The sequence below is a fragment of the Lethenteron reissneri genome, chromosome 53 (genome assembly GCF_015708825.2).
Source record: "Lethenteron reissneri isolate LAM-NWPU_2019-01 chromosome 53, ASM1570882v1, whole genome shotgun sequence".
In the NCBI taxonomy this organism is placed as follows: Eukaryota; Metazoa; Chordata; class Hyperoartia; order Petromyzontiformes; family Petromyzontidae; genus Lethenteron; species Lethenteron reissneri.
In genome coordinates this window covers 11,130,435-11,195,244 of record NC_083831.1, presented here as the reverse complement: position 1 = coordinate 11,195,244, position 64,810 = coordinate 11,130,435, and the positions used below count along the sequence as shown (strand labels likewise).

General features: G+C 46.7%; 3 protein-coding genes across 5 annotated transcripts in view; 1 reads left to right on the top strand and 2 right to left on the bottom strand.

Annotated features, from left to right (window-relative positions):
• The first annotated feature begins 4,623 nt into the window (after positions 1–4,623).
• LOC133356175 (proto-oncogene c-Rel-like) lies at positions 4,624–28,691 on the top strand. Of its 3 annotated transcripts, none has more exons than XM_061573552.1 (10): positions 4,624–4,866; positions 16,399–16,422; positions 17,743–17,906; positions 19,368–19,516; positions 20,719–20,810; positions 21,386–21,520; positions 22,091–22,195; positions 22,961–23,182; positions 24,605–24,787; positions 26,588–28,690. In XM_061573552.1, the coding sequence occupies exons 1-10, from the start codon at positions 4,830–4,832 to the stop codon at positions 27,664–27,666; spliced, it is 2,190 nt and encodes a 729-aa protein (XP_061429536.1). In that variant the 5' UTR covers positions 4,624–4,829; the 3' UTR covers positions 27,667–28,690. The 3 variants fall into 3 exon arrangements, with proteins under 3 accessions (XP_061429536.1, XP_061429537.1, XP_061429538.1); XM_061573554.1 differs by lacking the exon at positions 4,624–4,866 and adding an exon at positions 7,400–7,515 and having other exon boundaries at positions 26,588–28,691; XM_061573553.1 differs by lacking the exon at positions 16,399–16,422 and having other exon boundaries at positions 26,588–28,691.
• A 26,824-nt stretch (positions 28,692–55,515) lies between these two features.
• On the bottom strand, positions 55,516–59,452 carry LOC133356235 (muscarinic acetylcholine receptor M5-like). Its single transcript, XM_061573615.1, has one exon. It carries the CDS (start codon positions 58,925–58,927, stop codon positions 56,963–56,965), a length of 1,965 nt encoding a protein of 654 aa, XP_061429599.1. The 5' UTR covers positions 58,928–59,452; the 3' UTR covers positions 55,516–56,962.
• A 1,244-nt stretch (positions 59,453–60,696) lies between these two features.
• The window catches only part of LOC133356219 (ryanodine receptor 2-like), an 88,388-nt gene continuing 84,274 nt past the window's right edge, over positions 60,697–64,810 (bottom strand). The window contains exon 44 of the mRNA XM_061573595.1: positions 60,697–60,760. Coding sequence (XP_061429579.1) covers positions 60,697–60,760 — 64 coding nt within the window. The remainder of the gene's footprint in view (positions 60,761–64,810) is intronic.

Below are 64,810 nucleotides of genomic sequence, written 5' to 3'. Positions count from 1 at the left end.
GCCCCTCTCCCCCTCCCCCCGCCCCTCTCCCCCCCCCCCCTCCCCCCCCCTCTCTCCCCCCTCCCCCCCCCCTCTCCCCCCCTCCCCCCTCCCCCGCCCCTCCCCCCTCCCCCCTCCTCTCCCCCCCCCCTCTCCCCCCCCCGCCCCCCCTCTCCCCCCCCCCCCGCCCCTCTCCCCCCGCCCCCCTCTCCCCCCCCCCCGCCCCCCTCCCCCTCCCCCTCTCACATCCGACTCCACTTCGATGTCGTCATTGTCGCTCATCGTAGGCGCGGCGCGTGTGAGCCCGTGGCTGCTGGAGCTGCTCGAACGCGAGCGGCAGCAGTCGTAGCGGTAGTACTTGTTGTTTACTCTAAACGTTGTTGTTGTGTTTACTCTAAACGATGCTGTTGTTGTTGTTTATCGCCGCGATCCGGGACTGAACCTCGACCCTCCGGCTTCGCGTCTCGTCGACGCGGACCTCGGCGAGCTCCCGGAAGCGCGCGGTGATTGGCCGAGGGGGTCCGGCCACGTGACGTCGCCGACACGTGTGTTCCGCGTGGGGCCCCAGTGTTGTCAACGAGCGGTGCGCGATATATCGCGATAATTAACACGATTTATCGCGATAATTAACACGATATATCGCGATAATTAACACGATATATCGCGATAATTAACACGATATATCGTGATAATTAACACGCTATATCGCGATAATTAAACACGATATATCGCGATAATTAAACACGATATATCGCGATAATTAACACGATATGCCGTGATAATTAACACGGTATATCGCGATAATTAACACGATATATCGCGATAATTAACACGATATATCGCGATGATTAACACGATATATCGTGATAATTAACACGATATATCGCGATATCACCACGATATTAATTTGAGTTTACAGTACTGCACTGTTTTTATAGTTCCAGTAGCGATATTGCTTTGTAGAACATTGCGGTGAATGTGGAGTAGCATCGCCCTCTAGCGGCTGCAGGCAATGCCTTCCAAATGCATACTAATATTCAAAACACATTCCGGCGGAGGGAGCTGGTAGGAACGTTGGGTTGCTCGGTCAATGGCCTGCAGGGTCAACGGCGGCGTGGTGTATTCCGCAAATATGCCCGACTGTGAGGGCGGGCACAAGCCGGCGTGAGTAGGTTAAACGTTGAGTTTTATAAGGGCACCACGGGGTGACCAGCCCCTCCCCACCCAGCCCCACCTCTCCCACCCCCCACCGAGCTCCACCCTCCCCCACCCAGCCCCTCCCCACCCTCCCCTCCCCACCCAGCTCCACCCTCCCCACCCAGCCCCTTCCCACCCTCCCCTCCCCACCCAGCCCCTCCCCACCCTCCCCTCCCCACCCAGCCCCTCCGTCCCCACCCAGCTCTTCTCTGCACGACGGACACAATAATCCCCTGTGGGCTGGTGTAACCAGGAGGTTCCTACCAGTAAAAACATCGTACTTTGTTTACACTGGCGATTTTGTTATTGTTATATCACAGTTGCTGAGCACAGGTCCAAAGGCCCAAAACGTCAAAGTGGCCAGTAAGAAACAGTACGATCGAAGTTGTTGTAATCGATACGAGTTGTCAACACTTTAAATGAAACGATGCGCGGTGCTTTGGGGCCGTCCATAAATGACGTCACGCACCTAAGGGTGGGGGGGGAGTCAGACATTTGTGACGATGTGTGACGAGGGGGGGGGGGGGGTGAGGAATGTGACGTCACATCAAAATGCGCAGCTTTAAATAAATATAGAAAACACGTTTTACTTAATTAAATAGACTTTTTAATAAATGTATTCTCCTACAACATCAGAGTGCAGCGCCACACTAAAGACGCACCACAATGACAATAGTTTAAAGCGATTTGAAGCATGTTTTATTTGGGGGGGGGGGGCAGGGCTTTGTGACGTCATATTTGAGGGGGGGTCTGACTTTTTGTGACGCCGTGTAACGAGGGGGGGGGGTCAAAAATCGTCAAAATCGCGTGACGTCATTTATGGACGGCCCCTTTGTTGTCAGCCAGTTGGCGTGGTGTGTGACATTGTGGGTCTGCTTGCACGTGCAGATGTAGAGGGATCGACCAATTCATTTATTTTAATGTACTCTCATGCTCCTCATACATGCGTCATGTCGTCTCTGTAAGGGCAGCCGCTGCTGTGCCCATGTTTCTGATCCATCATAGCTGGCACTAACTTTCCTCTTCAAGGCATCATGGCATGCTCCATTTCTCGCCCGCTATGCATATGCGAGCGGTGTTCACCGCATGTATGTACAGGTATGTTGAACTTCTTTCGCACCGCACGTGGCCAACCGCGCATGCGCAATTTAGCCAAATTAAGTGCAAAATCAAATTTATTGTCACTGTTTTTGTGTGTGCGTGAAGTCATTGGTGACCGTGCTGAGACCACCAACTCACTCCGCTTGCGGGGCTGGCTTTACCACAGGTCAAAGGGATGTCCCAACTATAGTCAACATTACAGGCCTGAGCCAGCTGTGGAAATTCCACATTCCTATGGCGGGGGCAACTTGATTCATAGGACAATTGCTTTCATCAAAAGTTGCAGCGCTCTTGCCCCTCTTGAGCCAACTGGTAACATTGCATTTTGTACTGTTGTTTCTAAATGTCAGTCAAGAAGATTCAACCCCTCGTTGCTATGAGATTGGAATAAGTGGCCTGGAATGCATTTCCTCGTGCCTGAAATTGCACTCCCGTGAGACACAAAAGCCTGTCTTGGGGCAGGTTGTGCTTTCAAATTAAATGCTGCAAGCACCTAAAAATAGCTAAGCCATAAAGGTTTGAGTAGCAAAAACAATAAAGAGATTAAGTTGCCTTCTCTGTGCACAGAACGAGAAATTGAGCCATTGACCTTCGCTGAATTTTATCTGGACCATGTCACGCTACAATGGCTGATCAAAGTCAAAGTTCTCCCGTGTAGCCTTAACAGACTGTAGGGGCAAGTGCTGTTAGCGAGCACCTATGAAGGACGGAACGGCACACGAGGGGGTGGGTGGCCAGCACCACGCCCGACCGCCTTTGTCTCCCCAGTGGCGATGTTTACACACTGCACCATGGTACTCATTTGAGGCTGAGTCGACCTAGGGGAGGGCCCGGGACTGGTTCAGATAATCGAACTCGGGTGGCCGGGTTCGTAGTGCAGCGTGGCGCTGACCGCTCACTACCACGTGCACATTCCAATGGCTGGTGCCAGTGCATCCACGAACATTTCGAGCGAACTTTAGATTTAAAGCTTTCGTGACTGCAGGGATTCATATTCTTGGTTCTTTCGGTAAAGTCACGTAGAAGGGAAATAATAAAATTATAAAACAATAAAATTCTCACGACGTTTTGACTGCAACACAAGCAATTACCATCTCATCATCATGATGATTGCTTGTGTTGCAGTCGAAACGTCGTGATAATTTTATTGTTTTATAATTGTATTATTTCCCTTCTACGTGACTTTACCGAAAGAACCAAGCAGATATTTCGACGTGAACGTTTTAAAAAAAACAATTGGCCCGAAAGGGAACTTGGCCGGAGTGATAACAGTACTTCACGTGCGTTTTAACATAAAGTTTCAAAATCGTAATGACTTTCCCACGTCCCTGCTGGCGAGACAGCCCCCGCTCGATCAGGGTACCTTGGCCTGCTCTTCCACGCCGGCCAGATGCGATGGAAGCCGTGGGAAGTCACCGTACCCACCACACACTTGACCCCACCACACACGCCAGTGTAACGATGCCCTTTTACACAGCTGGGCCCATAGCGACAGCGGAGCGTTGGTGTACGGTGTTTTTTCTGCAATATTTTTGCTGTCTTTTCTTGAATTTTCTGTTTGCACTTAGTCACATATTCACTTTAAGATGTTTTTTGTTCATGTTTTTGTTTTTTGTTTGTTGCGGTTGCACCCGATTCAAGAGCTGAATGGCTCACAGGGCTATACCTAATAAATGAACTTGAAAAAACTTGAACTTGGTGTGGTGTGGTTCAAGAAGCTCGTTCCAACTGCGAGATGGAGTAGAACCGGCGAACATTTGCATGCCAGGTGGATTATTAACAACGCCGAGAGACGGCGAGGCCTTCATCCAGCAGTGGAGTTGACCACGGCCGACGACGAATAATCGAATCAAGTGCTGAACAAATTCCTTTCCTCCTGATGACGATCGCTTGTGTTGTGATCGAAACGTCGTAGTTTTTTTTGTTACTTTCTTTGAACCGTATCCGTGACTTTACCGCAAGACCCAAACAATATTTAAATGACATCATTGTTTTTAAAAAAATATCTGCCAGCTATTAATCCAGCCGAGAGGGGGGGAGGGGCTGCGGCGGGTGACTACATTTCCCGCGCGGAGGAATACCGCGACTCACAACGGATGGCGGTGAATCACCCCCCCCCCTTCTAACCTCCTCCCCCCCACCCCCTCCCCACCCCTCTCTCTAATTTCCCAGTTCGGATAGCGAGCCGCGCCGCCCGCGATTCGCTGCCGCCCAACCACGTGGTCGCGGCCCCCGCAACCAACCGCGCGCGGCCGTGGCGTCGCGAGGCGCGCTTATCCGCGCTGCGAAATGCAAACGCGCGCCGCGGCCTGTCCACATCCGCGTCGCGGCAGAGTGAGGAGGAGGAGGGGGGGATTTTTTTTTCGTTGCGTGGGGGTTGTGACGGCCTCCGTGTTTACTTTGGTTTTATTAATCTCTTAATTATTAGGAGTACATTTTTTTTGTTTTTCTACTTCTGCCGGAGGTTAATGTTCGTGAGGTAGTGGCGTCGTTAGCTTGGATTGTTTTCCCACCACCACCACCGCCGCCGCCGCCGCCTTACACGCGCGCACATGGATAAGTTTGCGATTCGGATGGTTGGGCCTGGCGGTGAGTACGGGTTGCTGTTGTTTACGTGCCGTTAAACGTCGATTGTTTAAGTTGTTTATCTTTTTAATTGCCGTGTTTTGTCAAATAGCCGCCGCGCAGATCGTCGTGGGGACTTACTGCAGCGGTCGATGACATTGAGTAGCCCAAACGTTTGATGCAAAGTCGGTCGCGGTCTGATCGCTGATGGTGATACTGGCAACCGCCACTGTAATGTGGAATTTCAACCATTGTTGTACTGTAACTTATACACGTAGTGTCAGACGTGTTGTAAGTTACATTATACACCGCGCAGTGTATTTGGCCGAGTGACCTAATCAACAAATATACAGGAAAGCTTACTGGTGAGACCTGAACTGGCCAGAGAAATGTTGAATGTCCACAAGTTTAGTGTGAGACCTAAGGATGTCTTTTCGTTGTGTCACGCTATAAAGTAGATGATCACACAGTGGAAAGTTAATAGTGGATCATCTCCTGGTGAGCCAGGGATCCTCCATAGGAGAACGTACAATTTCAACGAGCACATAGCATATTTGGGCTTTAGAGTTTCAGAAAGTGCAGTCGTTTACGATGCCGATAATTGTTTTTTTACCCTTTTATCTGGCAACAAAACTGACACCTTTTTTCACAAGGAGTCATGTTGCATAGACTACAATACCTGCAGTCATGCAAACAAAAACATAACTCTGATAATGTATGCACTGTCCTTGAAGTTGAGTGGTCCACACCCGAGACAGCTTTCCTTAGAGCCTAGTCTCACATGGTGTTGGACCAGATGACGCCAAAAGGCGCACAACTCAAAGACAATGCACCATCAAAGTATGAGAGCTCGGGGTAAGCATTTACACCATTGGAACCTCCTTTGCCAGTAGAAAAATATGATACTTGGTTTAAGATAATAAGATAATTGGTAAGGAAAGCTGTCTCGGGTGTGGACCAATCGACTTCAAGGACAGTGCATACATTATCAGAGTTATGTTTTTGTTTGCATTATGACTGCAGGTATTGTGGTCTATGCAACATGACTCCTTGTGAAAAAAGGTGTCAGTTTGTTGCCAGATAAAAGGGTAAAAAACAATTATCATATTTTTTTACTGGCAAATGAGGTTCCAATGGTGTAAATATTTACGAAGCTACTACGATGTTCCCACTTTGTGGAAATCCAGTTGTGGCCAGGGACACGGGGGGCCCTAGGGACGTGGAATTTCCACCACCGCTGTTTGGCTAACCACAAAGCTCGTTTGCGAGATGCAATTATCAGTTGCAGTGTGTGTTAGTGTGTTGGTACAGTAGGGGGCACAGGTGGTGCATCGGCCAGTCATCTCGGTCAGTCGACCCGTGGCACCTGGGTCTGCCCCGTGACCTCCTGCCAGCGGGCGTTCGACACTTCACGTGGCCTCAAGGTGCACTTGGCCTGGCACAAGCGTCGTGGTGACGTCACCGCCACTTAGTGGCGAATGGCGGTTGTTGTAGTGTGTGTTAGTGTCTGTTAGTGTGCGTTAGTGTGTGTTAGCGGTAGTGTAGTGGTTAGCGCGCTGCGCTATGAACCCGGCGACACGGGTTCGATTCCCGCTCACGGCCAACACCAGTGACGATTATCTGAACCAGTCCCGGGCCTCCCCTAGGTCGACTCGGCCTCAAATGAGTACCTGGTGCGGTGTGTAAACATTGCCACTAGGGAGCCAAAGGCGGTCGGGCGTGGTGTTGGCCACCCACCCCCTCGTGTACCGTTCCGGCCTTCATAGGTGCTCGCTAACAGCACTTGCCCCTACAGTCTGTTTAGGCTATTTGGGGGATCTTTATCTTTGTTAGTTATACAACTTTTAGTTGTCAATATTTGCCTGTCCCTATTGGCAGGATTGGCTCTGGTCATCAAAATCTGGAATTACCCAACGATGTTGTCATGGCCACCGATAGTGTCAATCAGGGAGACGTGTGCCGACTTTCACTTGGTTAAGTTATTTCCTTCATGCAGGCTGTTATGAATAGGATATGTGTGCACTAACGTTTCACACGAAACTCGATAGTAATATGGATTGTGTAATGTATTGAACGCGTTATGACCAAAACTGCCCTTAATTATCCATGCATAACAGGCGTTGTAGGCTCTGTGTGGTTGACAGCAGAAGGGCAGCCCATCCAAAGCAATGGCTGTCATGCACTTATACCTGCTGCTCCACCTTGACCAGCATGGTGATGTATGGCAAAATAACCCCGCCACACGGCTTGGACAGGCAACTCATTCAGCAGTGGCTTTACAAATGGCTGCAGATGTACAATTGTGGTACATTGAGCCTTGGCCAAACAATGCTTGGCACAAAGACATTCACAGAGACGTTTGGTTCACGCACGACCTCGATGGACTTTTGAATTGTCTTAACACACCAAGGCGGTGTTGCTTCTGTTTGTTGTGCTCGACACACACCGTGGGTGACTCATTTGCGAAGTGTCACTGGTGCTGCTTAAGTTACATTGCAGTACATGACAGCATCGCCACTAATTACGTTACAGGCTTACAGCACAAGTACTGTGCCGTGTGTGTGTGGCTCGTTCCATTGCACCCGGGAACCTGATCGCCGGCTCTCAATGCACACGGCGCCGTGGGATCGCTAAATATAGACCTTATTGTCATCCGAAGCTCGACTCAACACGGTATGCATGTAATATTTCCTTCAGGGTGCACATACGAGATTGGGCTATTTTGGACACATTGCTTGTAATAATCCTGTATTGATGTTACTGCCCCTTGTCGGTTCGCTGTTGGGATGAAGGCCCTCCCATGCCGTGGTTAGTCGGTGTGGATTGGTGAAGGGAGAGAGCGGCCGGTCGTGGTTTAGTTATCGCCGCTAAGGTTAGCTGTAACCGCGAGTCGAACTCAGGTTATCTTGAGTTCATAGTACAGTATAGTGTTATAATTCACTGCGCATCACGCCGAATACAGTGCATGATACAGTGTTGTTATGAAGACCTGTTTGTCATTAAGGAAGATAGGCTGTGGACTGAATGTTGCATTTAAAACTATTTGTATATATTTAAATGTGACCCATGATGGTGCATTTATTGCAATAATGTGTGTGCGAAATATCATAAGGCTTAAATGCACTGTACAATCTATACTTGTGTTAAATTGTCTCGATAATGAAGCATTTGAGATACATTCATTGCACAGGCATGCAGACCTGCAAGTTTAAAATGGAAATGCTATACGCTTAACCTCTATCGTTACAAGTACAATACTGCGCAATATTGTGTTTAATAGTTTAAAAGTATGTGTGTGTATAAAATAATACCCAGCAAGGCGCCACCTTGTCCCAAGACTGTTTCAGGAGGGCCAACTTTGGGATATTTGCCACATACCTGGGTTCAATCATTTTGAATTAATGGCAATGTACCGTAATTGCAATCTCCGCTAACAATACCGTTGTGATGGTAATTATAATTAACCCCAGGTCTGATTTGACCAATTCCATCCATATTCAATTTAACACGTAGGCTTTCGCGACCAATGTTATTCATAATATAGGTTTTTGGGTCAGATCGCGTTATTTATAAATATGTCGTAACCCTCCACCACCCGACACGGCCAAACAGTAAAAAATGTGTCACGTTTTTCAAAGGACAAAATAATTCACTTCTTTAGCCCAAATTTTTAATTTTAAAATGCTGTTAATTCTCTCTTCAGCACACTGGTGGGCTAAATAATTGAATTAGTTTGTCCTTTAAAAAACGTGACACATTTTTTACTGTTTGGCCGTGTCGGGTGGTGGAGGATTACGACACATTTATAAATCCATCCATATTGACTGCACGTGTAAGGGAATCGCCGGAGCAAACTCCATACACACGAGGAGTTATTCACTCACGGGTCTTAACATTTTCAAGCCCACGTCACAGCCCTAGAGTACAATCTTGATGATTGCCGATGTGCCTCTATCCAGACTCCATGGTGATGTAGTAAATCTGTACACGATTATGCTTGCCGATGACCAAGTCACCCAGAATGTGCTAGCTCTAATCGAGATCTCAGAAACTATGCAGGAGTGAGCTTGGAAGGTGCATAGGCACCCTTGTGCATAATACAGTGATTGTTGTCGGCAGAGGATACTGCAGAAACATCAATCAAGGTACAGGTAGTCCTCTACTTACGATGGAGATGCGTTATGACAACCCCATCGTAAGTCAAAAATATCGTAAGTCGAAGATGACCTAGCCTACCCAGGAGTCTTAAAGAATGGTGATAATTTATCAAAACAGCAATTTACAGTACCGTACTGTATAAACTATCTACTGTACGTATTTATTAATTACAATACTGTATTGCACAGTGAAATGTAAAGTAAAAAAACAAGGTAAATTCTTAGCCTACCTATATGAACTGCAATTTAATATACATTTTTTTCAGGAAACAATTCTATCTGCTCTAAAAAAAGTTTTAACATGCATTGAACGTATCGTATCGTGGTAACCCTAACATGAAATCGCTAAAGCTACGTATCATACATTCATTGAACGTATCGTAACGTATCATATTGTACTGTACTCACCAAGATTCGTACGTTGCTGCGTTTGCCTGCCGCGCAAAATTTAAAAACTTTTACAATTTTGTCGTATCGCCATCGTAAGATCGAAAGATCGTAAGTCGGACCATCGTAACTCGGGGTATTATACTTTGATCCAACAATTATTCTCTTTGCCTTCACCAAACCGCACTGATGAGCGTGGTTGAAGTATGGTCAAAAAACCCTCACCAACTGCACCTTGTGGGGAGGCCCGCATCCACCTGCGGATTGACAAAAGGGCTCTACATTTACAACACATGATCGATCTGAGTCCTGTATTTGAATTCGGCAGGTAAATACAGATGCACGCTAACACGTGTTCTGCATTGGTGGCTTTAAGATACAAAGGTTACTTGTAAACTGTTGAATTTGCCAAGGTTAAAGAGCACGAGAGATAAGCCGGCTACAATATAACACATTTGATTCAATGCAAGTTAATGTATTCACTTTAATAAGTACATTGCACGATTGCACGCGCTTTATATATTTGTAGTAACATTATTTTATGTCATGTTGCTTGGTCATTACCTCAACTAATAGCTTTTGTACTAGTTGATTCCAACGTACTTTAATTTTACAAGCTGCCAGGTGGCACTGGTTAGAGTACCGTATACAATTTGCTATCAGAAGGCGTGTATTTAAATTCAATGTAATGGTCAACTGGGTCCACCATCCCCCAGGCCATAACAATAATTACCACTTTAAAAAAATAATACCTCCCATAACAATAACAGTGTTGTCTTCAAGCTTTACTTTCAGCGGTAACTTACCTCATGTGATGAAAGGGACAGTGTGGAAGACATTTTATATCAGTTCGTGGAGCGGTGGTAAAGTAGTTAGCACTTCACACTGTGAACCTGGAGACATGAGTTTGATTCCCTGGCACGACTAGCATCAGTGGCAAGTGATATCCCTTCAACCCATGCCAACCAGCATGGTAACCAGCATGGTAAAGTATGGAAAATAAAATACCCCATGAGCAACATGGTTTGGGTAGGCCTTCATCCATTGGTCGATTGAGAATGCCTGGAATAATTATTTTTACGTCAGTATTTGGTGCCATGATTGCGAACAGTATAAATTTCACTTTGAGCCCAGTGCAATGTTACGGGTTTTCACTTAACAATCGCATTCGAACGCGCCGCATAGTTTGAACTTCCTCGAATGGCAATCGCTTAGATTGTTAGAAAAATTTAACTGGAGCGATTTTTTAATGACCTTTGTAATCTCTAAACTATTCTGTAAACGATTATAAAATAAGTCCATAGATGTATACCTAAAATACAATGTAATTTGGTTTGATGATGAGTCTAAGAAGGGTTCGAACGATTCACTGCAATTTGTAGTCCACAAGTACAAGCAGATGTTGGTAAACAGTACTGTGTACTGGTGGACAAATTACAGTATCGAACGATGAGATAAACCTCTTAATGAGAAAGCAAGGGCATAGTCTCAGCAAAGAAAGGCCTTTAGAATGACTTTTTTGGCACATGTTTTCTGACGGGAACAAAATCAGCCCTCATAGTCCTCTCCTTAAACAAATTTTTCGTCAGCGTGTATCGTTTTATCAAAAATCTAAGCGGCCTTGATGGAGTGCTCTTGCTTATTCATGCTACTGCATCACAATACTTACACGTCACATGTTTTCCATCGGATAAGTAAACACTTTATCGGGTGACTTATTCTGGACAATGAGGCATTGATGACTAGCAAGTGTTGTAACCGTTTAAAATATCTTGCTGGCACTTTTGCTTCCTAACCACATGCGAAACACTGCGAAGCATGGCAAAGCAAAGCCAAAACATAAGCATTGCAGTGTGCTATTTGATTGTTATTGTTGTGGGTTCTAGCCAAAAGTCTCTGCTTCTCTCAACGAAGTGCAAAACGGACCGTTTGTGATCTGCATTGCCTGCCCAGCGTGATGCGGTGATGAGAGATGATAATGGTGACATCATCGATCCCAGCCCATTTTGATTTGGTTTATTATTGTATTCCATATTTTTCAGTTTTACAAGGTTTAAAATTTTGAACAAGGTTTGTCAGCATAATATGCGAATAATAGTGGTCATTCCACAGTACTAGCAGTACAAATTCCATAAAATTACGTGTTTAAAACACGTTTTCATCGTTGTATGTAGAAAAGTTTTTAGTTATGCAAATTCTATGCATTTTCTTCCCATATTAGTTTGTGGAACCACAACGATAATCATTAGCATGATGGACAAATAATGGAATTTTTGCCGACATCACAAAGATCCTGGAAATTATCTGAAAAGCCATGCATGATTACACGGGTTCTCAAGGGAATGGAGCTGGTGGTCTCAGCCCTGTCACCAATGACTTCATCGACAAACTTTACATTGAGTTTCTTTTCACTTAGTTTATTGGCATGCCACAATGTATTTGCAGGCCTCATGAAAGCGTGATCCTAGTATGAATAATGAGACATTTAAAGGGAATTTTTAAGTGGTTCTGTGATCTCATATGGCACTTTTTCAGACTAGGTGGTCGATGGCACACTTAAGAGAGTTCCAAATCTTCTTGGTTCTTTCGGTATATAATTAGTTTATTATGTTTTATTTTTATTATTTTATTATTTCCCTTCTACGTGACTTTACCGAAAGAACCAAGAAGATGAATCCCTGCAGTCACGAAAGCTTTAAATCGAGAGTTCCAAATAGAATTTTTTTTACATGACTGATGGCATGATTTTCATGGAATGATAAAAGCAAGAAAAAGGCATGATTTTGCATAAAAATTAAGTTGTATATTCAGGTACTGTGTATAGTCAGGGCCTCCCAGGGGAAAGGGGGGGGGCAAAAGGGGAAATTTTCTGTGTGCCTTGCACAGCAAAGAAGACCCCACAACAGGGGCTATTCTTTGTCGTTATTGAATAAGGGTACCTACACTACGTAGAATATATACCTGGGACTTTAGCCCTTTCCCCCGCCCTCCGTAAACCTATTGGTGTGTGCTGTAATTACACGGTATATTATGTTTTTAAAGTTATCTATAAATGTTTCCAGCAATATGTGTGCATGCAAGCTTTTTAGTGTATCCATGCACAGCATTTGCGTGCTTGCAAAAAAAACCAGTTCTGCAAGATTCCATTTTTTTGTTGTCAAATATCTTAGCCGGTTTGGCTGTACATTTAACAGAAGCCTAGCAAATGTTGTGCCTGTATCCTTGCTGGTGTGTGTCGCGTTTAAGTAATCTAGATCAAGTGATGCCATCACACCCTGCTTTTGCCAAATTACTTGACCACCAATTCGTACCAGTATCCTACTATCTTAAGTTGGATTCACCGACCACTGGGTGCCACTTTGTCTGCCTGTATTGGTAACCCACAGACTCCTCCATCCTGCACACGTGCCCCGTCTGTCACAGCCTCTTCTTCCAGATTACATCTACAGCACTGTGTTTTTGCCGCATTCTATTCCAAACTTACAAATTGCTTCCCTGTGCTGCAATAACACATATGGCATCCTCTGCATGGACATGGATTCAAAGGCCAGAAGCTGAAGTTCAGCGTGGGTCTCAGTTTTTTTTCAGACAAGACCGCTGTGATAGTGCACATGAGCTGTCTCCATAGAAAGACAGCTTATGTGCACTATCCCACACAGTCGTAGTGATTTTAGCAATTGCAGCCTTCAAATTGTTAGTTTGACACGTAGGCTTATTATTTATAATCAAGGTTTTTTTGGTTTAGATTGTGTAAGTATAAATGTGTCGTTAAAGCCGCCACCACCCGGCATAGCCAATTAATAAGGTTTGTCATGTAAACGAAACGTGCCAACTAGTTACTACTTCAGCGCACAGGTGTGTTCGAGAATTCTGGCAAAATCGCCCGATGATGCTGGATGTAGTTACCAGCAAAACGTCGTACTAAAATTGAATGTTGTGGATTTACTCTCCCAACACACCGGTGTGCTGAAGAAGTAACTAATTTCCACGTTTTGTTTACATGAGGAACCTTACTAATTGTCTGTGCGGGTGGTGGCGGTTTAGCCACGCATTTATACTTAGGTGATCTAACAATAAAAAAACTTTGTTCAGATTGTTAGTTGAGCGCTGTAATCAGTGCCACCCAGTATTCAGCCTTTGGCCATCCACCACTGGATGAGGGCCTTCCCCGTTCCTTGCGGGTTATGATGGTTATCTGTCCGTACTTCATGCTCGTCATGAGGGCTTGGTGAAGGCTTGGAGCATAGATTTGGGAACATATAAATAGAGTACAACGATGGATTTTGCTTGACTGCTGTCTGATTTTAACGACAGCCCCATGTCCGCTTAACATTTGCTATACATGGTTGGTCACCTATTTAAACAATTCAAGCTCCATCCTGCTTAGCTTCTGAGATCTAATGAGATATGTTGTATTCTGGATAATTTGTCATCTATACTGTGGTATCTACTGTACATGAATTGTGCATGGGGTTTATTGCGTGGGTGTTTGCGTATCAGTGTTGTCATCTGCTTGTGGGTGCCTTTTTGTTTTTTGTGCACGAATCAGCCGAGCTGTGAGTTTAGGTGTGTGATTTTAGCCGTGGTCGTGTATAGCATTTGTGAGTGAGTGTTTGACTAGTGTTCAGTGCGCTCAGCACTTAACCTGTAGGGGTGTTACGATTAAGATATTTTAATACGATTCTCAAGCTCACGATAATGCATGGAGTCAAGTGTAAGAAATCATCTTTTTTTACTTTGTATATATGTTGTATGTAATGGATTCAGATGACCCCTCCAGCCACTGCAGAATGTTATATTCACAACAATGTTATAAATATGATTACCGAATCTAATCGCTATTCTAAGTTGTGACAATGCATTGAATCACAAGGGAACATTTGGACAAATGATATGTTAATATTCTAATACCAATGTTCAGTGATATACTAATGGAACATTTAGACTTATGGAGCGAATAAAACTACAAACGAGAGGGAGGAAAAAAACCATAAAAACTACAAATGATGATGGTAAAAACAGAGATGAAAATAATCCATTCTTGAAATTCAAGTTGCGGAATTTTCTGAAGTGGCATTGCCATTTGACGCTAATTGTTGTAAGGATGGATTTCAAAGTAGTCACTGAAGGTGGCCAGATGACTCGGACAACAGCCACTGCTGAGTCGTGCCTACGTAACAACATATATTGCATAATAGCGACTCAGAGCTCCTTGTTTATTGATGCAATAGCCTACTTTCTAACGTTTTACAGTGACTTACAGCTAAAACCAAAAAATCTTCGTAACTATATAAACACTTCTGCAGGTCTGCTACCTTTGTTAAATAATAATTTGAAGCCCTCACTTAGGTTTAAGATAATTGTTAACTCGCGTGCTGATGTGGCTACAGTATACCGTGCTTCCGGCGTTTTATAGCTTGTGCAAAGTAGATAGGTTCAAAGAAAATAACAAAAAACTACGACGTTTCCGAAAGATCCAAAGAATATGAATTCCTGCAGTCACGAAAGCTTTAAGTCAAAAAGAGATGCAATGTGTTGCCTTGCAAAAGTGTTGTACTTGACAAGCAAGTCAGATAGTAGTGGGGGGGGGGGGGTGCATTATGTAACTTGGTATTGACAACAGGCTGTAAAGAGTGAAACAAATATTTTAAAAGTTCTTAGAAACAAATAGAATAACTGATCATAATATGTGCACATTGCATCTAGCCGTTCCATTGACCTTGACATAATTCACTTGTTCTTTTTTATATGTCCAAGTATGAAATCGGTTCTCCCACGCATTGCACATTTCGCGACAGTAACTGACTTTTTGTTTGTTTCAGTTTACTTTTTAACATTGGTGCTTTCACACAACCAATATTATTAATTTGTTTTTTGGATTACATCATGTGGGCGTCGCTCGAATTGACATAGTATCTACGCTGTAATCCAGTAACGAATTCTGAATCGTTATTTAGTATTTGCTTATGTTCCGGGTTAACCACGTATTTATAAAAAAATGTTTATCAGATATATTTGGCACATCCCCTAATCTACAGAACCACGAAGTTTCCTGTCAAAATATGTGGCTGGGTGACTTCGGGGATAATTATTGTGTATTTGGCATAGCATTACATCGCACTGTCGAAAATTACTTATCGTTTTGCTTGTTTATCTGGGAAAAGCCTCTGAGTCTCTATACAGCCTTTAATGAGGGTCCTGCCAAGTTCACAGTCAGGGGCACTGTTGCTATGCTTAACTCCAATTGAGTCGTATGCAGGTATTTTTCAGCACTGGGATGTGTGACCCAATGCCAATTACATTCTAAATAATTATTGTTAGCTATGGATGAAAACCGGAGAACCCAGAACAGGGGGAGAACATACAAACTCCACTCAGAAAGGCACCTCAGTCACGAACCTCACCCGTGACCTTCTGGCTGTGAGGCACAAGTGTTACCACTGTGCTACGCTGTAAAGTACGTGTACATTAACCCTTTCCTGTTCCGAGACGTGTCTGCAAGTTGCAGTGTGAGGGGTCCCGTTCCCCTCTGAATCTCTGAACGCGCAAGCGGCTCCTCGTTGATTTTACTTGGAGGCATAGCACTCTATGATATCTGGCGTCAAACTGTGCCACATGCCCTCTCCCGCATTGCCTTGTGGGAGGCTCGGTACCAATAAAGTTATTTTATTTTAGTTTTTCTTCCGGTTTCGTTTCGATGATGTACATGTATGTCATTGGAATGGAATCGGAAGAAAAACTGCAACGTGAAAGGGTTTTAATCAAAAGTTGAATTTGTCTCCCTCTTTAAATGACCGCTTGGCAGTGCTCATATCTGTTGGCAGTTCTGAGCCTAAGAATGAAATTTCCACATTCCTAAGGCAAGGGCACATTATGTAAATGTGTTTTTTTAGATCTATTTCGACAAAAGTGGTAATGATTGTAAATTGCTGTAGCCTGGATAAATAAAGCTTATTTACTTAAAAGTGAACGTGTTTTCATTGCTAATGTTGTGCAATTTTTGCTCTTGCAGGGCTTTTTCCGAGCATTGATCCTGGTAGGGTTTGTGTTGTTTTACATTGCATCGATTCATAACACCGCACTAGTTTTCTCATTCACTGAGACAAAGTTGTTGTCGCAGCACTCCCATGCAGAGATTGGAGGTGAAATTTAACGTCAATGACTTTTCCATCTCATTTAACGTAAAATCGGCACATTTATTAAAGCGTTCCTCAACACTCGCTCGTGCCGTTTGGTTTACCGATGGCATTTAGACACAACATATGGCAGTGCTGAATTGTTCCACGTGTTGTTCTTACCTTGAGTATGTTAAATATTTCCTGTGGGGGTCACACCTTCGGTAATTAGCTTCATCAATTTACAGAGTGGTAACGAATGAACACCCGAGGGCATTGCATCTCACCATGGAGTAGGCTGAGGTGATAAATACTTGTAGATGTCGCGAGCAGTCTTCTTTTGCCATCGATCTTTTAAGCTAATTGTATTGAATGTGAAAAAAAAATGTCAAAGTGCAATCGGTTTCCCACTAAACCTAGCTTGGGGCAGTGGTGGAAATTACACATTTCTAAAACGGGGGGGCGGGGGGGTGAGTTATATCCTTATCGCAATGATTGTTGATTGCCCAGAATTGCTTTTCAATCCATGAGCTTCGATGGGTTGAGTCAACTCCCGATTTGAACTGTTGAGCTTTTCCGATTGCAAGCTGTGCTTTAAACCACTTTGCCACCTGACCAGATTAATTTACTTCCATGCAGCATGTACGAGGCTTAGGATTGCTGTAATGAATGTCTGGAATTAATTTACTGGTTCCTGCCTCCTTCCTGTTAATCTCCTCGCTAACACCACTCTCCTTCCTTCCTCTATGCCTACATTAGTGTCAATGTAGTCGGCTTGTTTTATTTTAGTTATGGTCTTAGACTAGTAAATGGTAGCGTGTGGAAATTTTCACTTCATAATCTGTGGAGTTATTTTAATGATTCCTTCATTTTTTCAACGAAAGCAGCCAAAATGCAGTCCATGAGTAGCTATCAAAATTTGCCACGCTCACACAAATACTATCAAGTCAACCAATCGGTGAACTCTTTTTACAGTGGCTATATATTTATATATCCATTACCAATTTTTTAATTCCTCATTGCACTGAAGTTTAATAATTTTGCTAAGTTATAACAAGTGCATCTTAATTCAGACAAGTTAATAACATTTTTCGAATTTGGCTAATGTGGACCGAGATATTTGGACCCAAAGTCACTTATCCTCTGGACGTTCCATCTTCTTCAAACGCAAGACGACCCTGTCATTCTTCCCCAAACGTGCCTGTTCGACTCTGCTCTCTTTGTCTGGGCTGTGCGCACAGGCGCCCTGGAGAACATGCTGGCTATGAAGCCGCCACAGCTGGAGGTGTACGAGCAGCCCAAGTCGCGCGGCATGCGCTTCCGCTACGAGTGCGAAGGCCGCTGTGCAGGCAGCATCCTGGGAGATCGAAGCACGGACAGCAACAAGACATACCCGGCCGTCAAGGTGAGACACACTACGAACCATCAGATGGTGAGACACCTGACAAACCATTAAGGTGAGAACCATTAAGGTGAGACCTGATGAACCCTCAAACGGTGAGGCACCCAACGAACCATCAGACGTCAACATACATACAACATATTGTCTTGACGATGAACTGTCGGATGATGGCATAACACAGGTATGTGCAGGTATCAGTCATATGTGGGACCTGATTTGCCAGGATCACAATATTATCAGAGCATTTTTGCTGGCATGTTTTGGCACACGTATGCGTGGTTAATGCAGACTTGATGTCTTGCAATAGGTATCAATTTGGTGTTTGAACATCTTAATACCTGATTTATTGCCAGAATGGTTAAAGCCTATTCTTATTTTCTTTCATCAATCAATTTTTATTTTATGTGCCAATATCGCCCTTGGTAAAATAAGCGTCACTGCACATTACGACGGAATGGGAAGGGTACGGGAAGGGTACGGGGAGCATACAGCAACAGGAATGTAAACAGAAACCCTGTCGGGCCCTCAGCGGCTAGCACCGACTGAGCAAAGTAAATTGCAACCGTGCGCAAAATAAAATGCAACCATGACATGAAGATGATGATACCCTCTTAGGTGGCACCCTACCACAAGAACACCCTCCTAAATGAAGCCCTACCGCCGGGCCAATGTGCCGTTTTGACACCGCCAGATAATTCCCCATCACGCCAACACGCGTTCTCGCGACGACGCGCTGTCAAGTGAGCGGAGGGCCTTGCCACAAACAAACAGCACTGTCATGATTTCATGCCTTGCTCTACGAATGCGCTGTAATGAAGACACGCTATCAGATGACGTCCGACCACGGAAACGTGCTGTGTTGATGACGAACTCTCAGGTGGCGCTACATCACAGCAGTACGCCGTCATGATTTTGCACTTCAAGGTGAAGTGTTAGCACAGTGCCCGGCATGTAAACTTCCATTATCTTGAAATAATTTATATAGCGCCTTATCCAAGGCGCTTTACACAAAACTAACAATCGTACAGATGAATGTAATGGTGGAGATGAGGTGAATGAAATAGATGAGGGGAAGCAATGGGGGAAATCTGTGATGCGTGAATTCGACGAAAGCGAAATTGATGGCAGTAAGTGATGACGAATGGATTGAATGAATGAGGAATGAGCGATAGCCGTATAATGAAATTATGAAGAGGGAAAAGTAACGGTGGTGGCGGTTATGAGGGGGAGATTAAGGGGTCATGGGGTGAGTTAGGGAAAATAGGTGAGTTTTGAGTGCGTAGCGGAAACTAGAAAGCGAAGGTGACTTGAATGTGGATCTTGATACGGGGGGGGGGCGATTCGTTACATTCCTAACGTTGACAGCCTCACGATCTGCCATGTGCGTGTTGAGTTTGAGATTTGTGTTTGTCCACGAGGCTAAGTTATTGAGTTTTGAGTTGACCGAACGACTTATCGCCGCAGCTGGTGAACTGCACTGGGCCGGCCAAGGTGCGCGTGTCGCTCGTGAGCAAGAATGACCCGCACCGGCCTCACCCGCACAGCCTGGTAGGGAAGGACTGCTCGGATGGTGTGTGCGAGGTGGACGTCTCCTCGGGGGTCACCATCGTGCAGTCAGTACTGGTGCACTGCACTCAAAACGTGCAGAACAGTGCATACCACACGCTGGGCCCGATACACAAAAACGCCACACTGTACAAACACGCCACATGCCAAACGCGGCACTAGGCACTCGTCACGGAGACACACTGTATTGGGCACACATCGTGCCACACACTGTACTGGATACAACACACTACCCTCAATAGATCGCACACTGCACAATGCAGCACACAAAACACAGTGCACAACACAGACGATGCTACACACAGCATGTTAACTTAACTCGCCACACAAAACACTGTACACTTACCACTGCACCCAGCACACGTCATATGACGTGCTGCACACAATACACCACACACAGCACTTGACACATGAAATGCCACACAATACAATGCGCCACACTCGCAGTACACACCACACACGGCACTCAAAATATCACATTGCATACAACGGGTTACGCACATCACATTACACACCAGACACAAAATGGCACGGCACAATAGGATAAACCACGTAAAAAACTAAAATTGGCATGGTCTTGAGACTCAAGAGGGCCTTTGCCAGGAAAACAATAAATAAATATATCAGCATACTTCCTAGTAAGGAGTTGAATCTGCTTATCATCCCTCCAGAATCAATAACACGAGTACCGCTTCGTGGAAAGTTTACACCGCCCAGAGTTTTGGAGGTGACGCGGCCTAGCCGTAAGCGCGCTCCATTCGCCGCGAGTGTGGAGGTTCACAACTCGATTCCAGCGGCCACCCTGGTTATTGCTTGCAGGTGTATTAACTTTCAAAATACACGCCACATGATTCGCAGTGGACAGAGCAGGCCAGTTTGCGCTGGCATCACGGTCCAAATTTGGCAAGTTTCAATTATGGCCCACAAACTAATCAATTGGAATGTAACATGGCAATCACCGTCCCACCGTCCGTGAAAGCTTTGCAGAACCCTCCTGAAAAGAACATCGAATTTATACCACTGCCTCAGTGTGATGGCTCGTTAAAGCAATTAGACACTTTGAATTTTATATAAATGTTTAGGTATGTATTTGTAACTTCTTTCACACCGTACGTAGCCAACCGTGCTAATCGGAGGTGTGGGATACAATTTGTTTTCAAAACAACGCTCTGTGTGCATAGTTTTCATATCAATAATAATGTCCTGTTGCCTAGTTTTCTAAACGGTGTTCCCAATAACTCTGTTCTAGGTTCCAAAATCTGGGCATTCAGTGCGTGAAGAAGAAAGAGGTTGCAGATGCCCTGAAGCTAAGGATCCAGAAGAACGTGAACCCTTACAAAGGTAACGCATCATCCTGTACACCCACTTTCCAGCGATCTATTATTCTTTACAACTACAACATTACAACAACAACAAACAAAGCAGATGGGTGCGAGCACGTGTGTGATGGGTCATTGCCTCCGCACTTTGTACATAGCAGTCCAGTGCTCGCCAAGCTGCATTGGCTTCTGGTTGCCAAACTATTGCTTAAGGTCGCACTCATTCCACACAAAGTGCTTGCCATAAGGAACCAACATACCTTGCTTATCTCGTCAAGGAGCATAAACCATCACGCGAACTCTGGTTATTCTCACAGCAGCGGCTTTTGGCTTGCCTTCGAACAAAGACTGGTCACTGCATCGTGTGCTTTCAGATGCGCTATCGTGGCCGTCTGGAACGCTCTTTCTACCGATATTAGGAATCCTCTTTTGCTGTGCACTTTTCAATCTAGATTGAACACTCATTTCTTTAAAACTGCTTTTCATGTTTAGTTTGTTGTCCTCACAAGCCGCGCCTCCCGAGTTGGCACGGTTGGCGACGTACGGTGCGAAAGAAGTTCTACATACATACATGCGTACCTTGTCTGCTGGCCGCAGTGCCAGAGGAGCAGGCCCTGGCTACAGAGGAGATCGACATGAACGTGGTGCGGCTCTGCTTCGAGGCATTCATCCACGAGCGTGGTCGCGTCATTGCCCTGCCACCCATCGTCTCCCAGGAGATCAGAGACAAGAGTAAGCCGCCTCTCTTTAGCTCTTTCCGCACCTCAGATTGAAGGCGTCAACACAGCGGTTCGCACTCAGCGCGTGGGTTGCATCCCGCCTATAATAGGTGTGGATACTACCGTGCAGGAGAAATTTAAAAATGTGTTTCTGGGGAACGTCGGCACCACGTTTCTCGGCGACAAAAGGCACTCGTTCACAACGTGAAAAAAATGCCTCGATGTATTGTGGCCTGCGTAACATGGGGAGAGGCATTGGGACCGGTGGGTCTTGATTTTGCAGGGCCCCCCATATCAAACCACTGCTTTTAATGCATTAGCTCAGTGTAACGTGAGGACATGAAAATGCCTGCAGAGATCCAATATGGGTAAAACTTTAATTTAACGTTGTGTTATGAAAAATAACTTGCCTAAAAGACAACCGGCCATATTTTATCAATGGTTACCCAAACATTAATAAGCTTTTTGCCCCCGATACTGACCAGTCACCTGCTTTCCTAGTGATAAAAGACGTGCGCTTTTTTTTACGTGTTACAGACTCCATTAACTCGGCATTATTTTTCCTAACTTTTTTTTCCTGCAGAGGCACCGAACGTTTCGGAGTTGAAAATCTGCCGTGTCAACTTGAATGCTGGCAGTGCACGTGGTGGGGATGAGGTTTTCCTTTTGTGCGACAAAGTTCAGAAAGGTCAGTTTGGATGTACTCCCCACCCCCCCCCCCACCAGCCTCGTTTTCGTTGTGGTTCAAAGATCACATCTGTCATATAAATATAATTTATACTGGTAGGAATCTCCTGGTTACACCAGCCCACAGGGGATTATTGTGTCCGTCGTGCAGGGAGGGTGGGGAGGGGCTGGGTGGGGAGGGTGGGGAGGGGCTGGGTGGGGAAGGTGGGGCTGGGTGGGGGGTGGGGCTGGGTGGGGGTTGGGGCTGGGTGGGGAGGGGCTTGTCACCCTGTGGTGCCCATATAAAACTCAACGTTTAACCTACTCACGCCGGCTTGTGCCCACCCTCACAGTCAGGCATATTTGCGGAATACACCACGCCGCCGTTGACCCTGGCCATTGACCGAGCAACCCAACGTTCCTACTAGCTCCCTCCGCAGGAATGTGTTGCTATAAGAAAATTGTTGTTCCTACCAATGGTGTTATTAGTAGTGCTTATCATTTGTGTTGCTAGTAGCAAGAATTTTCAAAATGGGATTTCTATACCCAGTGGAGCTGATTTAGGAATCGTATCATGCAGAACAACACTTTTCACTTGTCTTTGCATCTTGACCGTCGGTGTCGCCATTCACTGCACTTGATCATTTTTAACATTTGGCAAATCACTCTTAATGTTAAGAATCATGAAGTCCAGTGGACAGCAACACCGACCGTCAAAGAAGCAGTCTTTACTGAGAACGTAATTGACCCTTTTTGTTGTTTGTGCGTTTCCGCGTGCAATGAGCAGAAGACATTGAGGTGCGCTTCTTTGAGCCGGATGGCAGCTGGGAGTCACGCGGCAGCTTCTCGCAGGCCGATGTCCACCGGCAGGTTGCCATCGTGTTCCGCACACCGGCGTACCGCGATCCGGGCATCACGCGTCCCGCCAACGTGCGCATGCAGCTGCGACGGCCGTCGGATGGAGAAGCCAGCGAGCCGATCGAGTTCCGCTACATCCCAGTCGACCCCGGTGCGTCCTGTCGATCGGACGCATTTTGGGATGGCGTGTTTTTTTTCTTTTCATGGTCATATGCAAGATCATCGATTATTGGGCTTCTTCCAACATTATCCGGTGGTCCTGGTGAAACCTGCAAAACCGCTTCAAAGGCTGTAACCAGACCGGCGATCGGCATCATGTGTGTGACAAAAAAAAGTAGCCATACTTCGGTGTTAAATATTTGATACAGTACATTATACACTACATACAACTTCAACAATGACAATACTGCACGCATGTACATCCCATGCAGAGTAGTCTTCAAGATTGGAGTGGTAAGTACGGTATAGTAAATACAGTAACTTTTTAAAGTAGGATATGAATTCTGTCATTGTATGTTTATGCCGATTTACATGTAGTAAACACATTTAAAACACAAAAAACATAACACCTAAAACACGTCGTACAAGAATGTGCAAAAATAAGCTATTTTAAATAATGATTCGTGATTATCCGCTGTTTTTGAAAATCCGGCGCCCCTCCCCCCCCGAAGCCACCGGATAATTGATGATCTACTTCATGTTGAATTTCTTAGGCACCATACGTAGACAACGGTACTAATCGGAAGTGCGGGGGATGGACAAACATTGTGGTTGGTGAGCACAGGCCCAGAATCACCAAGCGGCCAGCAACATGCATCGCTATTCAAGGTGTAATAGAGGAGAGTCGATATACGTTTCTTGACATGAGCAAAGTTTACGGGGACTTGGGAATAGACGCAACGGGAGGATTTGTGTGTGTGCTTGTGTGTATGTGCACGTGGGGAGTGGTGTTTCACGCAGTGTGCTTAGGTTTTATTTCCGGTCATGGCTCACATCAGTGGTGATCATCTAAACTTTTCCTTGCATCACCCCGGTCGATTAAGCCTTAAAATTAGTATCTTTTGTGTCGCAACATTTACAATCTTGGCTCTCCAACACACCGGTGTGCTGTACTAGTGACGAATTGGCAACGTTATGTTTACGTGACAACCCTTACAAGTTGGCTGTGTCGGGTGGTGGCGAGTTTAAACGACACATTTATATATTTACGCGATCTAACCAAAAATAACTCTATTATGGATGACATTGGTCGCGAAAGCCTACGTGTTAAACTGACCTTTTTATATGTTCCATTGCAAGGCAATGTATCATATATTTGTAGTCCTCACAAGAGATGTGTGGCAATGTAAGTTAAAACCCAAATGTGAATCCGTAGATTTTTGGTTGCATGCATTTGTGCTCCAACTGAGGCCTTTAACCCCATTCACACATGGCTGAAACATGGATTCAAACTCAAGTATCTCAGCGGTGCTGACTCAGTGCTCGGGCAATGAGTATAAGCCACTTTTACTGAGCTGGCTGCCTCTGACTTGTGTGTATCACGTCATGTTTTCGTTATCACATTTCTTGTCAGATCCCCACAAGCTGCAGGAGAAGCGCAAGCGAAAGGCCGATTCGTTTGACAAATTCCTGGAAAGCACCAACATCACCGGGCTCGGGACTCCGTCTGGGAATATTGCGGAGAGGAAGGTGGCCGTGAGCACGACCAGTTCGCAGAAATCCAAGGATCTTCTCCGCCAGAAGATTCAAGATAAAAGTACGGCTTGACACAAAGTTCTTCCACTACCACCAACACCGCAGTGTGAAGGGAGCGCTAGGCTGTCGGGTTTGTGTGCGCGTGTATATGTATCTGTGCAATTACCTGGTAAATGTGTAAACATTGTCACTCGGCAGACAAAGGCGGCCAGGCTTGGTGTTGGCCACCCATCCCCCCCGTGTGCTGTACTGGCCTTCATAGTTGCTCGCTAACAGCATTTGCCCCAACCATCTTTTAAGGCTATACGAGGGATCTTTGTGCCATTCCTCGCCTCCTCATCAATAGGAGTTGAAGAATGTTCATGGCTTACACCCCCACAGAAGATGACCATCACTGGAGTGGCAGTGTAGTGGTTCGTGCGCTGCGCGACAAACTCGTTCACCCGAATTCGATTCCCGTTCACAGCCAACACCAGTGATGATTATCTGAACCCAGTCCTGGGTCTCCCCTAGGTCGTCTCAGCTGGTGTGACGTGTAAATATCAGCACTGGGGAGACAAACGCAGCCTGGCATGGTGCTAACTACTCGCCCCATTGTGTGCCGTGCCGTCCTAAATAGGTGCTCGCTAACAGCACTCTCGCCAACATTCTATTAAAGGCTATACGGGAAAACTTTATATATCTAAGAAGTGTGGGGAGGAGTAGTTAGTGCGCCGCGCTACGATCACAAGAACGTGAATGATATCAGCGGCAAAAATGTGAACTAATAAGTACCTGGTGTGTTATGTGTAAATATCAGCACTGGGGAGATGAAGGTGGCAGAGTACAAAGCTGGCCACACCACCCGCACACACCCTCTTGCGTGCCGTATCGACCTTGAACTTTGCTTGCTAACGTTACTTGTTCTAACAGCCTTTGTATCTCTATGGGCTGTATGAGTCGCTTGAAACCTGTGGACTGCCGTTTAACAATCGGTTGAAATTGTCACTGGCTGTAGATGATGTGTAACTTAGATAAGTGCAGCTTCTAGTTGTGCTTGTGGTAGCATTCCAAATCTTACTGAGCTGTAAGGAAATTTCTTTTGGATTTTGGAAGCCTTGAAGATTAAGGGACATTTTTCACGTCTTGATGAAATGCTCATAATGCACCGATTTTTTTTTGTTTACCACTAGATTGGTAATGGATACATTGGCATAATTTTACTGAAAGTACATGAAAAAAAGTAATTAGCTGTTATTTCAAATTAGGCAACTTTTTCAGCAAACAATTGACCACACAAATTATAGTTCTGCAGGTTAATTTTGAAGGTAATTGTCTAGTTTTAGAAAATATGCCTTCTATATGAAATACTTGAATGGTTTAATACATAAATTAAAATGCACCATTACCATCCCAGTGTGGATTAATAAGTCACTAAGTATGTCGGACGCCATCGTATTTTATGAGCGCTTATCAAGAATGGCGGATAAATTATTTGAAAATTAATTAATAAAAAATTAGTCTGCTCAAGGATAAAAACTACTTTGTAATCGTACTAATTAATACCCACGCCCAAAACCGTGGAATTACCCTTGCATTCAGGCCTAGTTACTCAAGTCGGCTGCCACTGGGCAGAGCGCAGTTAATTTAGGGTTTAAAAAGGACCACCGTCCCGCCTGGGTGAATAATGTTTGTTAATAAATTAACATTATTTCCGCTTTCTCTAAAGTCCGCAGCAGTCATCTTGCAGAGTTTTCACCACCGGTTCAGGGCCTCCGTTGCCACCGAGTGCTGCCCCAGTGCCTATGTGATTGAGGAGACGCTTATCAAAGTGAAAGTGTGATCTTACAAATCGGCGTATCCTGGAACTCTGTTGTCTCAGCCCAAGAAGCCTCCTTCATGCGGGGTGCTGGCTTCGTCTCCTCCCCACGCACGCCGCCAGCGTCCGCCGGCTACGACGCACAGCCCTCCCTGAGCGGCGTCACCGTCGCGTCATCCGTCCATCCCACTATGCCTTCGTCGTCGTTGTCGCTGTTGCTGCCCGCGGCAACATCAAAGGCGCCGTCGCCCGGTCACACGGCACACCACAGCTCTGTAACTGTGAGCGCCAGCCCCAGCGTCGGCTCCGTGCTCGTGCTTGGCGCAGGCGGCGGCCAATACTCGCAGAGCGCGCTCGCCAGTGACATGCAGGGCCTCAACGTCACCGAGCTGAACCCTGTTCGGCCGTCGGCGGCAGCGTCGGCAGCGGCGCAATCGAGGGCTGCCGAGAACCACACTCCCCTGACGTCATTCGACATGCCTGCCGCGACAGGGGGCGGCATCGACAGCCTGACGGCCATGAGCTTCAGCGAGTTTGAATTCCTCGGCAACGACATGTACCCGTTCGTGCCCAATGAAGACTTGGTGATATTCGCCACACCGGCCTCGCCAACGCTGCCCACGCAGCACGTGCCGCTCACCAGCGCCGCCGCCTCCGCCACGACCGCCGCCGCCGCCACAACCGCCACCGGCACACCCGACCCAGACCAGACGACGTCGGTGAGCCAGCTGTCGCAGCAGCAAATCTCCGACGTGCTCAACATCATCCGAGACTCCATGCGTCATCAGCACGATGGCGCCACTGCCCCGGAAACGGCCGCGGCAACCGGTGCCGCCCAGGCGAACTTTGCGACGAATGCGCCCGACGGGCGGGAAATGCCGGCTTGGTCCGGCGGTGCAGTGAACGCGCAGTCGCAATTACATTCGCAATCGCCTGCGCCCGATCAGTCCCTGCAGGCGCCGGGAGCCGCCTACCCGGCAGGGCAAACTGTCTCCGGCCTGGGACTCGGCTACTTGTCGTTTCCCGACGATATGCGCATGGAGAGCCTGGAGCGGCTCGACAGCGCCGAGCTCAACCGGCTGCTTGAGACGGTGACCATGGACATGACCAACAACGTGGGCAGCGCTGACGGATTCTTGTAGGGAAATGGCGCCGCCCGTAAATGGTTGTTTATCGATGGCGGCAAACGACCTTTATTTATAGGAAAACAGCCTGGGGTGTTGGCGGCTGTGGTCAGGTTCGCAAGTTGGAAGAGTCACGAGTTTGAGAAAATATGATTCGGTGTCGACTCGACTGATTTCTTTTTTTTTTACCAGTTTGGCTTGCTCATTAGGAATTTGATGGTGGTCATCTTGTCAGATTAAAACGCACACCGGGCATGGGAATCGACTTTGCACCACTGGGCTCAGAAAACTGGCTCGTGACTGAAACGGAGATGAGCAACCACAACATGGCCAGTTTTATTTAGAAGTAAGATACATTGATTTATTTGGGAATTATCAATGAATCTCAGGACTTTAAAAAAGTGTCATGCCTTCATATGTTTGGCCATTTACTTTTTTAGTGCATGCTTAAAGGTAAAAAAATGCACACTTTTAAGAAACTACAAACTCGCTTTGTGGTATTGCAATATCCTGATCAGCTGACGGTCGTGTGATGATTTCTACATAGTCCCAACAACCCCACCTCTACGAAGTTCTGGGTTACAGAGGTGTGTTTGTGTGTGTGTCATGCCCGAAGTTTTGCCTCGCTGTTGTACAGTCGCGAATATTCATGGCGTGTTGTTCTGATGTATTTTCGGGCTGCCGTAGTATGCGCTGCGCTACAATGATAGTGGCCCTACGTTTTATTCATCCACTGGTACCTCTGATGACCCGCCGCCACTATCGTGCAGAGTATCCATGCCGGATGATCATCGTAGGTTCTCTTGTGGTAGGATACAGTGTGGGGATCTTGCAGTTTGTTGAAAGGCATCGTGGGGAAGTTCACTTGAAGTCTCTGGATAGAGGGAGGCTACTCCTTCCACTGTTCTGGTATGAAGACTGTTATACTTACATGCTGAGCTATACTGAGCATAATTGTCTTTTGCTGCCCTCTGCTGATGTATAGGCAAACACAAAGGTCCTCAAATCCTTTGACTTCTTGTGAGCTTCTTCTTGGTTCTTTCGGTAAAGTCACGTAGAAGGGAAGTAATAAAATAATAAAAATAAAACTTCCCTTCTACGTGACTTTACCGAAAGAACCAAGAAGATGAATCCCTGCAGTCACGAAAGCTTTAAATCGAAATTCTTGTGAGCTATCACACCTGAGGATAATGAATTATCCCTTCAAATCGTACATATGGGCAAGACTGCATCGAGTTTTAGACTGAAAATCTAAAAGTTTAACTTTCAAAAACCCAGTTGGGGGAAGACTTGAGTGCATTTTTTCACCAGCTCTCCGATGTTTATTCATGTTGTGCCGTGTTGTTGCTCGTCACGATGTCCGACGTGTCTCTCCAAGTACGAGGAACTTCTTCAGGAACGGAATTGAATTGAAGCTCCCACAAGCATCTGTGGAGCATATTGAGTGGTGAAATTTAATGAGTGAAGATCACAGGAACTGTAACCATGGTAATAGTGATAATAGACTGTTAAGGAGGCCACCTATTGAGAACTTATTGAGTGGGCTGAACTGTACCAGCAAGTTCTGGAATCAATCATAAACCCGGACTGCTTTTCTCTTCAACTCTATCACGTACAATGAGGGTGGAGCTGGGAAATCCAGCCCAGATTCAACATTTGTTCGACCTCTGAGGGGTGGGTATTGAGCCTAGTTGACCCCCCCCCCCCACCAGAATTTGTATTCGCAAATTATTTTTGTTGAATGGGAACTGTAATCGCAGCCATGCAGCACTAACCAGCCAGGTTTTTCAAGCACCGTCCCGTAAGTAAAGAATACTATGTTTAAAAAAAATCCCATTTTGTGAAATCCTTTGCTTTACTTTGTTTTGACATTAGTTTTTAGGAATTCCGCTGCATGGCTGACTGGTGTTTTTAAGGCACTAAGTTCCGTATACACAATGCGAGTGTAAATACTATCGCCATGTGTCTTAATTGTGGGCTGTGGTGGTTGGCGATGATGGTCAGTGGTGTTCAACACTCTTGCAAAAAAATCTAAAGAATTCGGAGCATGCCGATTAAATAAGCCATCAACTTAAAAACACGGCTGTAAGATTCTAAACAACAGGAAAAGCGCTGATAATCGCATGCACGTGGCGTGTGAAAATGCTGAACGTGTACACGTTGGCAAACTAAAACACAAAAGAAATCGACAGACCACGAGTTGCAACGTACATTTTTATTCTCGATGCTGTATAAGCATGGGGGGGGGGGGGGGCATTTTTAGCGCATTGAAAAAAAATTGTTACGGGAAGTGAAACTGGTTTCTCCTCTCAGAGACGTGGGCATATATGGCAAGACTCGTGCTAAAACCTGAATCAATCGTACACGGTTGATATTTCGTCACTGTTGCATGGTACTCGAATGTAGTGCTAGACGATATCATCGAAGCATTGCAGGCAGTCGAGCGTACCAATGGTTGCAAAACTTCTTGCGGCTGTTTAATTTATTTCTTTCGAGGCCAGTTTTCATGCTACATTACTCCGATTTCTACGCAAGCACGCAAATGGGTCCACCAGGGCAAGATTCTTCTCATTTGGCTGCCCGGTGTCACGTGGTTGAAATTCCACATTCCTCGGTGTTTACTTAAGAAGACTGTCAGCGTCCCACAAACCAGTTATTTTACAAACCTGTCAACCCCTTATCAGTGCCTGCCTTACTACAGACCAATTCAGACCTTATTGGTCACACCGTGCCCGTATGAATCTCAACGTTAATCCAACAAAGTCCCATCATAAGGGAGATACACAAACACATCGAATTTAGTTTGCCCGTATTGAAACGGCTGTACGCCGTAAGCACCTGAACTCCATTTCCCTGTACAAGAATACGGGTAAACTGTGTGGGTTGACAGGTATGATTTTTTTTTATCAACCCTGAAGTGATAATAGGTTGTGAGCTAAACTCTCAACTGTCATTTTTAAACTCATGATAGTGATACTTGGCTGGAGAAATGCTCGCTAACTCACCAAGTCTGTTGCTGGTGCTATTATTGCATGGCACACAATGGGCCTCTGTTAACATCTGCGATAAAATTAAAGTGGTTGTCGCAGGATTAAACGTTGGCATTTTTTTGTAAAGCCGATTCACACCTTTACAATGTGTCCTTAATAAAAATACGTCGCCCACTAAATTCGGTGAACGCTATAACGGTGCGCAGTGATATGTGGCTCACAATCGGAACCACTTTGTGGAAAGTCCTCTTCACAGAATTTCCCCTGCCATAGAAATGCAGAATATCCACCACGGGCTGTAAGCAGGAGATGAGTGCTGCAAATTTATGTTTTTGTTACTTTAAAATTAGGTAGAAACTAGTCTCCTAAAAGCAATTTTTAAGATTCTGAGCCTCAAACCTGGACCTTGTGTTTCGCCAGTGTTTTAAACTTCCAGATGTGAGCAGTTGAGTGATTTGTGGTACAGTCATCAATGTTGACACATTTTCACTATCTGTGGCCATTTTGTGGGTTTTATTTTTTTAATTAGTGGAAAGTTTTTTTTATTAAAAAGAACTGGAAAAGTTTGGAATTTTAAATACTTTATAACGAAATTGCAGTTAACACAATTGGAACCTCCTCTGCCAGTAGCAAAATAAGATAATTGGTTTTTACCCTTTTATCTGGCAACAAAACTGACACCTTTTTTTACAAGGAGTCATGTTTCCATTGACCACAATACCTGCGGTCGGAATGCAAACAAAAAACACAACTCTGATAATGTATTCACTGTCCTTGAAATTGATTGGTCCACACCCGAGACAGCTTTCCTTAGAGCCTAGTCTCACATGGTGTTGGACCAGATGATGATGCCTTTTGGCCTTTTGGCGTCATCTGGTCCAACACCATGTGAGACTAGGCTCTTAAGAAAAGCTGTTTCGGGTGTGGACCAATCAATTTCAAGGACAGTGAATACATTATCAGAGTTGTGTTTTTTGTTTGCATTCCGACTGCAGGTATTGTGGTCAATGCAAACATGACTCCTTGTAAAAAAGGTGTCCGTTTAGTTGCCAGATAAAAGGATAAAAACCCAATTATCAGAAATTGCAGTTCTGCTGTTTGTCTCATCGCAACTTATTGTTTTATCATCGGTGCACTATCGTGCTGTTATAAATAACACGCGTTGCCTTCCTTGTACATAATACTTTTCATTTAATTATATATTTTGGTAGTTCTATAAAAGCATATTGGTTTTAATCCTGCACTGAAGATGTTTTTTTTAGATCCATTATTTTAAAACCTGGTGTATGTGATTTACAACTTAAGTTAAATGTACAGCATTGCAATTTTTGGCACGTTTTAAGCAAGCAAATCTGTGTCCTTATTGGTTTTGTTCCACTACTGCCATTCAACCTGGCCTGATTTTAAAATGCCTCGCACACTTTGGAGTAATGCATGGAAATCGATAACATGAAGGTGAACCTACATGTTAATACAAAACGGTGGAAGTTAGGCCAAAAACATTGGATGAGATTGTAGATTTAGCTGGTAAACGATTTACGTGCCTTTTATGTTTCGGCCATTACAGAGGCCTTCATGAAGAGAGACGTTGACTCCAGCGGCTTGTAATGTGATTTGTATCGTATTTTGCGAGACTGATTGGAGTTGGCGGAGCAAAATGAAATACTAAAAGTGTTTTTTCTGTAAACAACTGCTGTTTTAAATCAATCCTAACATGAGTTATAGGACTGCATTCATAACATGCTTTCTAATTTCCCCCATTTGTTTAAAATAAAAGTTGTGCTTGTGTTATTTACGTCTCCCCCCCTCCCCCCCCCCTTTAGGTATCATCCACTTGATGTAAAAGCATAACTTTAACTTGGATGCAGTCTTGAGGGAGAGACCGGTCCATAGTATGCTTTTTTCGAGATTATTTGTCTGAACAGGTAGTTAAGGTAGCATTTGAACAACACTTCGCCATGTAAGCTCGCCTGTTTATCGTGACTCCCACCGCTCTAAAGGAAGCGTGCTGTGCTTTGTGACCGCATGCCGTGAACGTGCAGAGAAGCCATTCGCAGACGACGTTCGTTCGGCGCCTGCACACGACTGCAAACTTGAGTGCGTGTCAATCTAACGCGTTCACGCCTTCACAGCCATGGGTGATCAATCCAGTGGCGGGGTGGCGCAAAAGCTTGGGAGAAGAAATTGCTCGACACGTAAGTCCCACTTGGGAAACCCACACTTGAAATCGTATTCGTTGGCAAATCCATAGCGACTTTGTCCTGTCTGTTACGATTCAAGTCGAGTCCTATGCCTTAACATGCAACGCAGGCTGCCTCGCATTAAAAGGGAATAATTGTAAGTGGTTGGCCGACTGTAAAGTCCAAAGGAGATTTGGTTATAGTGGTCTGGAACATGAAACTTTTAATGGGGACATGAAAATGTGTTTTTGCGAGTTTTATGGGCTTTAACATTCGACTGCTCTAAAGCCATCTTGAGAAAATATTGGTATTGGATGTAATTTGTTCCAGCCCATGTCTTTGAAACCTTACGTAGCATGCATGCACAATGAGCCACTTTTGCTTATCGGGAGTGGAGTCTTAGCACTTTCAGTTGTTCCATAGGAAGTCTTGTGGCTGTTGTGTTAAAGGGTGTTCAGAGTTTATGAAATGCTTTGATCTATGCTTTAATACCAACAGAACATGGAAATGTGGACTTATGAATCAGGGACACAATGCAGGAGTAATTAAATCATTTTCTTGAATTACAGGCATGTTTATTTCTCATCACTGTCATATCTGGTAAAAATGTTCAGTACATTGTGTGCTTTGTATATTGACAAGTAAATCATAGTTGAATAAAATAACAATTGCCTTCGATGCCCGCATTAGCTTTTCTTGCAAAGGTTAACTATAGGCATGTATGAAGTCACATATTTTTGCTCAAACAGACCCAAAGAATAAGACCATGAGTAATGCTCAAATTCAACGGTCATTGCTATAAGGTACACATTACGACAGTGGGAACCAGTGTATCCATGAACTCGCAACCACCTTCGAATTGAATCAATCCCTCACCTTGTGCCGCTTGGCCAAACAGACAAGACTCGCTGTGATTTACAACCGGTGTGCCGCTGTGGCAAAGTCCTCTTGTGTGCCACGGGATTTTTGGGATTGCAGGAAAGGAAAGGACCTCACTGTCTGCAAGCTGGGCAGTCGAACGCCTCCATGCCGTTCAGTGGCTGATCCAGACTCCCCCCCCTACCGCCCTCCCCTCCCATTGGGCGCTCATGCAGCAGTACAGCCCCCACCTACCACCTCCCACTCTCCCATTGGTCACTCTTGTTCAGTACAGGCCCCACCACCTTTCTTCCATTGGTCGCGCATGCGCAGTACAGCCCCAACCTACCACCCAACCTCTCCCATTGATCGCTCACACGCAGTACTGCCCCACCTACCGCTCACCCTCTCTTCCATTGGTCGCTCAGGCGCAGTACAGCACCCACCAACTGCCCTCCCCTGTCTCCAATTGGTCGCTCACGCGCAGTATGGCAGACGACCATCAACCCCCGGCCCTCTCAACTTCCTCGGCCGTGCATGCGCGTTTGGCCAAATAGCCCAAACCACTCACCCGGAGGCCTTGGGGGCCCACGGTGATTTTTTAAAATCCTTTATATTAAGTTCGCTTGCTTGCTTACGACCGTACAAATCTTTCGGTCGTTTTTTAACCCACTTCCCGTGATCCAATCGAGCTGACATTTTCCACACAGACTCGTTGTGCGTGACAGTTAATGTTCGTGAAATTTTTTTCCCAAAATTTTACACTTTTTAGGACAAAAATATATTTAATTACCAATTGCTTAATGGTGCAATGCAATCATCTGACCCATAGGTGGCAGCCATCTCAAGCCAGAGGACGAGAGGACTCTAGCCGCCACGCATATAAAAGATTTATAGTGAAAAACTTTGTTTTTACGGGTTAATTTTTTGTTGGTGTTTTATGCAGCGAAGATGGAGCAACGTTTGGACGTGTGCCGTGGAATGAAAACAAGATAAGAGCACTGACATGAGAGTATACTGGATAGGACCACCAGGTGGGGCTGATGATACACAAGTACGACATGTTCTCAAGCACTGCATCCCCCAATGTCCTTCATATGCTTGAGCAATGGTGATAATGCAGCGAGGCCGTAATTATAATATTCAGATATGCTCAAAATGTCCCCCCCAATATATTGCTATCAAATAGATTTCTGTTGAAATGATTGTGGTTATGGTTGTGCTTTATTAATCCCTAATCTCTCATTACATACAATGAAACAAAAGGTGAAAAAGTAAAAACAGAGCAATGTAATACAATACACTATTAGACATTGTAAAAAATAAATAAGTCCATCCTATGTGTTAGTGATTTTTTTAATATATATTAGGCAGGAAATGGCAGGAAATTCGTTTTCAAATTTAGATTTTTTTTTTGGAGGTTGGGAGGGGACCCCAGACCCCTGGAAGATTTGATCCCCCCCCAATGTTGACTCCATGGCTACGGCCTTGTGTAGTTTATACTCTTTAGGGAGTAAGCAAGGAACGATTTAGCGAGCGAATTGATGAATTCGTTCGTTTCTCAATCCGCTTGTCCTCTCGAGGGTCGCGGCTGCAGCATAATGAGTAGGGCCGTCCAGACCTTCCTTTCCCGAGCGACAGCCTCTCGCACTACTACACTGTACAGTACTTTACACTACACTACTATACTGGTAGGAACCTCCTGGTTACACCAGCCCACAGGGGATTATTGTGTCCGTCTGTCCGTCGTGCAGGGAGGGGCTGGGTGGGGAGGATGGGGAGGGGCTGGGTGGGGAGGGTGGGGAGGGGCTGGGTGGGGAGGGGGGGCTGGGTGGGGAGGGTGGGGCTGGGTGGGAGGTGGAAGGGGTGGGGCTGGGTGGGGAGGGGCTGGTCACCGCGTGCTGCCCTTATAAAACTCAACGTTTAACCTACTCACGCCGGCTTGTGCCCGCCCTCACAGTCGGGCATATTTGCAGAATGCACCACGCCGCCGTTGACCCTGGCCATTGACCGAGCAACCCAACGTTCCTACCAGCTCCCCCCGCAGCAGGAATGTGTTACACAGACTCGAGCTCTTCCTGGGGAATTCCCAGGCGTTCCCAGGCCAGCCGAGCGACATCGTTCTGCCAACGTGTCCTGGGATCTTCGCCAAGAATTGTCAATTAATTGGAGAGTTGATTTTCATTATTTGTTCATACTGCCTCTTTTTTTTTTACCCAGTTGTGCTTCCTTCATTGCCTAACTGTAACAACATCCATAACTGTAACAATATATAGTTTGCATAACAATAGCGAACGTCTTGTATAAATCCAATCTCATGCACGCGATGTCATGCCATCTATTGTGACTCGATTTTAATTGTGCACATCGATGCATCGTTTTATATCCAAACCGCCCATGCAGGACCCTGCAGAGATGAGTCTTGAGACTCAATTTGAGGCCTTTCTGGGCGAATAATAAAGCATTTGAAACGATGGTGCAATAATATAATAATATTATTATTATTGTTTTTTTACCCTTTTATCTGGCAACAAAACTGACATATTTTTTTACAAGTGTAGAGAAGTTCCGACGGACGTACTCGTAGATGGAGGTAAGTTAAGGGCTTCCGCCAGGGTTTATTAAAGCTTATCAATATTACACAGCAGGGTACACAATTCCCAGGGGCTAGGGGTCCTACTCTGAGTCCGGGTCCCTGCCGGCTGGCTCCGGTCTCTCTCGTGTCGGATCGTGGACTCCACCGAGCGGAGAGAGAAGCACCTCTACGGCTACCACCGGCTTCTCCCCAGACTCACCACTCGATCCCTCTCTCTACCCCTGGTTCCCTCTTCACCCTTCTCACTCTACCCGTTCCCACAGTGACCCCGCTTACGTCACGGGGTCTCCCTTAAGTACCCTAGGAGACGTGACGTCATCGCACTGAACGGCACACCTGACGTCACGTCCACATTTTACTCCTCTACACAAGTTTGCATTGACCACAATACCTGCAGTCGGAATGCAAACAAAAAACATAACTCTGATAATGTATGCACTGTCCTTGAAATTGATTGGTCCACACTTTCTTTAGAAAGCCGTCTCGGGATGGTGCAAGTTTCTTAAATCCCCACACCTCTGTCCATCCAGAAATATAAATGGATTGACCCTCGGCAAGCCATGTGTGGTGGGGTTAACAAAGTATGGATTCTCCCACCTGTCCCAAGATGCCAGGCCAACGTGGAAGAGTAGGCCAACGTACCTGCTTCGAGGGGGTGCTCTTTAGGGCTATCTCTGGTGGGAAGGCCCTTCTGCCAATAGTTACACGAGCATGCAATCGCAGGGCTGTACCTTGGCAAACCTTTAAAAATGTTGTGCCAAGAAGTGATCGATCGGCTTTCACCAACTCGACATATTACGTTCGTTGTACATGTGTTCCGGTCACTCTTTTTTCAAAAGCCGCACACAAAGGAGAGAAAAGATTCAAGAGTGGATGTCCATTTAGAATGCTACGCATAGCAGTGTGGCGAGGCAAAAACAAACAACATGCTTTGGCGAATCGAAGGGATGGCTTCCAAAGCAGAACCAGGAGTGGATTTAGTGGCCGCATAAAGCCACTAATGCCCTTTTATACAAAACAAATTCGACTCGCGGTGATTTCACCGGGCATGCTTTATTATGGCACTGGGACTTCAATTTCAGACCGAGTGTGGGCAGTAACGGTCTTTGTGCGGGTGGAAATTAATATTACATTTAAATATATACTTTAAAATATATATAATAAAAAAACTAATTTTGGGTCCTTGGTAGCGTGTCCGTGGATGTGGTTGACCGATGCGTGCGGCTAGTCCGTGAGAGTGATTGGCATTTTGGAACTATTTCGGAACAATACTTGGAGAGATTTTTTTTATTGTTTTAATTTATGACCGCCTCACAATTAGTCGAGGCTGCTGTGGTGTAACGCTTCGCGCGCTGGGACTTGCAAATCTAGAGGTCGCCGGTTTCATTCGATCTCCCAGCGTGGCACTTGAAAAAAAAATGCAGGTTTCTTAAATCAGCTCACCCACGCGCGACCTTTATCCTCCCCCATCACCAACCCACATCAGAAGTGTGATGAAGTATGGTCAAACAACCCCCACGACTGGGGGATAGAGACGATTTCACCCAGCAGTAGATTCACCAAGTGCTGCAAATGATTATTTGAAGAAATAAAACCACAGGATCTGTGTGCAGCATCCGCACAATGTGTCGTGGTACCGAGGCTGCTTTCCCATTTGTATGCATTTCCATTTGTAATAGCTCTACAATAATAACAGTAACTTTATTTTTTTACGTGACTCATTCTCAACTTGTAACGCGCCGCCAAAGAACGACTCAGAGATGCGCGAGGCACAACCGCAGATAAGCGGGAAAGGAAGCACCAGCCAATCACTCAGCGGGCACCAACAATTACCCAAGTTCTGCAGTCCTCTCTGTAGTAAGGTGTTATCGGCCAATTAATGAGTTGTTTACGTGTGGGAGGAAACTAGAGCACCCAGAGAAAACACAGAACATAAAATTCGTCATCTGATCCCATCTGTGAAGGATGTGATCCCTGACATGCAATACCCCGGCGTCTATAAACTAAGCTGTGCCTGCGGCAGTTGTTACATTGGGGAAACTAAGCGACATGTCTCGGACCGTGTTCGTGAACATAAGGCAGATCTGAAACACGGTAGGACCAATACCTCGGCGTGGCTGATAGTTGTTTTAATGCTGTGGGCTCACACGAAATTGACAAAGATTCGTTCATGAAATCATCCATATATATAGACACGGACACAATTGCAACCGAGAAGATGGGTACAAACTGAGCAATCATTGGAAGGACGTTGTCAACCAGTTTATGTCATAACCCATCTTACCACCTTCCGATGTTAGTTGTGCTTTACGCCCATTTCAAACGTGCGCTTTCACAGTCACTTCGCGCGCCCACCCCTTGGTTGCGGCTCTGCGATCTCCCATTAACGTTCTAATCTCCCATTAACGTGCTAATCTCACATTAACGTGCTAATCTCCCATTAACGTGCTAATCTCACATTAACGTGCTAATCTCCCATTAGCGTGCTAATCTCCCATTAACGTGCTAATCTCCCATTAACGTGCTAATCTCCCATTAACGTGCTAATCTCCCATTAACGTGCTAATCTCCCATTAACGTGCTAATCTCACATTAACGTGCTAATCTCCCATTAACGTGCGAATCACACATTAACGTGCTAATCTCTCTTTAACATGCTAATTTTCACCTGGCAGCCCTTTGATTGGTGGAAAACGAGCCACCGCCGGGCTCGCAACCCACCGCTTACATTATCATTGGCTGCTGACATTTGGGCTACGCCAATTTTAAACCCTTACAAACAGTTTCCCTTGGCAGCTAATCCCCCCTTTTCCTGAAGACGACCACTTGCGTTGCGATCGAAACGTCGTAGTTTTCTGTTATTTTTTATTATTTTCTTTGAACCTATCTACGTGACTTCACCGAAAGACCCGAGAATATTAATTCCTGCAGTCACGAAAGCTTTAAGTCAAGATTTACCCAGAGAAAACCCACGCATGTGAGGAGACAACACACTATCCCTGCAGATAGACGGTCCAGGGGGAGTCTACATTTTGCTATACAGCCTCTTTTCCTGGCGAGCCAGGGTATGCACGTGTACGTGTGTACGTTGAACTTCTTTCGCACCGTACGTTCCTAGGTGCGGGGCAGCAGGGTTATGCCACCTCGGCACCCAAGGGAAGGGAAATTCACAACCCAAACTTGATTTGGAGCTTTCGTGACTGCAGGAATTACTCTTTGGTTCTTTCGGCAAAGTCACGTAGAAATATTGTTTTCTTTCTTTCTACGTGATTTTACCGAAAGAACCACGTAGAAAGTTTTTTTTCTCTCTTTCTACGTGACTTTACCGAAAGAACCAAAGATAAATTCACAACCCATCTGTGCGGCGAGCCACCATCCCCCACCTCCGCAGTGCAGGACTACAGGCCACGCGCTTAGCCACCACGGCCCAGCGATGTCCACACGTGTGAATAGTCGGACGGATGAGTCAGACCTGCACATATCAAGCGGTCTATTAAACACTGACGAGGAGCGACAGATAATGCCTTAGAAACTGGAGACGCAGTGTCACCTGCTTTCTGCGATGATTGAATTGGGTTCTCATTTGCATTTTGCGATGAGTTGCGCAGGCAAAGAGGCGTTTGTGCGAAACCCACGGAGACCCCAAACCTCGGCTCCTGTTTCACCGTTTGTTGCTTCTGCCCGTGAAAGTTGAACAATGGGGAAATACAATTAAAACTAATTTTGTGCTCAGCTTAACTTGCCGCCGGAGATAAGGATTATTTTCAGAATGTAATTAAATTATTATCAACTTTGACGTACAATTATTAAAAAAAACGATTCATACGTTCGCGTGTAATGGGTGTGAGAGTGTGTTTGCCAACTGCGGTCCCGGTGACCTGGATTTGATTTCTGGCCATGAACAATGCCAGCGATCGGTGGTATCTCAACACATTTCTCTCAGGTCTCCTTTTGCTCTGCTCGGCCTTAAATGAGTAAATCTGTCACGATGTGTGCGAAGCAATACATTGGGGTTAGTGCTATTGCATCACCATCCAGTCATGTGTCTTGTGGGCCTTAATAGGTGCTTGCTAACAACGCTTACTCCCACGGTCTATCGAAATGATCGATTTTGGGCCGCTTGTGTGAACATCTCTATGAACGTACAATGAACACTCGAACAATATTGATTCTTCTCGCTGTCGGCATCGATATTAGTAATCTATATATTTTTAAAAATCAAGCTCAGTCCCCTAATGTCACTTGCAAGGGACCGCTCCCATTGACAGAAGTGACGGAGTCGAAGACGCCGCAGTTCTAAAAAAGCGGTATTAATTTTATCCACCCTTCCTCCCCCTCCACAATGATGATGGGTCGAGTCTACACCTAAACAACCGCGAATTGTACTCGCAGCCATCCGATTGCGAGTCGAGCGCCGCTGATCGCAGTGCCACTTGAACGCACGCGGCTCCGAGTCACGACTCACGGCGTCTTCGCCGCGTCTCTTTAATTGTTGCGAGAGGTTAGAAGCGGATTTTTAATGATTTGGTAAAACCTCGAGGGGGCTTGGCGGAGGAGGGGAGCAGAGTCAGTTTGGACTCGAGGTGGCTTTTTTTTTCTTTGCCCGGATCTTGGGAACATTGGTGTGCATCTGACTGTGACCGACAGCGCACACAACACACACACGCACAAGGCAGGGCGCGTTATGCAGAGGCACGCAACACTGAGCCTTAATATCTACAAGAACCCAGACGGCCGCTGCTTTGATCCTGAGTCTAGCTGCCTCGGTATTAAAGGGGTTGAAACGGAGACAAATATTAAGCACCAACCCCCCCCCCCGACCCACCAAGCCGAGACGCCACAATCACAAGAAGAGAATGTTGACTCGAACAAGACGGTGGAGCGCTGCGATGTTGCGCACCGCTTCATTGGAGTCGTTTGCACAGAATCCATTCAGTCGGCTGGAATATTTATTATATTATTACTTCCCTTCTACGTGACTTTACCGAAAGAACCAAGAAGATGAATCCCTGCAGTCACGAAAGCTTTAAATCGAAAAAATTCACGACGTTTCGGAGGCAACATAAGCTTCCGTCTGCAGGTGTAACCGTCACAGCACGATTGCTGTATCAAGTAAAGAGAAATGCCACGAGACCCGACCTTGTATATATACTGGTTGAGGGGGGAGGAGCCAGGATAGGCCCCTGGATCCTAGTTTTTTTTTATTATGGTAAGGTTGGTGCGGCTGAGGCTGCTGCTAGGAATGAGCCTTTGTTGTGTAGACTGGTTGAGCTGGGAGGTGCCAGAGTTGTTAAGGTGCGGCTGCTGCTAATGGGACTGAGCCTTTTTTTAAATCATTTATATTAAGTTCGCTTGCTTGCGTGCTTGCTTGCTTGATTACGACCGTGCAAACCTTTCGGTCGTTTTTTAACCCACTTCCCGTGATCCAATCGAGCTGACATTTTGCACACAGACTCGTTGTGCGAGACAATAAATGTTCGTGAAAAAATGTTCCTAAATTTTACACTGTTTAGGGAAAACAAATTAAATATTTAATTACCAATTGTTTAATACTGCAGATAATCATCTGACCCATAGGTGGCAGCCATCTCAAGCCAGAGGACGAGAGGACTCTAGCCGCCACGCATATAAAGGATTTAGAGTGAAAAACTTTGTTTTTACGGGTTATACTTGTTATGTGCTGTGACGGTTACACCTGAAGACGGGAGCTTGTGTTGCCTCCGAAACGTCGTGATTTTTTATTTTACTTTCATTAATTTTAATTATATTTTTTACCTACGTGACTTTACCGAAAAAACCTAAGAGTATGAATCCTTGCAGTCACGAAAGATTCAAATCTGCGATCTCAGTTCGATTGCTTGCCGTGGTTAATATCGGTCAAAGGTGGTGAACACGCCATCGTGGCCAGAGCTGCTGATGACAACCCCGGGGTTTAATGTCCCCCACTCGATGTAGTCCATAAGGGGCCGTCCATAAATGACGTCACGCACCTAGGCGGAGGGGGGTCAGACATTTGTGACGATGTGTGACGAGGGGAGGGGGTTGAGAAATGTGACGTCACATCACAATGCACAACTTTAAATACATATAGACAACACCTACTTAATAAAATAGACTTTTTAATAAATGTTTTCTCCTACAACATCAAAGTGCAGCGCCACATTAAATACGCACTTGCAATGACAATAGTTTAAAGCGATTTGAGGCATGGGGGGGGGGGGTCAAAAATCGTCCAAAATCGCGTGACGTCATTTATGAACGACCCCTAACCGCTGCTCCGTCCCCTTGGTCACTGACCTTGTGGCGAGTCTCGGCAAACACATCGCTCCTCCATGGCTGCAACACGTGTCACGCACGCGCCACGAGCTTCACAGGGGTCGGAGAAAGGGCAATGGATGCACAGGTAACAGGTACGCACGTACGTTGAACTTCTTTCGCACCGTACGCAGACAACCGTGCTCATCGGAGGTGGGGGGGGGAAGACACACAGACTGCACCGTGGCATTGTTGGGCTAAGTAGTAGCAAGGCGTTCGCGACCAATTTCTATAATAGATGGGGGGGGGGGGGTTTGGGGGGGTTAAATCGCGTGAATATAAATGTGTCGTTAAACCCGCCACCACCCGACACAGCCAATTAGTAAGGGCTGTCACGTAAACAGAACGTGCCAATTAGTTACTAGTTCAGCACCATCGGTGTATTGGGAGAGTCAACCAACGAGAGAGAGAGAAACACATTGTCCTGCGGAGGGAGCTGGTAGGAACGTTGGGTTGCTCGGTCAATGGCCAGGGTCAACGGCGGCGTGGTGTATTCCGCAAATATGTCCGACTGTGAGGGCGGGCACAAGCCGGCGTGAGTAGGTTAAACGTTGAGTTTTATAAGGGCACCACGAGGTGACCAGCCCCTCCCCACCCAGCCCCACCCCTCCCACCCCCCACCCAGCCCCACCCTCCCCACCCTCCCCACCCAGCCCCTCCCCACACTCCCCTCCCCACCCAGCCCCATCCTCCCCACCCAGCCCCTCCCCTCCCCACCCAGCCCCTCCCTCCCCACCCAGCCCCTCCCTGCACGACGGACGGATACCATAATCCCCTGTGGGCTGGTGTAACCAGGAGGTTCCTACCAGTATAACCCCTCTCTATTATGGCTTGTTGGCGTTCATGGGATTTCTCCAGGGGCTCGCCAGTAGAGGGTGCCACCGGTGCAATTTAGTGATCCGTTCATCGATACCCCACTGATTACTAACGCCTCCCCCCTTCTCATCTGCCCGTCGGATATTGTAATAGCCGGCTGGCTCCCACGTTTTCGGGGGCAGAGTGTTAAAATGTGTAATGATGCGTATCTTGAGATTGCTCAGATATGTGCGGAAGCCTTAGAATAGAATGCAGCTTTCACTACAATTCCTCCGTATACTTTCAGCGCGGTATCTGTAAATTGATCGCAATATACATATTTACACCATTATTCAAATTCCATATCCGTCACGAGGTTTTAAATGACGAACTGCGTAAAGTAGATTTCGCCTCCAATATGTAGGATTCAGTCTTCACTCGAGCATGAACAAGGGTCAGTGCCTTGCTATTGCTCACACCACAAGGGATTGTTATTGCCGATACAACAATGCATTGTTCAACAGGGACAATGCTTTGCTATTGTCCACATCGCAAGGCATTCAACAGGAACAATGCCTGGCGATTGCCCACACTACAAGGCATTGTTCAACAGGGACAATGGTTTGAAATTGCTTATGCAGCAACCATAATGTATTGTTCAACAGGGACACCTTTTCTATTGCCCACACCACAATGCATTATTCAACAAGAGCAATGCCCTGATATTGCCCAAATCGCAAGGCATTATTCAAAAGGGACAATGGTTTGATATTGCCCACATACCGATGTCATACCGATTACAATGTTTAAGCAGTCCGTACTGCTAGCCATTAAACAAAGACGGTCACTGGCATAATTAAATCTAGAACATAACTAAATAAACCCCCAACATGGCACACTTAGAAGCAGTTTGGAATATAAATGACTGCAACTTTTGCGTACAAGGCGGCACATTGAATACGGAATGCTTTTGAATTTTTTAATTCTGTAAAAAAAAAAAACACTACGAACCGCGGAACTTTTGACACGCGCAGCCAAAGTGGATGGAGCCCGGAGCTTGAATTCTTGACAGCAGCAGCATTGACGAGAACTCATGCAGCCCCCGGGTCTGCTCGCCCAACTAACGCTTGATGCGTGAGTGCAGGGTGTGCACGCGGTGGTGATAACACGGCAGGGAATTGACATTTGTTCGCAGGACCGATTTGTTGACACTTCTGAGAATTTGCAACAAAACCATGAGAAATGTGCTGCCTTCGGCCTTTGGAGAAGATTCCAGACATGCATTGACAATAAGTGGAGACTCTTTGACTTTTTGAAGCTATTAACATACATTTCTTATCATATTACAGTGTATTATCCGTTCTTTATCCATTTTAGCAGCACCCTGTACATCCATAATAGAGTTTTTTTGGGGTTAGATGGCGTAAATATATAAATGTGTCGTTAAAACCCGCCCCCACCCGACACAGCCAACTAGTAAGGGTTGTCACGTAAACAGAACGTGGCCAATTCGTCACTAGTGCAGCAACACCGGTGTGTTGGAGAGCCAAGCCACGACATTTACAATATGAGTACGACGTTTCGCCGGTAATTCCAATTAGTCTAATCAGGTGACTGTATATTTGAATGCCGTGGCACGCGTCAGTTATTGACGACTGGCCCGAGACCATCAATACCACTGGCACGCGCACAAGAGAAACCTTGCCTTCACATCTGCAGTGGCCACACGGGGCTCAGAAACCCACTGGCGTTGTCAATAACGGAGGGCTTTAGTGGAGCCAGTGCCGGATTATCCTCGTAGCAAAAGTAGATGCATATGTACTAGCTACATGTGTAGTAGCTGCACTTGTAGTAGCTACACGTGTAGTAGCTGCACTTGTAGTAGCTACACGTGTAGTCGCTGCATGTGTAGTAGCTACACGTGTAGTCACTGCATGTGTAGTAGCTGCACGTGTAGTCGCTGCACGTGTAGTAGCTACATGTGTAGTAGCTACATGTGTAGTAACTACACGTGTAGTAGCCACGGGCCCCGCACTTTCAAGGGCCCCGCGCTAAATGCTTTCAAGCTCTCAATTCCGGTTCAGGGATTCTGCACTTGCTCTGTTACTATAGTACTATACTGCCTTCAACTTTTATAAAGTCACGTTGATAGGTTCAAATAAAATAAATAACTTGAAAAAAACTACGACGTTTCGATCGCAACACAAGCGTTCGTCATCAGCAACGCTTGTGTTTGCGATGGAAAAGTCGTCGTTTTGAAAAAATATTTTTGGTTATTTTCTTTGAACCTATCTACGTGACTTTACCGAAAGACCCAAAGACTAAGAAGACGGAGAGTTGTTTTTTTTTAACGGCGACGCAACTGCGCTTGGCGCCAGAGTCAGGGACAACGAGGGGGGTCGTTCATTGGCGGTGCTGAACAAAAAAAAAATAACCCGTAAAAACAAAGTTTTTCACTATAAATCCTTTATATGCGTGGCGGCTAGAGTCCTCTCGTCCTCTGGCTTGAGATGGCTGCCACCTATGGGTCAGATGATTGCCTGCCACCATTAAGCAATTGATAATTACATATAATTGATTTTTTCCTAAAACGTGTAAAATTTTGGAAAAAAATTTTCACGAAAATAAATTGTCACGCACAACGAGTCTGTGTGCAAAATGTCAGCTCGATTGGATCACGGGAAGTGGGTTAAAAAACGACTGAAAGATTTGCACGGTCGTAAGTGCGCAAGCAAGCAAGCAAGTGAACTTAATATATAGGATTGAAAAAGCTGATGGGGCTTAGCCCACCGTTTTTTTTTATCTCCGCCCGCAGACGGAACCTCGGTCGCGTTTTCCCCAGCGCCCGCCTCCGTCCCGTCAATGAAAGCGTGCGGCGGACCGCGCCGAAGTCCAGCGACTCGCCAAAGGGACCTCCAGAGGACCACATCGCATGAACGCGCGGGCGTGACAACTCCGGCGCGTCCGTCTGCGTCAAATGTGGGACAGGCGGCGACGGCTCACACCCCGACGAACCAGCCAGGGCCTTCGAATGCGTCTAATATTTCGTGTACGCGAGTTGTGGTCGTTGTCGTCGTCGCTCTATCCACTGCTCGATGGAGACCTCCCCAATCCGTCGGCTTCTCTCGTTCCACCGAGTAGCTGTGGACGAGCAAATTGAAACGCTCCATCTCCCTCGGCCTTACGTCCTCTGCAGAGGAGATCAAGCAATGGCGATGGCTTGGGAAAGCCTTCATCCAACAGTGGGGTTGATCGTGGCTGCTGCTGCTGATGATGATGAATGCTCATTCAGAGGGGGGGGGGGGGGGTGTGTAAACTTTGAATATTTTGGGCGAGACAGTGGAAATGTACCGTTTAATTTTGAAGTTGAAGGAACGTAAATTATTTAGTGATGTGAAATCGATGCGCGGGTGTTATATCAGACGAATAAAAAGTATGAATTCGTGAAGTACCGATTTTCGTGTCACATTTCGTGGCGTCAAACCTCGTCTTCGATGTGTTCGTGTTGTCTGTTTTTACAAATTTGTTTTTTTTTCTTGATCTTGATCACATCGTCAAACTTCTTAGTTTAAAACATACCACCTCTCCGCGTTGATATTATGTCGACAACCTTGGCAATAATGCACAAACACGTAATGATCACTGAGCGTCGTCACGCAAAATCGAATTACCTAAATAAATAAGCGGAGATAATACCTCGTTTCTCATATTCGTCTCTGAACATAAAATGTAATTACATTTTTTTAAACGCAACCCACAGAGCACACGGCCTTTTTGGGAGTGCATCTTCACAGCAGCAGCAGCAACATCGGTTCAAGCAAGCAAGCAAGCTCAGGATTGGTCTCGACATTGAGTGTCTCATCCGCAGAGTCAGACTCGCTGCAAACAATGCTGGCGAACCGCCCAGATGTTTATTGGCAATCATCCCCTTGCTTTACTTAAAACAAATTAATCCGAGTTCAATGCAAAGCTGTGCAATCCATGACACAAATTTCCCATTGGCCGTTTGGTGTGCACCATGCAAATAGGAAAGGAAATAAATAGGCAAGACATATAACGCCTCCCTTTCCATGTTTGTTTTTTCCCGCACATACATTATGGGTACATCTGCTCATGTTTATCCTCCCTAGGCTGACGAGGGACGCTTGAACGTGATCAGAGGACGTGGATCGGTTTCTGGGTGAGGTGAGGACTTCGACGAACCGTGCGGGTGAGAGAAAGAGGCCGAAGCTGTGATTAAAAGTGGCCTCTTTCATTGATTTGGCAGTTTGACCCTAACGGGGGGGACAACTGCAACGAACCTGCAAAATAATGAGCTCTCCATTATTAAAATGCCACTAATACCAATGCCTCCACAGACGCAGCAAGACGGCTGTGAAATTAGAAGGCAATGTGGGTGGAGTTTATTTTGTATGCAACACGTGAAATGAAATAATGGTCATTTTAGTCGCAAATGACATGTGTAAAATACCGTTCTTTCACGGCACGTGCGAAAAACGTCACACTCACCTCACGGTGGCTCGGATTTAATGAACGTGAATTGCTGGTGGGTGAGGGGGTGGGGTGGGGGGGATTTAACCGTCTAGCGCAAGGGGAGGTCGGCAAATGTGCGGCTCGGGGTGGCTCTCTAAGGGAGCTGCCGCTTCGTGAAAGTTCGAGAACCACCGCCGTCTCGCATTCGCCACATCGCACAATGCGGCTCTTGAAATATTGAGGTTTTTTTTTGTTTCTTTACCCCCACCCCTCCCCCCACCCCCCCCCCAAAAAAAATCTATATTCTTGTTATTTTGGTTGTAGACCCCCTTAAGTAGAATGCATGAATTGTTCAACGCAAAGTCAAGCGGCTTGCTGTGATCCGATGTGATTTTAGGAGTCAAAAAAAAATCGCCGGCGCATACGTGGATCATGTTTTTGTCCGTATATATTATAGAGAGTAGGTCTTATACATACATATATATTAAAATATATTATTGTATCTATGCGGGCAATAGCAAGGCATTATCCCTGTTGAACGTGAAGGTAGAACGGTACAGCCCTGCATTGTCTTGCCAACTGCTGACAAAATAAACTCCCCAGGAGGTAGCTCTGTGAGTCTCCCTGACAGGGTATTTTGGTCGACCTGTCCACGTGTGCCGGACGTCTTAGAAGACGAAGGAAGACCCACGCTTTACCCCACCACAGAGACTTGCTCAGGGACTTGATCACAATTAGAATTTGTATTCATATTGGAGAAATCCGAGGAGCTGTAAAGCTCTTTTGCACAGATGTCCAGTCAGGGCGGGTCAGGAAGTTACAACAAACTTTGCAAAGCAGGATGGGAGTACTAAGTATAGGAAAGGTAATGAAATCACAATTTTTGTTTATATTTTACTAGATAAGGCCCACTGAGCTATATAGATCTTTTTCAAAAGCGCCCCTGATTATCACAATTGATAGCTCAACGAAGCGGCTTATCGCATGGACATTTCTAACAGCCAACCAAAATACTCTCAGCGCATGATTCTAAATGTGGAGGGAAAACCGGAGGACCCGGAGAAAAGTCCTCGCCACCACGGGGAGAGAGGCACGCAAACTCCAAATATGCCAGAAGGCGACAGGGTCGGGATCGAACCCACAGCCTCATATATACTAGGTGAGGTAGTTAACATCTGTACTCTTTGGTTCTTTCGGTAAAGTCACGTAGGTAGAAAAGTAAAACAAAATAAAAAAGTTATATTTCACGACGTTTCGATCGCAACACTGAGGACGACCGCTTGTGTTGCGATCGAAACGTCGTGATATATTATTTTTTATTTTGTTTTATTTTTCTACCCACGTGACTTTACCGAAAGAACCAAAGGAGTATGGATTCATGCAGTCACGAAAGCTTCAAATCAAGATTTACATCTCGCCACCATGGGGCCTCCATATATTTATAACTTCTTAGCGGTCGTGTAATGGTTTAAGCGCCCGCTGGACTTGCGCGACCCCCAAGTCGCCGGTTTGACCTCCGGGTGCGGCAGCTGAAATATATTTTTCATATTTTTTTAAATGGTAGCCTGATGTGGTCTCTGTCAACCCCGGCAGTGTGAATGGGAGCCACCGCAGTTAGTCGACGGGCAGGTCGCCCTTCCACCACCTTACATCTATAACCTATTACCGTGCAAGTAACAGAAGTCCATCACAGCGGACACAATGCATGGGGAGTCACATATACGTGGTAATTATACAATTCTCCTGAAGTTGTTCAATTTGAACGATAGACACATTCGTGTTGACTTCATTGACAGCTGAACATTTTAAAAATCGGAAGCGCGGGAAATATTCGGAATAGTCCACCCAGGAGATGGAGCGTTGAAATCAGGTGACCAGGTGGACCCACACATTGTAGAATCATGAGACATGGCGACGTCCTGATGTAGGCCCTCATTCAGCACAAGCTTGGTGGTTTCTTTAAGGAAGCGGTGGTGCCTTTAAGAACAAGGTGGGGGCCTTTAAGTTTTTCCTAGAAGTCGGTACACATTAAACGCTGTTGCTGCTGTGAATGCGCTGCAGCAATGGCAGCGAGGACAACGACGATGACGATGATGGCTGAGTTCCACAGACGGAGAGGGTTGCCACGGAGAGACGATGTCCGGCAGTGGCCATCCTGGCCCTGGGTGTAGAAACGAGGAGGGGGAGGATTTTGTAAGTGGCCCTGCTGCTGTGCAGGAGATGCGCTGTAGTTCAGGGTTGTATGTGCATGTGTGTACGTTGAACTTATTTCGCACCGTACGTAGACAACCTTGCTAATGCGGAGGTGTGGGGGAAGGACAAGAAACCGAATACAAAGAGCAGTTCCAAAGAAATGAGTGGTCAATCTAGGTGCTTTGGACGCGCATAGCTCCAGTGGCTTCCTAATATCGGAAAAAAGAGCGCGTTCCAGACGGACACAAAAGCGCGTCCGAAAGTACCGCGCGATGCGGTGACCACCGCCTTTGTTCGATGGCAGCAGCCGATACGCCGCTGCCGCAGTTGCTGCTGCGAGGATGACCGGAGTTCGCGCGACGGCTGTTGATGCGACCAAGCGCCAAGAAAGACGTCGGCGCTTGCGACGCTAAGCGCTTTCGTCGGCCTCGAGGGCGGGTCGTGAGAAATGTGACATTGACGGCCCTCGACTCTTCGGCGAGGGGATTTGCCGGAGCGGACGAATCACAAAGCCGAGGCCGGCAACTGCGGCGGGAGTCTCCTCCGCGGGGGCTGTAATTTGCGTTGACGGAGTTGCCGAAGAGACGTTGTAGGGACATTTTTAATAGGCAAGACTTCGTAGAAGTGTGAACAACGTGAAGGGCGTCAAGTTGAGATGTTCGCAATAGGCGGCCATTGTATAGTTGAAGCAGACTTCTTTACATTTTCAGGAGTACATCAGGTTTATCACTTTACAACCTATGCCTTGAAGACACTTGACTTTAAAACCACGGAGGGACTTTATCCTCGCCCTGCACATGAAGGAGAACGGAGATAAAAGTTGATCAAAAACACCGATCTGAAACTGGGAACGTTTTGTTGAGATCACCTATCCACCCGGCCATATCAACCGACTGCACACCCCCCCCCCCCTCCACCACCGCCGCCTCCAATTCACGTCGCCCATCAAAATTAAAATCGGCGAGGACAAAAATAAAATTGACTCGACCGGCAAGTCAAGGCGAGGGCGTGCGCCCGAGACGGCGTCCGCCGAGGACACGTGGAAGAGTAGGCCAAATATCCCCCGTAGAGTGGCTCAAACTCCCTTGAGTGGAGGCCCTTCCACCAGCAGCAGCATGAGCAAGACACTGCAGTTATTTCTTCTTTCACATGGATCTTATGACCATTTACGTCCCAAACGTGTGCTCTTGGGAGTTGAGCCTTTGGGGGTGGGGGGGGGGGTATGGACTTGCCGTGGCCTGTGGCACGGAGAAACCCACTGGGGAGGCGGCAACTTGCAGGACTACGTCGGTAGGCGTCCATTCAAGTTGACCTCTCCCATCGTGAAGGGGACCTCTTAATCCGGTGGCTTTTAAAGCAACGGTGGGGCGAACTTAAGGCCCTCTTCACGACTTAATTTCATGAAACGAAACTTTTTTTTTAATTTTACCGGCTAAGGCCCACTGACCTATGTAGCTTTTTTTTTTCTTCAAAAGCGCACATGGCTGTCGCAAATGATAGCTCAACGAAGTGGCTTACCGTGTAAGACATTTATTTATTGCAGCCAAATGCTATTAAACGCGTGACGTTGATTCTAAATGTGGAGGGAGGAAAACCGGTGGATCCGGAGAAAAAAAAATCCACGCGACCACGGAGAGAGCAACACGCACGCTCCAAATATACAGGGGTCAGCGTCGGGATTGAACCCACGACCTCCTGTATACCTGGCAAGGTGGCTAACATCTCACCACTGTGGCGCTGTGAACCATACTGAGTCGTGGCCATATGAGGCCAACCGCTGTTGAAACGGCCCGCATGACGATACACATATATCCATCACGGAAGGCAGCCGAGTATCACTTATCGGGAACTGGAGGGTGAATATGTTTGACCTGGCAACAGCGTTGTGTGTAATGTTATGGGCGCCACGGTGGCTAGGAGATGTTAACTGGAGGTTGTGGGTTCGATCCTGACCTTGCCGCTTGTATATTTGGAGTTTGCGTGTCTCTCTCCCCGTGGGCGTGTGGATTTCGTCCGGGTCCTCTGGTTTGTTCCTCCACATTGAGACACAAAGTGCGTTCAGAGTATTTGGCTGCAATAGATTACCACGCAATGATAAGCCACTTCGTTGAGCTGTCGTTTTGTGGCCAGGTCGCTTCTGAAAAAAAGCCGTATCGCTCAGCGGGCATTCTTACCTGGTGAAATAAAAAAAAAAACTGTTTAGCAGTTAGTGCGCTCCGTCGCATCTCTCCGGCCGGGTACGGTACGGGTAGGCCGTGAGTCACTGGTGAGTCACCGTTTGTCACTCATTTCCCAACGTCTTGTCTCTTCTCACAATTCAAGTTCCTAGAATCAATCCACCCGTGCCTGCAACATGGCTTCATCCCAGAGGTCGCAATCGGGTACCCGTACTTTACCCGATACCCGGCCGGGTACGGGTAGCCGGGTATCGGGTACCCGTTTGCGACCCTGGTGCGGCCGGGTACGGGTACGGGTAAGGAATCAAAACCCGTTTGTGACCTCTGTCCGAGACTCGGCCACGTGTGGTTCACCAAAAGAACCTGGACATGCTCTTTGGCCCTGATCAAGGTCAAGATTTCCCCCATCCTTGGGTTATGGACGCAGGTTTTCGCCGTCAAGAGCTGCGTCAGGCCATGAAAAAAAAAGTCCGCTGCGAGTGAAAAATCGAATGGCATACGGTGGGTGTGTATTTATGTATTTATTCATTCATTCATCAGTGAGTGGCCTGTAACCATCAACTCGCTACCCTCTAGGACCCCGGTTTAATTCCAGCTGGGAGCCGTGGAATTCAATCATAGCATTAACACCCCTGGGTTTTCACCGCCAAGATGTGTTTGTTTTATTATTATTATCATAGACAGGGGCACACAAAGCCAGATTTTCAGAAGAGCAATTTAATTTCCTGTGCATACGTGTGCATACATACTGTACACTATACGTACGTGGAAACATATACTGTACGATCGTTCGTTGATCCACGTAATAAATGTATCTTCTCAAACGGCCTCTGGACCATATATCTAACATCTAATCAGTGATGAAAGTCACCATTTCTCTTTGATGATTTGTCTCGATATCAAAGTCTGGGCCCGCTGGTATATAGATACATAAGGCGACACTTTGGCAATGAATTTCACGACACCGTTAATTTATCAGTGGATGTATACGAGGCGTGAACTTTAAGCGTCAACAAAAATCTCATTTTGAAATAAAATCTCTCCCATTTCTTTTTGTAAACGAACAGGGATACCAATAGTAATTTTTTTGTACGTTGCGAGCCATTTCACGGGCATCTTGGCACGGTAGCCGATACGCGTGCTGTATTTGGGGGGTATACGCTGTATTTGGGGGGTATACGCGTGGTTGTATTTGGAGCAGCCGCGGGCGACGCACGCCTGATGGATTTCTTCAGCAACCACATTCGCAGATCGGCGGAGGAGTCCTCCATCGTTCCATTTATGGAGGAAATCTCTCCCCGCGCTGAAATAAAAACGTTCGCATTCGACGCGACGACTTGAGCACGTGATGCCACGTTTTTCCGACGTTTATCGTGAATGAATATTCTTCGGTTGGTTGAATGAAAAGGAAAAACACGCGACTTAGTTTCAATTGGAAGCACCGTATCGCGTATGCCAAATATGTTACTTAAAATATTCATTTATTTACCGGAAAAAAGCATAAAACATCACTTGCCACAGTTCACTTTGAGGTTTGCATGACACGCATAGGATTTAAACTGTCAAACAAGTCTGAGGAAAACTCTGTTGACTTTGACAGCTTGCAGTTCAAAATTGTGATAAAAAAACCTTTGAATGTAACTCACAGACATTAATGACATTGTATTTAAATAACTCCAACTTAGCTTTTTTTTTACGTGATTGTAAGATATAAAATATGGGCTGTCAAGTTAATCCTTTCTGTGCGCGTGTGTAAGTTTATTTCAAGAAAGCATTGACCAACTTCTTGGCAGTTTTATACCAATTGGACAGCAACCAATTTTTTTTACATTTCCACACCTGTGAAGATACTTTTACAAATTCAAAATAATCAAAGGTCAAGAGGTCAATATGGTCAATGCCGTTTGATGCTAGCACGCCTCTCCTCGCAATCACAACTGTTGCACAGTTAACACCAGACCCGCACTCAGTCTCTTCATCATCATCATCTTTGCGACCACCATCACCGTCTGGCTTTAGGACTTCCACTCGATTACCGACTTATGAGTACCGCTCCAATGCCCGTCTCGGTAAGCGGCCCTCCTCAACAAATATGTGGCGTAACACCTGACAGCTCTCAACGCTTCGAAGACGTCTGTGCCGGCGTGGAAGAGAAGGCCAAATACTTCCCTAGTGGGGGTGGGGGGGGAGGCTCTTTGTTCAGAACTCCATCCAGTGGAGGCCCTTCTGCCAAACGGTGCCGTGAGCGATGCCATCACACCCCACGACTTGTCTCCCCTTCTTGTTACGACCACCACGAGGCGCGAAGTTCCAACGTTCGCTTCCGTTCCACTGAGTGTCTCCACAGCGCGTGTGCTCGCTCCCCCCTTTTCAGGCACCTGTAACACTAAGGCCAGAGAACCCACTTTCAAGTCGTCTTTTGTTGTTGTTGTTGTTGTATTTTTCAAATTAAATACAGCCGTGATTAAGAGAGCAGTCAGGAGCTCAGCTGTGAGAGTTAAACAAGCAAGCACAAAACCCCAACAACTAATAATGGTTGAGATTAAGGTTGCCATTGACGTAAACAATTCACGTGATGTGACCAAGGAAGAGCGTGAGGCTCCATTTTTGTAGTACGAGCACGGCAAATACCGCGTTGTCCAGATTGTAGAACGCTCAGGAAAGTAAGCGAGCACCCCCCCCGCCTCCCCCCCAAAACTTCGGGGTCATTTAAGAAAACCGACACAGTTATGCAAGAAAAAATCACCAACGGAACGTCTGGGAGCGAGACGTAATGTCGTCAAATATAAAGTAAAAAAAATAGTGGACGCCTGGGGCAAAGAAAAAAAACGTGCATCTTATGATCCAGAGAATACAGTAATTATGGTGGAAGTGGCGGCAATGAAGGCCACATTGCAGATTCTAAGACGCATCCCCAACTTGTTGTTTTATTTATACGATAGGGGTCTGGCGGGCGGGTGGGTGGGTGGGGGGTTAGTGACTTTTGTAATCAGGAGAATACGGTCATTTGAAAATGTCTCAAAATATGACAAGGCAGGGAGGGTATAGGGCTAATGGATTATTTTTAAACACAGCCTCGCGCCATTAACTCGGCAGAAAGTGTCGAGCGTTCGCTGTTTGAAGCTGGTGAGGACAATTGCCGAGCAAACAAAATAAATTGGGAGAGGTGCCCAAGACGAGACCGTTAATTGGGGGAGTCGTTAAACCGTCGCGTCTCCACGCAGCGTTAAATTCGAACGCCGAAATGAACGTGGAGTGAGCGATAAAACAACGCCGACGCATTACGCGGAGAAAAAGATAGGAGGGCGGGGGGGGGGCATAATGCAGCTACGTCCCCCCCCAGCATGTACCCAGTCACGTAAGCCGACTCCGGGGGAAACCAAAGCCCGTGGCTGCGGCTGTGGCCGGCCGAATTCGTCACGATCCCGGCCTGACATTGCCACTGTAGCTACATGCCGGCGTGTTTTGTCAATGTACCTGGGTCGTCTTCTTGGTTCTTTCGGTAAAGTCACGTAGAATGGCGTGGAATGGCGTTGGCTGAATAAATAAATGCTGGGAGACGCGTTTGTGCTGGCAGTAGGTACGAAGGGGGCACGGGTTCAAAAACCTCATTCCTGCCTCGCGTTCAGCGACGCCGGTTTAACAGGGTGAAAAATAGAAAAATAAAAACTCTGGCAGAATGTGTTATTTCACTGCTGCCATTGCCTGAAATCGTAAAACAGAACTACTGTACCTTTAATTCAACGCTTGAACAAAAAAAAACGACCCCCCCCCCCGTTATCGTCTGAAATGCCAAATGTGCAACACTTGCGGCGTTTCCCATCCAAAGTTACATTTCAGATCTTTCACTGCAATTAACAAAAACGTAGTTTTTGGTTGCAAAACAACGGCCAAACAACAACAAAAAGAAAAGAGGAGACCTGCGGGCGCTTTGCGGTGACGACACAGAAAACGGTACAAATATAACCAAACAACACCCCCCTCGAATTGTTTCGGCAAAACCACCAATATCTCACGTCTCAGCGCGGTTCTCATCGTCGTCTTCGTAGCCACTAGGGCCCCTTTAGCCCCCCATCCACCCACAGCTCCTTCAACCAACGGAGAGAATCGAGGACTGGCGGTGACTTCGCGCTCGTTTTGTTCACGGGTAATATTCAAAGCAGCAAAGACGTCACGAAATTTACTCGCAAATATACCGACCTGCAAGAAGTGCATTCCATTCTGGATCCGTGTTACGGACGCAGGCAACCGTTGACCGTACTTGAAGCGCCGTGGCTAAATTCACACGTGTGCCGAGTGTTTAAAAACCACACCTTATCGATTACTGCATTACAAGCAGAGCTACATCTTAATATAGTACAAAATATAAAAAATACCTTCTTAGCACATATATAGATATGTTTTTTTGACGTATATACAGCAAAGTTATGTACACTGGAATTATACAGAGAAACGACACGTGTTTTATACTTTCGTCTTTGTTTTCACTTCTTAATTCCTCCACATGTCCGAATACCGAGCCGCAGCCGCCGATCTTCTCTCGCCATCGCAAGCACGGCACCACGACCACAGTACATCCTCAGCGCCGCCTCCGTCTCCGGCATTGGCTCGCTGGCCTTCCGCCTTCCCCTAGCGGCACAAACGAACGGCAAAGGGCCCGAGTCTTCGTTGATCGACTCGCCATGCCTTCCTCCTACGACTCCGTCCCACCCTACCGTCCCGTACCTGCGCCGCCGCTCATGTGCTCGCGTCCCTGGTGATCTTCTTGCAGAAGATGACCTTCTTCTGGTCCTGCAGCTGCCTCTTCTTCCTGCGGCCCCACTGGCACAGCAGCAGCCACTTGAAGGTCCGCCTGAAGTTCTGGTTGCACAGCGCGTAGCACATGGGGTTCACCGTGCTGTTGACGTAGCACAGCCAGTAGCCCAGGTGCCACAGGTCGACGGGGATGCAGTCGTCGCAAAACGTCGACACGAGCACCATGATGTTGTAGGGCGTCCACGTGACGATGAACGCCAGCAGGATGGCGCTCAGCGTCTGCGCCGCCTTCTTCTCCTTGATGAGCGTCACGCTCTTGGGCTTCGCGTGCCGCTTGGCCTTGGCCAGCAGCTTGCGCGTCTTCTTGTCGTGCTTCCACGACACCGCCTGGCCGTGCAGGAACTGCGGCCGCGGCGATTTGCTGCCGCCACCGGCGGCACCGCCGGCGCCGGCGCCGCTGTTGCTGCTGCCGTTGCCGCCGCGAGAGGAGGAGGACGACGAGGCGGCGGCGGCAGCGTTGGCGCCGGACTGCTCGGGGAACTTGCAGCAGCGCTGGTGGAACTTGTGCCGCTTGTCCCGCTCCGGGTGGGCGGAGGCCTCGACGGGCGACGTCGCGGCCGAGTGGCCGTCGGCCCGCAGCCGCGTCTCCGTCGGCACGGTCGCCTCCTTGGCGGCGGCGGCGCCGTCCTCCTGCGCCGACGCCCCGGCCGACGCGACCGCGACGGCGGAGACGGTGATCGCCACGGAGGAGGTGGACGAGGACTGCACGGCGAGCAGCCCCGAGCCCGACGTCTTCATCACCACCGTGTAGATGGACTTGGGCCGCTCGGGCGGGCAGCCCTCCTCCTCGGAGAGCGCCGAGTGGCTCGGCGAGGGCCCCCCGCTGCCGCCGTGGCTGCGCCAGCTCTCGCTGTTGCTGAGCTCGCGCTCGGCGCGCTTGTGCGGGTGGCACACGCGCAGCCCCGGGAAGCAGTAGCGAGGGGACCGCAGCCCCCCGGCGTCCCTGCCGCCTCCGCCGCCGCCGCCGCCACCGCCCGCCGCTCCTCCTCCCGCTCCACCGCCCCCGTTGTCCTTGACGTAGACCTCGTTGAAGCTGGACTTGCGGGAGCGGCTCTCGTGCAGCACGAGCTGCCCTGTCGACTCGGAGTCGGTGTCGGAGCCCTGCAGCCCGGCGAGCTCCTTGGAGCGCTTCTCCGTCTCCTTGTAGATCCTCCAGTAGAGGATGCACATGATGGTGACGGGCAGGTAGAAGGCCGCGATGGCCGTTCCGAAGGTGATGATGGGCTCCGACAGGAACTGGATCTGGCACTTGCCCTCCGAGTCCGGAACCTCCTCGACGAAGTACTGCCAGAAGAGGATGGCGGGCGCCCACAGGATGAAGGACACGGCCCAGGCGAGGCCGATCATGATGGCCGCGCGCTTCGTGGTGCGTTTGGCCCTGTAGGTGAGCGGCCGCGTGATGGAGAAATAGCGGTCGAAGCTGATGACCAGCAGGTTCATGACGGACGCGTTGCTCGACACGTAGTCGAGCGCGAGCCACAGGTCACAGGCCACCTGGCCCAGCACCCAGCGGCCCATGACAATGTAGGTGGTGTAGAGGTTCATGGAGAAGACGCCGATGATGAGGTCGGCGCAGGCAAGGCTCAGCAGGAAGTAGTTGTTGACCGTCTTGAGTTGGCTGTTCACCTTGAAGGAGAGCATCACCAGGATGTTGCCGATGATGGTGAGCAGACTGACGATGGTGGTGAACACGATGATGAGCACCAGCTCGGGCACCGTGCGGTCGTCGTCCGCCGCCGATGCCGTGCTGTTCACCAGGGCGTGAGTGGCGTGGCTCTCGTTCATCCTCAGCAGCTCGCGCGAGATGTTCTCAGCCACGGCCCGCATCGCACCTCCGCCTCTGCCACCCGTGATGTTGAGGAACAGCTCCCCGGACACGGTCACCATGGTTCGGGCTCCGTCCCTGAGTCGTGTGTGAGCAGTGTGTGTGTGTGAGTGTTGGTGCGTGTGTGTGTGTCTGTGTACGTGAGTTATGTGTGTAGGAATATGTGTGTGTGTGTTGGTATGTATGTGTATATTTGCGGAGTGGTATGTGTGTGTATTGATATGTGTGTTTGTACTTTGTGTGTGTGTATCTACGTGTGCATTTTATGCGGATGTGCACGTATGCATTTGCGATTGTGCGCGCGTGTGTTCTGCGTGTTTTTGTGCATTTGCGTGTAAGCGAGAATGTTTATATATGTGCGTGTATGTTGAACTTCTTTCGCATGTGTGTGCGCGTGTGTATTTATGTTTGTGTGTGTGTGCTAAAACTTGTTTTCTGTTTGCCTTCAGTGTTTCACTGCGAGAGCACTCCGGGAGATGACGCTGCCAAGTGACGTTTATCTCGTGACACAGTCACTCTGAAATAAAAGTGTGTGGATTGTGCGCAGAGGCGAACAGCATTCTTGTTAGTTTAACACACAGGAGGCTTTCGCGAACAACATCATCCAAATTAAATGTGGTTTTTTTTGGGGGGGGTGGGTTAGATCGCCTAAATATAAATGTTTCATTAAACCCGCCACCACCCGACACAACCAATTAGTAAGGTTCTTCAAAGGATGCAAAGATTCAAAGGTAAATGCCACACACAACTAAATCAACTCGTACATTACCCCCCGCCCCCCCACCCCCGGCCTCCGCACCTGATTGGCGTACAAGTGACGACATCACATTTATCCCTCGGTATTAAAGACCGAAACAGGAGGATTTCTCCACAACTCTGGCTGTTGCCTGATGATGCTAGTTGCAATTACCAACGAAACATCGTACTCGAATTGTAAATGTTGTGGGTTACTCTCCAACACACCGGTGTGCTGTACCAGTAACGAATTGCCACGTTCTGTTCACGTGACAAACCTTACTAATTGGCTGTGCCGGGTGGTGGCGGGTTTAACGACACATTTATATGTATTCACGCGATCTAACCCCAATAAACGTCTGTTATGGAGCATTCTTGTTATAGCATTTTTCGGTAAAGTCACGTAGGTAAAAATAAATAATGAATAATAAAAATAAAATAAATAATAATAGAAATAAAATAATAAATCACGACGTTTCGGAGGCAACACAAGTTTCCGTCATCAGGTGGGACCGTCACAGCTAAATTTACTGTATACAGTAAATCTCGTCGTGATTTATAATTTTATTTCTATTATTACATATATAATTTTTGTTATTATTTATTTTTACCTACGTGACTTTACCAAAAAAACCTAAGAGTATGAATCCTTGCAGTCACGAAAGCTTCAAATATAACATTCGACAGTTCATCACAACGTTGATCCAATGGGATGTTCCACCTCTTTGTGAAATCGAGTGCGAGCAAGGAGGCCGCCTGATGACCCATCGGCTATAGCGATTATTATTATTATTTAGCCCCCCCCCCCCCCATCAATTGATCGATTGACCCCTTGCTCCGTGTAGCACTCTTCACGCGACGAACTGCCTCAAAGGCGCTTCGCGGACGCGGCGAAGGCGGTACAAATAAATAAGCAACGACAAAACGCGGGGAAATCATTCGTTGCGAAGATCAATGAATTGCTGGACCACACTTGAGCAGCCTGGGTGGCGAGGGCCGTTGGTTTTTAAGGGTTTGCCTGCATGGTTGGTCCACAAGTGGCGATGCAGATGTCACTGGAATCGCCGCTGGGGTAACGGCGCAATGCGCTGACCGCTCAGTGGACTATCGCTCCCCCCATTGCGAAGATCAACTGCTTGAGCACACTGCACAGGAAAGTCCTGTTTGTGAGAACCTGTTAAGGCTGGCAGGGCATTCGAGAGCAGCGTGGTCAGCGCAATGCCTGGCCACTTCCGTCTCACAGTGCTGATGTTCACACTCCACGTAGAAGGTACTCGCTTGTTTAAGGCTGAGTTGATCTAGGGGAGGTTCAGATACCTCTTGCCACCGATAGACCCGGTGGGGATTCAACGCAAGTTGCCAGGATCGTAGCGCAGTGTGCTAATCACTGCACCTCTACTCCCCCGACAGACACACGAAGATCCCCCGTATATCTTGCGTAGGTTTGTTGGGGCAAGTTTTGTTTGCAAGCATCTATGGAAATGCCACCACGGCGCATGAGGGGGTGGTGTGGTCAGAATTCCCCGATGTTTATGTTCAACCAAATGTCACCAGGTACTCATTTAAGGCTGATTTGACCTCAGTGAGGCCGAGAACAGGTTATAATATTGCTCGCCACTGATATTAGCCGTGACCCGCGCTCAGATGTACTTCTGCGGCTGTCTGGAACGCTCTTCCTTCCGATATTACGAAGCCACTGGAGCTATGCACTTTAACATCTAAATTGAAAACTAATTTCTTTAGAACTGCTTTTGGTGTTTAGTTTATTGTCCTTCCCGCGCACTTCAGATTAGCACGGTTGGCTACGTACGGTGCAAAGTAAGTTCAACATCCATACATAAATGTCCCGCAATCAAACTGGGGCAACTGGGCTCCTAGCACAGTGTGCTAACCGCTGCACCACCACTACACAGACCCAAGACACACACTCACAAATGCACATTCCATTCATACAAATTACCATGAACAATTACGCCTGAAAGATAAAAGCAGTTAAAAGGCGCGGCATTGAATGAGTAAATGAAAATGATTATCCACACACTGAGCAGCAACAGAGCACCTGCACTGCGTATCATTAAAAAATAAACTATGAAGTTGGTAATTGCATAGCCAGTTATAGATTGCCGCGTGAAGAGATCCATAATAGCAGCCCTTTCATTACTGGTGCCACTGTGTTTTTGAAAGGTATGCTAATGATGCTATGCCCATCGAACCCTGGCACACGGAACCAAGTGCTGTTCTTTTATAAATCCTTTATATTAAGTTCGCATGCTTGCTTGCTTGCGTGCTTGCTTGCTTGCTTGCGTGCTTGCTTGCTTGCTTACGACCGTGCAAATCTTTCGGTCGTTTTTTAATCCACTTCCCGTGATCCAATCGAGCTGACATTTTCCACACAGACTCGTTGTGCCAGACAATTAATGTTCGTGAAAAAAAAATTCCCAAAATTTTACACTTTTTAGGCAAAAAAAAATTATTTTACATATATTCAAATGTAACTCATTCATCGCTTTGGCTGAACGTCACAGTATAAGAGCCCGAGCGTAACCCCTCCACAGGCCGTGGCGGAGTAGCGCAGTTGGTAGCGCCCTCGCTTCCCATGCCAAAGGTCGCGGGATCGATCCCCGCGTCCTCCACAGGCGAATATATTTTTAAATCCTTTATATTAAGTTCGCTTGCTTGCTTGCGTTGCTTGCTTGCGTGTTTGCGTGCTTGCTTGCTTGCTTACGACCGTGCAAATCTTTCGGTCGTTTTTTAACCCACTTCCCGTGATCCAATCGAGCTGACATTTTGCACACAGACTCGTTGTGCGAGACAATTAATGTTCGTGAAAATTTGTTTCCAAAATTTTACACTGTTTAGGGAAAACAAATTAAATATTTAATTACCAATTGCTTAATACTGGCAGACAATCATCTTGACCCATAGGTGGCAGCCATCTCAAGCCAGAGGACGAGAGGACTCTAGCCGCCACGCATATAAAGGATTTATAGTGAAAAACTTTGTTTTTACGGGTTATACTTATTCCTTCCAAAAATAATCTTATTATTATAATTATACAAATGTACTTCTTCTTGGTTCTTTCGGTAAAATCACGTGGAAGGGAAATAATTAAATAACAAAAATAAAACAAAATAATTCTCACAACGTTTCGGCCACAACGCAAGCAGCCGTCTTCAGGTGAAGAACAGGTCTGTCGGTAAGACAGGAGGACGGCTGCTTGCGTTGTGGCCGAAACGTCGTTAAAATTATTTTATAATGTTTTATTTTTGTTATTTAATTATTTCTCTTCTACGTGATTTTACCGAAAGAACCAAGAAGATGAATCCCTGCAGTCACGAAAGCTTTAAATCGAAAAACAAATGTACTTATGTATTTAGGAGAAGAACAGAGGTAATTTTTTTTTTATGGAGGGTCCTGCTACATCGGGATGTTTTTTTTCCAGATGCTTTCAGCCAATTCATGATGAGTTCATACACGAGGGAGAAAATCGGAGTACCTGGAGAAAACCCACGCCCTGCATGTACGCATGTGTGTTGAACTTCTTTCGCGCCGTACGTACGCACGTAGCCAACTGCGCTAATCGGAGGTGCGGGGGGAATGACATCAAACTAAACACGAAAAGCAGTTCGACATACTCTTGGGTTCTTTCGATAAAGCCACGTAGGTAAAAATAAAATAAAACTGGTTTATTTTAGCCGCGATGATAAGTGCGTTTTAAAAATGAAAAACAACCACATCCGGTTTTGTTCATGAATACTTTTAAAATTAACCTTAAACAAATCGTAACAGAAGACGCGACATGCTGCACGAATCCGGCAGTCGTGGTCACGCACGCGGCCGCCGATCCAGCGCTGTGTGATCAGCAGCAGCGAGGCTGATGGATCACTGCACAGATGTTGCCGTGAAACTCCCTTGCCGTGGGCGTCGAGGTCGCTATACCTTGGTTTGCTGGAAGAAGGTATATACAGCACGTAGACCATTTTTTATATATCTTGATTTGAAGCTTTCGTGACTGCAGGAATTCATACTCCTTTGGTTCTTTCGGTTAAGTCACGTAGGTAGAAAAATAAAAAATAATATCACGACGTTTCGATCGCAACACAAGCGATCGTCCTCAGTGTTGCGATCGAAACGTCGTGAAATATTACTTTTTTATTTTGTTTAATTTTTCCACCTACGCAACACAAGCGGTCGTCCTCAGTGTTGCGATCGAAACGTCGTGACAAATTACTTTTTTATTTTGTTTAATTTTTCGACCTACGTGACTTTACCGAAAGAACCAAAGAGTTTGGGTTCCTGCAGCCGCGGAAGCTTCAAATGAGTTCTAAATAAATTAGTTTTGTCAATCAAGACGATTTGGAAGTGCGTAGCTGCAGTGGCTTTCTAATATCGGAAGGAAGAGCGTTCCAGACGGCCGCAGAAGCGCATCTGAAAGCGCGCGATGCCGGTGATCGTCGTTTTCATTCGATGGCAGCAGCCAAACGCCGCTAACTGCTGCTGCTGCTGCTGCGAGGATGATCGGAGTTTGCGTGATGGTGGTTTATACTCCTTGACGAGATCAGCGAGGTATTGTGGCTCAATTGTGGCAAGCACTTTTTTGTGTAATGACTGCGACCTGATAATGTAAGGGGCAACACACCACCCTATCCCCGTACAGGTGGAACCAGATGGCGATTAGTCCACGTGCTGTATAATACCTTCTTCCAGCAAACCAAGGTATAGCGACCTCGACACCCACGGCAAGGGAGTTTCACGGCAACATCTGTCCAGTGATCCATGAACCCTCGCTGCTGCTGACCACACAGCGCTGAATTGCAGGTGGCCGCGTGCGTGACTACGACTGCCGGATTCGTGCAGCATGTCCCGTCTTCTGTTACGATTTGTTTTAGGTTAATTTTAAAAGTATTCATGAACAAAACCAGATGTGATTTGTGTTATTTTTAAAACGCAATTATCATCATGGCTATTTAAAAAATATATATATTTGTTCTAATTGATGCCAGATTTTTTTGTTGCGAGATGCCGCACCAAATCAGATGTGTTTCCCATGTCAAGTCAAAGCGTATAACTGCTCAGAATAGCAATGGGGCAGCATTTATCTATCTATACTGGTGGCTCCGTGCTAGTGGTGGAAATTCCTCGTTCTTCTGGTACGGGACAGTTTCTCCAAATGACTACCGCTGCTCCTCCTTCTTCGTCACAAAGTGGTA

Bases quoted from the DNA above. Each gene is read 5' to 3' on its own strand.
- LOC133356175 (XM_061573552.1), top strand. From the start codon at position 4,830: ATGGATAAGTTTGCGATTCGGATGGTTGGGCCTGGCG. The intron at 4,867-16,398 runs GTGAGTACGGGT...TTGCTCTTGCAG, and splicing joins TCGGATGGTTGGGCCTGGCG to GGCTTTTTCCGAGCATTGAT. The intron at 16,423-17,742 runs GTAGGGTTTGTG...CTGTGCGCACAG, and splicing joins TTTTCCGAGCATTGATCCTG to GCGCCCTGGAGAACATGCTG.
- LOC133356235 (XM_061573615.1), bottom strand. From the start codon at position 58,927: ATGGTGACCGTGTCCGGGGAGCTGTTCCTCAACATCACGGGTGGCAGA.